This window comes from Cinclus cinclus, chromosome 1 (assembly GCF_963662255.1).
Source record: "Cinclus cinclus chromosome 1, bCinCin1.1, whole genome shotgun sequence".
In the NCBI taxonomy this organism is placed as follows: Eukaryota; Metazoa; Chordata; class Aves; order Passeriformes; family Cinclidae; genus Cinclus; species Cinclus cinclus.
The window spans coordinates 125,627,993-125,700,081 of record NC_085046.1 but is presented as its reverse complement, the minus strand read 5'-3'; the positions used below and the strand labels follow the sequence as shown (position 1 = coordinate 125,700,081).

Sequence of the window (72,089 nt, the reverse complement as noted above, 5' to 3'; positions counted from 1 at the left end):
TGAGGAAGTAATAAGGATGTATGTCTGTTCCTTAGAGGAGCAAGGAGAGAGAATGTCCCAGAATGCCCCAGAAACAGCCTCAACCCTTCCATTTGTCCTCAATGCAAGACCAGCAAACTCAATCATCTAATGTGCTCTCAATCCTAACCCACAGCCTTGCCATCATAACATGGAATAGATCCACCTCCTTGAAGCACTAAAATTCATCTTTAACAATTTTTCTAGATAGATCTAGATAGATCATAATCCAACATTTTTCCCTGATTTGTATTGCATATATCCAGTAACCATGCCTGGTGTCCAGAGTATAATAGTTCTTCAGCTTAATCTTTAGATTAATCTAACATCCAAAGTTAGCAGCCATTTTTTGATTTCTTTTTTTTTTCTGTCTACATTAGGAAAGGAAGGACCAGGGAACTACAGGCTGGTCAATCTCACCTCCATTCTCAGAAAGTTTATGGAGCAAACTGTCCTTGAAGTTACACTAAGGCAGATGGGAAATAAGGAGGTGGCTGGTGACAGTACCTCTAAGGGTAAATTGCTACTAAGAAATTTAGTGGCAAATTTAGTGTCATTCTATGATGGGGTTGTGGATTTGGTGGATAAGGAAAAAGCAATGGATGTGATCCACCTGGACTCGTGTGAAGAATTCAACACTGTCCCACAGTGTCAAATTTTCTTTTCTTTAAACTGGAAAAATGTGAATTTACATTTGATGGATTGACCAATAGGTGGATAAGGAACTGACTGGATGGTCACTTTCAAAGAGTTGTGGTCAAGAGCTCAATGGCCAAGCAGAGACCAGTGATGAATGGCTGTGTGAGTTGACAAGCAGGAAGCCACAACAACCCCAAACCCACAGCTGAAATATAAAGAGTACATTTATTTCCTTGCCTTGTTAAACAGAGGATCCTTAAGCAACACCCAGGCAGAGACACACAAGAGGGAACACAGGCCCCACCAGGCTTAGTCCAACCCAGCAAAAGGCAGGGCTGCTCCTTGCACCAGATTGTCAAGGACCCATACACATATAATTTGCCAACATGCTGTGACCTCCCCTGAGCTTTTTAAGATCTCTGAGCTTTGATCTTCTTTCTCCCAGAACAGAGAGCTCAGGCATATCCATGATAATGTCTCCAAGTCTCTCAGAACACCTACATTATCTCTGCACAGAAATCCTATCTCTCAAAACAGACAGAGGAGAAACAGCAATAGGCATAAAGTATGGGCTTTCCCACACCCTTATTCTCTGTGCCTTTGGCCTTCCCAGCTGCAAGGCCACTTAAGCAAATCTAGCACCTTCCTCACTATTCTTCCATTCCTCCCATTCCTCCCGAAAGTAGCATTCCTCAAGGGTTTGTGTTGGGGCCTACAACATCTTTGTTGGGAACATGGCCAGTGGGATTGAGCAGACTGGCTCAATCAACTTGAACAGCAAGTTCACCAAAAACACCAGGTTAACACCCCAGAAGGAATGGATGCGTCCAGAGGATTTTGACAAGCTTGAGATGTGGGCTTGTGAGAATCCAATGAAGTTCAACAAGGCCAAATGCAAGGAGTTGCACCTGAGTTGGGCAATCCCAATAACAGATACAGGCTGGGTAAGGAATGGATTGAGATGAGACCTGGGCAAAAGAACTGGGAGATGTTGGTTGAATAGAAGTTTGACATGCCTTGGCATCACATGGTTGAGCCCAGAAAGCCAGCTGTACCCTGCACCAAAATAAATGTGACCAGCAAGATGTGACTGGCTGCAGCAAGTCCAGATGAGAAGATGGAAGATGGTCAGAGGGATGGAACACTGGAACAAACTGCCCAGAGATGCTGTGGATAACCCATTCCAGCAAGTGTTTAAGACCAAGTTGGAAGGAGCTATGAGCAAGCTGGCCTAGTGGAAGATGTCCCCAGTCATGGCAAGGGATTGGAATTATATGATCATAATGTTTCCTTCCAACCCAGGCCATTGTGTGATTCTATGATTAACAGTCTGTCTTTTCCCAAATGAAAGTATAAGAAAAACACAGACACCTCACCCCAACCACCCCTCCAAGTTATTCTTTGAATTACCTTTTCAAAGATAGAAAAATATTGAAGGGCAACTGTGGTCTTCCATTTTACAGAAAGGAAAATACATAAAATGATGGTACAGGAGAACACTACACAGCAAATTATGCTAAGAGCAGGACTTGGTGACTCAGTCCAGAACACAGAAAACTGTGCACCTTCCAAGACAAGAAGGAAACAGAGAAGGGCACTCTCATCCCCATGTTCTATGGCAGTATCATGCCTTCTGTGCTATGACATTATAGAGTTAACATGCATCACTGAACAAAATTTGTCCATCTGTTATGAGAAGAAATCTCTGTATTTAAATTCTTGTGGCTTTGCTACGAGACCTCTAAGAGACCATATCAGACACTCATCTGCATTGTCCAACTCAAGAATTCATTTGTCTTGATGCCTTTCACAATGTTGTGAGAAGAAAGGAATAAAATAGCTTATTCTCCCTTCAAGAAGCCTACTGCTCCCCCTTCAGATAGTTGGGATGAATCTCAGTCTCTGCACTGCTTTAAGACAAGGCAAAGATATGAGAATAAACATGTTACATTTAGATGACCATAGAGAGTTTTTAATACAGTGTTTATTGTTAAATAAAATTCTTTTCCACTTTTTCATTTTTAAATTCATTGGATAGGTGTGTCACAAAGGGTAAATCAACATAAATAGAGCAAATAAAATATAAAACAGGATTAAGAAACAATTAATAAAAAGAGTTGGCAAGAAAATGACAGATTATTTGAGCCTGGTTTATCAAAGGCTAAAGCATAGTAAGTGTCTGAGGTTATTGTGTCTGAGGTTATTGCACTTTTCTATTAAGGAACAACAGTTTCTTATCAGATTCTGCAGGCAGTAAGCATCTCAAAGCCTTTTTTAGATTTACATGCAATTAGGTAGCAGAATCTAACGGGAATGCATAAACTCCCTTGTGTTGCTCATCCTGTAGAATGTCTTTATCTCATGTTTTTGTGTTACATAGCAGTGTAGCAAGACCTGCTTGCTATTTAAAAAAGCTTAAGAAAAATCTACATTGAAATGTTTGCATATTCTGTATGAAATACCTATTTCACTTAGAAACCACAAAATGTAATTTTCAGTCTATGTTAAAAGAAACTGTAAAGATATTACATTACTTAAACAAACAAGCTTCTTCTCCAGTGAGTCCAGGATCATATTGCACACTTAGAAATTGTTTTGGTTGGGGCTTTTTACCTCTTTTGTCTATCAAAATACAGACATCTGAGAGGATATGAAAAAAGTACATACGTGTCCAGCTGACAGTGGTACAATTATCTGATAATTTTCCCATAATTTGTACTTGAGGGCACCACTAAAGCAGGAGCAGTGCTGAAAGCAGAGATAGGTTATTTGTAAAAAATAACAGGACAAATTTGTAAATTAACTACAGGCTACACATCTTCTCAGAAAAACCTTGAAACAGGAGCGTAAACCTAAAGTTTTACTAATGTCTAAGATGAAGTTTAATTTCCAGAAGACTGCAATACCTACCCATAACTTTAATAAGAAAGCAAGACCTTGATGATGCAACAGGTGCCTTCTCATTCAACATTATTTACAAGAATAAATTAATACATGAAGAGTTTTAAGTAGTATTCATCAGGAGAGTAGAGGGTGCAGCAGGAAGCTCTAAATCTATAGAATTTGGTTATAAATTTACCAGACCAGGCCCCTAAGCATTCAAGATTACCATCATGAAAGGTATTTCTGTGTGCCTTGTACCGTAATAGCCATTCAGTATTTATTGACTTAAAGGGGAGGTAAGCAATGAAACCTCTTTGCAGATCTAACACTTAGCTCTTATCAAAGAATAGAGCACTCTGAATTACAGACATGGAAAGGATGCACTTAGTCTTTTGCTGGGGCTGTAGCACTACCTTCAAAACTGCTCAATGTGTATATTTTTAAATAGCAGGAATTTTCAAATCATGGGCTACAAAACAGTTTTGCTCAATTATCAGAAAAAAACATATCTGTCCACAAGATCATTGTCATCCCTTGCATGGTCTAAATAAACTTCTTATCCAAAAAACAATATGAAGAGCTCTGACTGTGATTTCCTTTGTGCATTAGTGGTGCAAGAATCTCCACTTACTATTAGAATTTGCCACTGCACTTGTTAATAGAGTACCAGTTGATGTTCCAAAGGAGCACAACCATCAGCTTGCATAGACTGCTTTCTCTCTGACAGATTTGACAGAGCAAAAGTAAAAAGATTATAGAAGATTAACAGAAAAAAAGTGAGGAAATTAGTGAAGGAGACCTTCTGTAACATCTGGTGTGATTTTTAAGCAGGTCACAGCATTGGAGCTCTGAAGGAGGATCAGGTCTTGTGGTCTCAGAAGAAAGTGATCCTGGATCTCAGGATTCTCTGGCACTGGCATGGTAGGAACCAGCATGAAATACCCAAGGAAGAATATAAACTTCAGTGATTTTAAACAAGATGAAGAGGGAAATCAGAAGATTTAGGAGACATTTTGAAAAAGAGAAATGAGAAAGAAAGAAATTTCAGGTTGTTATACAAGTAAAAATTAATAGCTATATGATTGATAGCAAGACTCGCGGGTTTTCTGGATTGACAACAAACTGGGGATAAAAGGGGGTAAATTTTGGTAATCCAGTGAAGAAACATGTTTCTCACAATACAAACGGGTTGAGGATGCAAAAGACTTGGATAACTGGAGGTATGAGTAGATGCCATCCTCCATGTTCTCCCTATACATGCACATAGAAGTAAGTAGAAGAATGGAATTACCCTGGATCTCAGTTCCTAGTCTCTCTCTCTATCAGCCAGGTGCCCTTAAAAATATGAGGTCTTTGCTAAAGACAAAACAAAGATGCATAAACAAACAGGAAAGTTATAACTAAGAACTTTTCCAGCATTTCATCTGAAGGAAAAGTGTTTACTGGTCTGTGCTCTATAACTGGAAAAACTATAATTTTAAAGGGAAATATAAATCTTCTCTCTCCCTGATAAAATTTACTGCTCTTCATAAAATGCTTAATCATGAACTTACTAGTGCTTTTGATTAATGGCTGGGGAGCTAAAAAAAAAGTCATATTTTATCTGAATAAGAAATGGCAGTTTTGTAGCGGTGAGAGCCATAACCAAGTTAAATCTATAACAGAAAGGAAATGGCTTCTTTCCAGCTTGTACAGGACTGATTGAGCTTTTAAATACTAAATAAATCTATTTTCCCAAGAAACTGCAAGAACTTTCATTTTTCCAAGAACAAGATTAAATCTGATATCAAATATATTAGCAAAGTCTAATGCAGGAGGGGAAAAAAATAAGTGCTCTATTTTAACCTTTCCCTTAAATTATTCAGATGTTCTTTAAAAGTTTTAAAGTTTTTTCCTCCTTAAATGGAAGTACTAGTGACTTAGAAAAGCAAACATTTTACTGCATTTTACCACCAAACATGTTATATCACCTTTAGAATTTCTTTATTTAGGTTTCTGTCCAGCACACACTTCTACTGTCTAAGAACATTCATGTATAGCTCCTAACATTAAGAGACAATTTTTCAAAGACTTATGGACATGGCAAACTTTAAACAGAAAACTAATTACAGGGTTGCTGTTGTTGTTGGTTTTTTTTTTTTTCCTTTACAACTTCAGTGAAGGAATTCACTTTTTAAAAAGTCATCCATATGCACATATCCCAGGAAATCAGAATCAAAAAGCATGACAGATGATTGCAAGCAGAAAAATCACTAGCACAAGTAACTGTCTTTCGCAACTGTTGGATGCCTACAAGAACCATTCCAGTAGTATGTAGGGACACATCAGGAGAGAGACTGATACTTCTAATGGGTGCAAGATTCCTGCAGCACATTGAGTTCAAGAAAGTTAACTACCCTTCTCCTTAAGTTATTTGACACCTGTGTAGAGGTAACCTTAAAACTAATGAATGATGCTTTTGTGGAGAGGTCGGAATACTGAGGTTAAAGAGATAATGAACTAAAATGAAGAGAAATCAGGTAAATTTTAATATTGTTGTGGTTAGAAGGCTCCAACAGATGTAGGATTTTCTTATCTCTAGGATGGAAATGTCACAATTCGATGAATTATTTTTCATTAGTAGAGGATGTGCAAGTAACAACCTATTGATTTAAAATTTGCAAATAAAGAACATGTTTTCATTCACATTGCCCCCAAACAATAATTGTAAAATGGAAATATGAATTCATCATAGCATTACCTAAACATAAGTGAAACCCTTCCTGCAGTGAATAAAATAGGACAACCAAGCCACTAAAGGACTTTATTTTTGCCATGCAATACCCTTTTCAAATCTATCTCGCTACACAATGGGAGTGTCTCTAGCAACGCTAGCCTCTGCTGCTTCCCTTGGAGCTGATCACATTTTATCAGAAGCATAATGAATGTTATACTTGCAAAAGAGATGTCCAGGAGAAACTAGAAGTGTAGCCTGGCTTTCTTATAGAGTCATTACTCTTCTGCCTTTTATTACTGAATCAAATAAGTTGCTAAATCAAGTCCATCATTAACACCAGAGCCTCTTGAACTGCCGACCAGTCAGGTCATGACTAGTCTAGAGTCTAGGCTTATTCAAAGAATTTTCCATTTGAATTTTACTCCTACAAGTTTTATGTATTTTATCCAGTAAGTGGAAATGAAATTATTTATATAAAATTTCCCATCTTTACAAGGAAAGTTACCAATTTGGTCTATGCTTTCCAGATGATGGAAGTACAGGGCTAACACTTGATCTGGCTCTCCTTCTAATCTTTGAGTTAAATAGATACAGCTATACTGATTCAACAGCAGATGTTGAGGATAGTTCTTTTCATCTTTACTAAAGGTCAGTCTTTCTCCCACTCTTCATTGCAGAAGAGAGGGAACTGTAAATCCCTTTTTGTCAGAGGTCAGAACCAGAGACAGGTCCTGGATTTAAGCTAATGATAGAATTTACTAGATAATTGCATTAAAATATTCTCACTGCTCCCTTTTAAAAGAAGATGAAAAAAGAAAGCAGAACCCAGTACAGCACTTGGAACAGTTTAATTATGTTAGACACTACTTTTCTGAGCCAAGCAAGAGTTAGTATTTCCTAATGTGAATGTTTTCATAATGCACCATCTCATCAGAGGGAACTGTAGTGTTAAGTACCATTAATAATGACTTAAATATAATAAGAAATCCTTCCACCAGAGGTTTCTGCATCCAAACAACTTATTTGACAATCATGACGACTCTAAAAGTTGCAAAAAAAAGAGCTAGAAATTTTAAAAATATCCATTCATCTTGATCTCTGCATGACAAGGAAGGCCTCCTTAGACAGTAGTTACTTTTCAGGAGAGGAAAGTACACAAAGGAAAAATATAAATGTTTGATGGACTGGCTGAAACTGGGGTAAGTCCCAGTTCAATGCTTTAACAATTATATCAAACTACCTCCATGTTTAAGGTGCTGGGTTTTTTCTCTGCTAACACACTGTTTTTGCAGTACTCAGTTTGCAGTTTGTTGCCATGTTGTTGACTAGATGAGGTAGTTTGTGTTGGTGGCATGCTTTAAATATTTATGTTAGCAGAAGCATAAGGCTTAGCACCACTGCAGTGGGAATAGGATGCTCTGAGAGTACAGAGAAAATATGATGTGTTTAGAGGAATACATTACACACTCCTGAGAGTTTTTCTTCTTTTGATAGCAAAATGAATTTCAGCTTTCCAGAAGAGACGCAATTTGCAAAAACAAAATTTCTATTTCCAATTCCCTCGAATAGTAGTGTCCATATACACAAGTGTTAAGATTGCTGACATGAAAGAGCCTAAATGTATAACCCTCTCTTCCTCCTCTTCCCACAGGAATCATTTGCTTGCAAGAGAGTTCAGTGGGTAGGTTTTCCTCCACACTTATTTCTGTTCTTCCCCACATGCACCTGTCTTGCACCTCTGGGTCCTTTTTCATCCAAATTATGCCATGTCATCATCTCCACAGTCCCTGCTCAAGAAAGTATATCAAGCTCTTATAACCAAATTAATTGAGAAGTAAAGTACTCTCAGGGAAAAAAAAAACAGGGGGACTACATCACTTAAGTTATCACATTTGCTTGTTTTTTAAACTTCTCATTTTTATTAGAAAGGGAATCCTCAAAAGCCCCAAAAATATTGAACATGAATTTGCAATTCTATCCTGATCACCTTCAGATATTTTTCAGTGTGAGAAAATATTTTCTTCTCTCTTCCTCCCCACCCCCACTTTACTCTTATAAAAGAATATAATTGCAGAATGTTGAGATGATATTGGACAGAAACCTAGCACCAAGAATGAGATTATATATTGCAAATATTCAGAGCAAAAGACACTTCTTTCATTGGTTTGATTTTTTTTTGTGCTTGGTTTGTTGGTTGGTGATTTTTTGCTTTTGTGTTGTGCTTTTTTAAAGAAAAAGTTCCTTTTTTATTTTTTTTAATGGAGGCTCATTTTCCCCTCATATTAGATAGTTTTGAATTCCAAAATGAAGGATTTGGACTTAAACCTTAACAAAATTTGAGATCCAGTTGTGGTTCAAGAATATCTCTTCTTCTCATGTACAATGAAGTTACCTTTTCCTGATGCACTCACACATGTGAAAGACAAACTCACCCATGATTTCTTAGTTTTATTTAAAGGTATTAAATTATTTTCTACCACTCTACCATCCTTCTTATACATGGTGTTTTACATAGGAGAAGCAATGATCAGTGGTTAAATAAGTAAATGATAACCCACTACTCTGGTGTGAAATTACATAAATATAGTTATTAGAGAATAGCCCTTGCATTTCTCTTTTGAATATAAAGATATATATGTAAAGCAGTGGTTCTGAAATCAACACCACAATATCAACTTTTTTAACAACAAGTAGTACTCCAAATTAATGTTATTTTATAAAGCTTGAAAACAAAGCAGCAGAATCACACTTTTTGGGAGTCTTGGCATTTCACAGAAAATTTTGACAGCCTATTATCTTAGTGTGTGTTTGCACATTTCAGAGATCTTACTGCTCCTACTAGCATTTGAGGAAAAATAATTTTACCAAAGTAACTTAGTTTTCTAACTCTTGAAGTAAATACCCTTCAGGCAAAAAAAACTACTTGTCCAGTAGTTTTCTGTAAAAGATATTAAATTTGGTGCAAAGGCAGTCCATGCAGCTCCACATTGAAATGCAGGCTCCAGTCCAGCAGTCAGACCTTTCAAAAGAAAAGGTTGTTTTCCCTCCCTGTTTTCCTCCTGGGGCTTCCTACTGAAAACATCCAGCAAAGAAGCCCTTGTCAACTTTCCTACTGCAAACAGGTGCAGTGTGTATTCCCCAAAAAAAATTCAACAGTACAGAATGATGTTTGACCTCATCTCACATTGTCATTGTTAGAGAGACAAGGGTTTCTTGCACAGTTTCTAGCACTGTTTAATTCTATACCTGTAACATCATGGCATGTTTTCAGCAGAGCCCAGTCTTCATTTTTGCCTTTGGGAAAACCATGCCAGGCACTGTCTTCAGGAAGCATTTTTGTTTGTTTGGTGGTAAATACCTTTCTGTGGGTAAAACGCTCTCTCTTGTTGTGTACACTCTTATTCATACTGTTGTGGTTATTGCAATTTTTTAGCAAATTGTGATTCTATTTTCTACTCTCTCAAAGTGCTTTGCCCACCACTGGAAAGGAGGAAAGGGGGGCAGCTTGAGTTGGTCTAATGTTCCCACTGGGTTTTAAACCACCACAAACATGTTTTGAGAAACTCTAGCACTTGAACTTCATATTTTTAACTAGTTCTGTCTCCCTTGAAGTGCCTTACACACAGAGGTTTTCCCCTGGGAAATATCCAGCAGACCACATACAGGCAATTTCCCATCTAAATATTGTGGCAGAGAATTTATTTCCTTTTATAGCAATCTATACTTCTTCACAGAGATGAAAAATAGGAAGAGGACTATGATCTCAGCAGTATATGGTTACTAAATGGCTGAATATGGAATGAGAGCACTGGTTTTTAGGTTTTGTTTGCTTCTGACACAAGAGTGACCTCTTACACACTCCAAACAAGCGCTCCTTATCCATGAGGGTACTTGGAGAGACCCTAACTTGCTGGTTTGATATTATGTGCTCTTCCTAGAAGGGCTGCAGGACACCTAATTCTTTCAGATGTAGCCTTGGCTGAGAATCCTGCAAGTAGATTTTGTGGCTACCTTTCTAGAGGACCTGTTCTTTTTTGGCTCTAGGTTCAGAGACAAAATTTGGGTACTCATTTAAGTGAAAGAGACTCTTTTAAGCACATCCTTAGCAGATAAAGCTTTCTCATGTGATGAGTCACATTTTAGGCAGTGACAATGATGTCACTAAAGAAATTCTGCCTGTAAGGACGTGTAAGAAATACAGACATAAATATCTATTTGTGGTACCTTTATTTTTTTCCTATGAGGGGAAAAAGAGATTCCAAAAAGACAGGAAAAAAACAAAAGCCAGACATGCTAAGGGAAGTGTACCTTCTACTAGTAGACAAAAACTTTTCCTCAGTATCTATTATGCCTGCAGAATGTCATAACTAAACATAAGGAGGTTTGCATTTTTCTTCTGTCTTAAATCCCACTCCTTTGATTCACATGTCACTTTCATCAAAAGAGGTCACTAGCAAAAAGTGGCATTAGCCATTATAATTTTGGCAGGATGACAGTCAATTTTTTCACCTCCTACAACTCTCACACCATATTATAGCATGATTCTATGATCATCTTCAAAGATAGTCAGGATCTGGTTCAGGCTCTAGAAAATGAGTCTTTGGGATATGGCTCTCAACTTAACTAAGCAATTTTATATAGCGGGATGTGAAAAGGAATGGGAAATAACCACATTCTGTCTTTTTTCAGCATATTGCCAAAGAAGTGTTCCAATTCCCTTTTTGTTGTAACCTGAATAAATTCTATTATCAGATTTTACAGATAAAACTGAATTTGAAAGGAAAGTCTACATTCCTTGAAGGCCAAAACAATCAAGATTATTGTGTATTTTCAGATTCCCCCAGATCATAAGACTTGTTACTGCCAGAAAGCTAGGATGGAGAGGATTTGTGCCAGCATATAAACTGCAACATATGAAAAGCCTTATGAATCAGTGCAAAAATTAGATATAGTAAAATGTTGAAGTAATCGTCCTAAATTAATCTTTGTCATTTCTTGAGGTACCCCACTAAATGCTAAAGTTATAACGCATACATCTGGCCATAACTGTGATAATATTTCTAAGGAGATATATTTCTATTGGAAGTATGAATTAATTTTCTTTATTAAGGTAGAGTTAGTTAGAAGATAGTATCACTTCAATTCAAAAAAAGAATACAATAAGTAGATGTGAACAATCTGAGCTCCAAAACCAATTTTTATCTGAGGAAAAAATAAATAAAGTGTTTTAACAAATGGCTCAGCATTAAGGAAGACATATAAATTACTGTTGCAGTTTTCATTAACCCACAAAAATAGTAAAAAATTGTCAAATCTTACACTGTGAAGAAGCAAAAATTATGACAATTGCTAGATTCAGCTTTTGTCTGACTACTATTACAGAGCTCTAAAGAAAGATATGCTGCTCCTAGCTGTCAAGATCCTTGAATCATGAAGATAAACTGAAGAAAAATACCTATGAAAAACATCTGCACACTACATTTTACATCATGGGAATATCTGAATAGAACTGAAACCCAGGCATTGATCTTTTAAAAATGTTACACATGACTTAATACAAAATAAAAATTCTGAGTGATATCTATTGATCTGTACACTCAAACAAATGGAGCAACTGACACTGCCTTTGGAGGAATGAAAATCAGTCATTGGAATTCATTCTATGCCTATTAACTACACTGGGGGTTTAATATGCACTCATGGTGCTTTCAAACATTTCATTACAAGTTCCAGGCAAAAAAAAAGACCAACAAAAACCAAACCACCTTTAAGAATAGACCTGAAAAAGGAATCTCTTCCTATTAACAACTCTTCTAATTATTCAGAAAAAGAAGTCATGCTTCCTTTTGTATATTCTTATGTTTTAACTACTGAACTCTTTAAGATTAAAAATACAATCCTTTGAATAAAAATCTTACCAAAAGTTTGAAAAGTCAATTCATATGCCACATTTTTTTACTGGATAATAAATATTTCCTTGAAGAAAAAAAAAAGGGATAGGAGGTAAATCAATAATAGAAATAGGATATACTCCCCCTGTAGCTAAAGGCTATATGAGACAGGCTTGAAATCTCTGTACCCTCTGGTGTTTACCATAAATACAGCACCTAGTAAGCCCTGGCCAAAGCCAATGTAGGTAAGAAGCTAACTGCACACAGTCTATCATCTTTTCTGCTGCACTCTTAATCTTCTTACTTAACAGTGCATCATGGTATTCAATTCCCTGAAAAGCTTTTATCATGTTCAAAGCGTGGTAAAAATACCTGAACAGCAACTGCACATAGAAGAAAAAGGATACATTGAAGCAGATTAGTCATTTTACCAGGGTCAGACAAGAATTTGTACCTCTATTAGTACAAAATACAAGTTTTGTTGTAATCTGCTTATATTTACAAAATCAGATAATATGAAGGGGTTTTGAACATTCATTTACCTAGTCACAGACTAAGCAAATACAACATTCATTAACTGTGGATGTCCATAGTATGGACATATTCCCAATGGCACTTGACTTTTAATGTCTGTTACATTTCTTTTGCATGCCTTTTAATTATAAATTACATAACAGCATAAACATATTAACAAAAAAGCATTTAAACACATTGCTTCACATTTTTGAAAATGACTGGACATAATTTTGCAGAAATTCTTAAGGGGGATACATATATTCTAAAGAGAGATTACATATAAACACTATATATTTTCATTGCGTTATGTTTTTCTATACAGAACTATACAATTTTTAATAAACAAGGAACAAAACTACCTGCTTGAAAAGATTTTAGTAACTAAGAAGTTCTTCTTAATGAGAAAACAGTTGCGCTCAAAAAGGCTCAGTATTCAAATATGGTTTGTATGTGGCTATTGTTTTAAAGTTTCCTGAACTGCTCAATTTAATCTACAGAAATTTCACATAGGAAATGGAAAACTAACTTGCTTTCTAAGATTCTTCTGTTATGAGGAGAAGTAAAAATTCATGTCCAGAAGAAAAGAAGCTACCTGTTGTCCAGACTTGCATAAATAAGTGAAAAAATGCTTTAGATATTATTTTACAATTTACTCATTCAAACACTAATTTTAAAACCAGTGTGAAAGATTAGCAAGAATTGCATTACTTTTAAAGTAAGTCAGGTCATAGAGGTTAACAAAAAGGAGAGGTTCTAAGCTCTTGCTGTACCTAAGAACTATGAAATAATCATGCCCAGGGAGGTTCCCAGTTACAGAACTGAAGTCTGGCAGCTATTATAAGGTTTGCTTCATAAGTGTCAATGGAGGGAAAAATCTTGCAAACTAATGAATATTGTTGGTTCATTCTTACAGCTACTACTTTGGTAGAATAAGGATTAAAAACCATCCTTGCCCAATGATAAACCCCAAGGAGGGATATTTTCAATACCTTGATACAATTGCTGAATGTCGTTTAAGGAATAAGTCAGAGGAGTAGGTTTCTCTATTTCTTGATGCCTCGATGATCAGCATAAATCAATTGCAAGTTCTTAGCTCAAATTCAAAGCTCAAAGTGAAGGCATAGAGTACTAATACATAAAGTGAAATTAAGGATAAAAAGAGACAATTTATTTGTAAAGATCCTTGCTAACAGGAGCTTAATCTACGTGGAATTAGAGATACTTGAAACTGAATTTACCTATAAACTAAACCATACCTGATTTATATCGGATGGCCCAAAGCCTATAGAATCTTAATGTCAGGTCCCAGTTATAAACTATATTTTTGTAATTTGTAGGATATCCACTCACCTAACATTTATTCTCATCAAAATTCTAGCTAAGACAGGAAAAAGCTGTATTACCTGTAAACACATTAAAAAATTAAAGGCAAATTTTATTTCCATGTTTTATAATAAGCAGAATGAGATAAGGTACAAAGTTGCAAAAACAAACCCCAAGAGAAGATCTTTTATTGTCATTCACTCAAAACTAAGAGCAGGGCTGCCAAGCAATTAAACTTTTTGAGACATCAAGTATCGTATTGTTGGTTATTTATTAATTAAATATTTTCATTTCCTGGTTAAACTACAGACAAGCTAACAACTTAAAACCTTATCTCTAAACATAAATTAAATGCTTAATATCCAGTACATAAAAGATTAGACACTGGTTTATTATAAAAAGAAAAAAAAAAACACTTTCCTGTGACTTTTTGCATGAAAAGTGGAACTGCATATGGTGTAACTGTCAAGACTAAAAATAACTTACAAATAACTTATTCTACAAGATAAAAAGAACAGGTGCTAATGATGACAAAAAAAATGTCGCTGAAATAGACTGTGCAAGAAATTTCTTTAAGGCACTAATCAGACCTAAACCTGATTAACTGTCTAATTGGCTTGATTACTGATGGCAAGAAAACACGTGCTATAAACCTGTTCACAGTAAAAGAGTCATAGAGGCTTCAGGGGAGCTGAAGAGGCAAGATGTTTAGAAAACTAAAATCAGTATTTTCTAGACCAAAATTAGCACCTGAGATAGCAGATCACAAGAATGAAGGTGCCCCTCCACCACCCAAGGCATCAAGAGGTCAGGTATGGTTTTTCTTGTCTATTATAGAGTCGTTAATATTATCTTTTTGTTTAGAAGGCATTTATGTAAGTAAATGCCAAAGGTTAGAATTTCAAATATACTTACTAAATATGGTATCAATCTTTCTTTAGAAAAATGAAATAAATATCTTTATTCTCCTCCACCCCACCATCTTTTCTTTATGAAGAAAATATAATTTTCTCCTTTTGAAAGCTCTTTCTGAATAGGGCTAACCTGAAACAGTACAGTCTTGTGAGAGGTTGTGATCAACACTGCAAATGGAGAATTAGAGATACAGGTATTGCTGCTTTTCATATGATGATATATTTTTATGCATCTTGTTTCCTTCTGGCAGGAAATGTCAGTGTGTCCTTTCTGAATATTAGAATTTCATGCAGGTATATATCAGCCTGCTTCTTGATAACCACTGGAAAGACAGTAATTTAGTTGCTTTTTAAAGAAGTCTTTTTTTTCATCTTGGTTTTGGTAATGTAAATCCTCTTGGAAAAATAAAGTAAGTTATATTAGTCTGCAGTCTATGTAGGTTTTCTTCACTGTAAAAGTTAATTAATTATTTCCTATTTAATAAATGAAATCTATTTAAACTGAAGCAAAAGGATAAGTACTCTTTTTCTCATTGTGTTTGAATTTTTATCTTTTCCCAATATTTTCCAAAGAAAATTTTTGTTTTTTCCAGCTTGACATAATCGAATTTTAAAAGACAAAATGGCCATAATTTATGGTTTCACCAAATAATTAGGGAAGCTAAAAAGGTTCTTTAGTATCAGCCTGAGCTATTAATCATTCATGCTTATTGAAACAATCAAAAACTCCTCTATTATAAGTTAATTTTAAGTAAGCAGGCATATCCATACTGTCATCCACAAAAAACGGGAAAAAATGTCTGTATTCTATAACCTTTATATGCTGCAGATCTACAGACATTGTTCATGCCTCTTTTATATTTCAGTATTCTTTTGTCAATAAAATTCTCCTTTAAATGAAGGAAACTCTTGAATGTTGACAGCTTAGTTCTGTGCAGCCTGATATCTCACTTGGCAAAGTGCTCTAACAAAACAGATATATTTAGATTTCACCAGAGACAAAGATTACTCTTTTGGCAAAATAATTTCATACATCAGCGCAACATTCAGATTGTATCACCACCATCTTACACTCTTCAAAACACTGCTAAAATGGAGGCACATGAATGGATTAGGGATTAAGACATCTCCTGCCCTGCAAGGAGATAGCATCTAAAGAGTAAAGAAGAAAGAAAAGGAAGTACATAATATCGGGTAACTGATTACTATACTAATTAATGATATTTTTTGATGATAATTTTTGTACTCATGCTATTAGGAGGGAGCCTGAAACAAAGAAAACAACCTTTACAACAAGACATCATGCAAGAACCTTGAGCATGTACAGACTTTGATTGGAATGTTAATATTCATATATATACATAGATAGATAGATATATACATAGATGTATACATAGATACATTTTTCCATATGCTGATACAGCCCAACATCCTGCTCTATGAATAAGCATGCTGCACACTAGGAAAACTCATTCTGTACGGGATAGCAAATTCTCATGGGCTTGATTAACACGATGATGTTGTTTAGTAATGTGAACTCTCCATACACATCTCACTCCTTCCAAAGACTACTCTGATAAACCTGATATGAACCAAGGCACCTTGTACCTAAACAAAGATTTGGTTGATGATCTAACCCAGCAAGTGTGGGGGGAAGTAAATTTTTGCAGTGAAAGTTGATAACATCTCAGTATTTTGTAGAGACTGAGATCTGTCATTGCGGTAAGGTAGCTCAAAATGTACCAGGTGTGTTAGCCCAGCAGAATGTTTAGGCAGAATCAGAATCATGACTAACTCAGAGATGCACACTGGTTTGTGAGAGACAGCACTGAACGAGTCAGCTCTGCAAACAGGCAGCAGCAGAACTCTAAGCTAAGCAACTGGGTTTGCACCCAGGATGTGAAGACAGCAGTTTTTGATTTCAGTATTCATCACAACTCCTTTGGCAAATCCATCTGGAAATACACAGAACACCCAGGAACAATGGTCAGTGTGTGGCAGCTTAACCAAATTCCTACAGAAATGTTGCAGACATCTGACCACCCTTACCATTCTCAACAATGACAATCTACAGTTTCTAATCTAGGGTGGGTTTTCTTTTTTTTTTTAAGGATGAAAATAAAACAACAAATGAACCAAAGAAAGCAGAGGCCAATAACAAAGCAGAGCCTGTACCAAAGCAACAAGGTCAGTAATAAGCCATTTATGAGTTTTGAAAGATTATCTGGACACACTATATGTGTAATCTATAGAATTGTAAATAAAACTGTTGTTCTTCCTAGTGCTGTGTCAGGAGCTCGTATTTTTTATTTGTGGAAGAAATTAAGAGTTCTGAATTGCCATTGACCCCAGGCCAATGATTTGTTACAAGTGTAGGAACAGTATCCAACAACAACAAAAGGTAACAAGCTTTCAAGCACACAGTGTCTTCATGTGCTTACCCCCTCTGATCAACTAGTTCAGGAAGTTCTATTTCTTCTTACTGAAATTTGACTTCTTAGAAATCATGAAATAAAGGTATTTAGTAGCCTAAGGGAGTTTGGAGGGGGGGAGGGGGAACAACAACATGTTTTTAATGTTTCTTTTAGCAATACTTCTCGTATGTACCACAAAAGACAAGACAGATTTTAAACAATCTGATATTCAAATATTTCACTGAACAACCATTCCAAACTTAAAAAAAAAATTTAAAAAAAATTTAAAATGCATTCCTAACAAGAAAATATTTTCTTAAAAAATTTTAAAAATAAATTATGTTAAAAATATTTGACATCCCCATTCAGGAGTTATTCAGTACCGGTACACAGAACCATAGAACTCAGGGCAGTAAAAGAAGGTGATTTTTTTTTGCCTCAGCAGCTGGTTTCTGAAAACAGAGGCAGCTGGTCATGGCTATCCTGGCCCCCTCTTTCCCCACCTCCAGTAGCCAAGCCTGTTTTGTGCATACCAGAGCATAAATGACTTACACCATTATCAAAATAAAGGCTCAGGATGGGTGAAGCAATAACTACTGCTGGCCCATATCCTCTCCTCCATCCCTCCCTCACAGCATGAATGGTGCAGCCTCTTCCTTTTCCATCCTCCACTTCTGGAGAAAAACAGAGTCCAGTTTCCCTGTCACCTCCTTTTCCTTTAGAGAGCAGTTCATGTTCATTTCAGCAGCAAAGCAAAGACTGAGGAATCTCCAGCTTCCTGTGTTTCAAAACAAACAAATAAACAAAAAACAAAACAAAACAAAAAAACTAAGAAGAGGGGAAGAACTAGAAAAACATTATAAGGAAACTTTCATAATCCTTACTTGTGTTTGTGTAATCATAGCAAGTGTCACAATTTCTTTCTTCGTATAACGAAACTTTAAGCAAAGTCCATATAATGTAATTTTCTTGTTACATAATGGCTGTAGCATGAAATCAAGGGAAAACAAAGTCTGATATGAATTAACTGTAACAACAATGAAAAAAAAACAAATTTGATATTTGGCTTTTTAAAAATACTCGGTCACAGATACTGCCCCATGACACAATGGAGTATCAGTACAGAAATTCTTTTTGTTTCCATTAAAAACGTAATCTAATTTTACAGATAAATATTACTCATTAAGATATATTTTGGGATAATAAACTACTTTCTTCCCTTCTAAAATATAAGTGGTGGTATAGAAGCAACTACGCCATTAGTTACTTCAGGAAATTATAATAACACTGGTTCCATGTTTTTTGAGGGTATTTTTGAATCTATAATTTTTTGTAAGGTACTTCAAGTCTCAAATTCAAACAGCTGCAAGACACTGGGGATATCAATGAGTTAGATAGACAATGGCTGTACAAGCCAGAAAATTTGCAGGGGGACCACCTCAGGAGAAGCTTATGAATTTCACCACCCTGGATGTAAGTCCCTATCACCTGAGCTACATAAGGAACTTACGTATCTCAGGACAGAAATGGAGGCTGGTCTAAAGCAGTTCACAGGAGGGTCCAGGTAAAACTTCTGCAAAATTTAGTGAACTTTTTGTAAGACCTAAAATTGTATCTTCTGGAAGAAGAAAATGAGAATTTGTGCGGGTAAGCAGGGGACAAGAAACTAGAGAAAGCATTTTATGCTGCATGTACAAATTTAGAGAGAAATATTAAAAGAATAACTAGGGCTCAAACAACATTTGTTAAGGCAGATCAGCTAAGTGGAGAACTTCAAGTGTGTTAAGAGAAAAGTCTTTCCAAGGCCTCTTGTTACTTTCTCTGGCATAATCAAAATAAAATAGACCAGTAAAACCCTTACTCATAGTACCAGTTTGCAGCTCCATAGTACTAAATACAAATCAACAGACTGAGTAGAGCTTATCTTCACCCCCCTTCTTTTCATATGACCAAAACCAGTCCTTACCTTCTCCTTTTCTCCAGGTACTTCACAAAGCAGCACAATGTTTTTAGCACACATGAGAATCCAGCAGGAGGTATCATTGGAGCCTGTTTGATTAAAACTTGGCCACTTAGGTCAGTCAGGAGCACCTGGTACTTTTGGCTTCTTTGTTGGCTACTCATTGCCTTATCTCCATCTCCTCAGTTGCCTTCTCTCTCACTAGCTTGCTTTGTGATTTATTCTCTGCATAATTAGTTCACTCTGTAATTAATTCTCTGGGCTTAGTCAGTTTGTTCCATAATGGATTAATTTTACATTTATTCCCTGCTTTATTTTTGTGTACTTAACAAAGTGTGATTCACCTAATGACAGATTCTCTGTGATATTGAATTCAATTGCTGTAATTTCTTTGCATGTTTGTCACCTCCCATATATGTATGGCTATACATATTCTTCCCTTGTTTTACTCACTGCTGTTCAATAGCTCTGTTGATGGTTATGCTCTTTAGAGGGACACATCCAGCCTCCACCTGCTAGCTAGTGACTCCATTATCATTCTCTGTTTTATAATTTCTTTTGTCCTCCTGACAGATAATTCCAGTTTGATTCTTTCCAGCTACATTTTAGTATTTCTCTGAAGTCTGTCCCTATCTTTACACTTTTCCCTTACTAGAAACTAGTCTGTTTCCAATATTCTGGGTTTTGGTCTCCTACTAAATCAACAAGTGTCTCAAAGATGTTTTCCAGAATGACAGACACATTTATTCAGGTTTTACTAAAGTGCATATTGACATTGTTTTGTTCTTGATAGGATTTGAGTGCGAAAGCTAAAGTAAACCTACCATAAGTGTTTCTGCACATGCTGCAATTGCACCTCTACATCATAAAGTAGACAGAACATCCCTTCTGGGACATTGCCATGTTAATGTTCAGTGATATTTAGTATATTCAGAGCCTAGATGATTTGGAAAATATCCCAAGTAAGCAGTGCAGCACCACAGAGGAGGGGTTGCTCAAAAAGGAATTTCAGTCCACTCCAGACTTCTGTTCAGGTACTTGAGGAACAGTCCTTTTCCACTAAGAAAAAAAGCAAAAGAAGAAGCTGTTGATAGCTGCCCTCTCTGCCAACCTGTTATACCTTGCTTCTTTTATAAAAAGAGTGTTCAAACCTACATCTCTCACACTCCTGTAGAGTTGCCTAACTACCTCTGTAAAACCTGGACTAGAGAGGAATGGGAGGAAGTTCCACGGCCTTTCTAGCCCTTTGGCCATCGTGCAGAAAAGAATGCAAAACCCTGTAGAATCCAAGAAGTTAGAATGCAACATGGAGCATGTAACTGACTTAAACATGGATCATTGAATTAACATAGAAGTTAGTCAAAACAGTAATTATGCAGGAGGGATTAAGGACTTTTATTTCAGTATGTATTTATATTATATTATATTATAATTTTTGAGTCTTTTAAAAAGGGGGAAAAAATCTTCCCAACAGATATTTGATCCTATCTCAAATAAATAAGGCCCAGAGCCAAGAGAGGAGTCTTTATCACAAGCTGTTATACAGAATATGGTCCTTCTCTCTTCCAGGAGAGTTAAATAAAGCAGATGCATCTATTGAGGGTACCAAAATCCAATGCTGTAAAACCTTGGCTATTTCTGGTTAACTAGGTACCAACTAACTCTGCATGGACTACAACTGAGTAAAACTCTGAGAAGGGTGATTTGAATTACATGTGAATTTTTGCAGCTAAAACCTCTGTTTGGCCTGCTATGGTTTTATCTTAAGTTGCTCTTTAGCGGGTTTACAAAACCTGTCCCTTAGCACCAGGAAATCCAGAGTTAAATAAGTGGTTTTTATTTCAAAAAATACAAATGAAGTATATTATTTTATAAGCTGCAGCCCAATGGACTAAACCTGCCAATCCAAAGAGACTTTGAAATACTCTTATCCCTTGTCTCCTTATCCCTTATGCTTATCACTGACACTCAGAATACAGGCAGCTATTATTCCCATAAAATATTTTTTTTAAGATTACCAAGGACTTGCATATGTTTAATCAGCTTGCTTCCACTCCTGCTGATGTGAAGTCTTTTAACTCGTCTCAGATCTTCATTTTTCACATAAGTGGCAGATCTAAATGCTAGGGAAACAAACAAAACTTCTCCATACAATCTTCCTTTCTTTATAGAAAATAAATAATACTTTGTTAGCCACTGATGTTGAGGGTTGAGTTAAGATGGACCTACTTGCTGATTGTTTTATTTCACCCCTGCTGATTTCTGAACTTTTTTCCCCACACATCACATTTGTTCAAGAAATGTTGCTTGCAAATCACAAAGGTGTGCCTTTTGTAACGTCAGACCTGAAGTCTTTTCTTTCCTTCAACCATAAGTTTCCTGTGTTTTTATTTTTTCTTGAGATCTTTGTACCCTATAGCCATTTTTTAGATATTTTGGATAGCTCAAGAACATCACTGTGAGGCAAGGAAAATCAGGCATATTACTAATTATGTCAGAAGTATCACATGGAGTTTGCATAGTGGTTCTCTTATTCCCATTCCACTACTCCAAATGTAAAATCAGTCTTTACTCCAGCTATTCAAGGGAACCTCCTCTCTATGTTACTTTGCAGGCAATACCACTCAAAGGCCAAATTGAGACTTCTAACATATTTTGAAATGCTTAATGACTTGGAAAAAGAAGAAATGTCCCCAAAAATTCACTGATTTTAAGTGCTTGAAATTATGTTTCTAAGGCATATATGTCACTGCTAAAAAGAGCAGATTACTCAAACATTAGTAACTCTGCCTCCTACGAGTGACTTTATACAACTTTTACTGTTTCAAACAATGCTGTCCACCCTCAAGTGTTTCCATGCACCACTAAAATTGGCAAGTGTATATTGTATATTAACTAAATTAATTTTATCACATATGCATGTTGTAGTTTAAGCCCAGCCAGCAACCAAGCCCCACACAGCCTCTCCCTAACTCCCTGACCAGCAGAATCAGAGAGAGAATTGGAAGGATAAAAGCTAGAAAACTTGTGGGTTGAGATATTTTATCAGTTTATTAGGGAAGGCAAAAGCCATGCACACAAGCAAAGCAAAATTAATTCCCATTGACAGGTAGTGTTCAGCGATGTCCAGGAAAGCAGGGTTCCAATCACGTGCAACAGTTACTTGGGAAGATAGACACCATCACTCCAAACTTCCTTCCTACTTCTTTCCCCCACTTCATCTACTGAGCATGGTCAGTCTATAAAGTGCCATATGGCCTGGAGTATCCCTTTGGTCAGTAAGGGTCAGCTATTCCAGCTATGTCTTTCCCAGACTTCCATGCATCCCCAGTCTCCTCACCAGTGTGGCAGTATGAAAAGCAGAAAAGGCCTTGGGTCTGTGTCAGTCCTGCTCAGCAATAACAAAAACATCTCGATATTATCAACTCTGTGTTCAGCACAAATCCAAACAGCCCTAGCACCAGCCACTGTGAAAAAAATTAACTCTGTCTCAGCTGAAACCAGCACAGAGCACAAACATCAAGCTACACACAGTTTTCCAGCAACCATCAAATATAAATTCAACAGAGAAAAAAATATAAACTATTCCTTTGTCTTTTTGTCTACCATGGCTAATTCCCTTCTGTGTTTCTGCCAAGTTTTGGAAAATAGGTCAAGAGAGTTCAGGCCAATTAGATTTGCAGGATTATTTTTCATTACTGAAGGAACAAAATAGAACAACATTAAATGTTCTTTAAATCTACATTGTTTACATTAATCCTGGTAATAAACATCAGAAATTAGTGATAACATTTACAACTGCATTATATATATAGCAATTCAATTAATGATAATTAGAACTTCATTATCATTGTGCAATCATATAGCAGTTTTTAAGCATTAGTGTATTTTAAAATTACTACATTTTTGTAAAAGTCACTAAGAAGTTAGCAGTAGTAGGAAGTGTTTGACCATGTATATTTAATTAATATAAAACAGACATTATATGTGGTTGTTCTGATGGAAATACTGCTTCCGCCGAAGAAAAATAAGATAAAAGTGAGTCAATGTTTTGTGAATCACCCTATAAAACAATATACTGTGGATTCACAATTAAATAATGTTGTGTCAGTTGATGATTAAGTTGAACTAAAATGTGCTTTTGGACAGACAAAAGAAGAAGCAGCCCAGGAAACAATTTGCTTTTTATATTAGTAACTGCTAGGCATGGCAAGTTCTACTTTTATGTATATCCAACCAGTAAAGACTGGAGAGGAGGCATAGATGTGATACTGGTCAGACTGCAAGTGCAAGGCAGTGGAGCTGGCTGGGAATTCTAGGAAAGAATTTCTTCCTTTCCTGGAGTATTGCAAAGCAAAAGCACTTTTTCTGTTCCGCACTCAGACTGCTACTATCCAGATGCTGACATTTATTAATATTTCATATCTAAAAATTTATCTAAGAGAGGTAAACAAATAGGTCTTATAAACTGCATCTTGTTCCTTGCTCCTTCGGGTCCTATGCAGATCACTGCTATGATGAGGTTTCAGTGGGCCTCTAAGTTTAATCAGATGTATTTAGAGAGATTCCACTAAGCAGTGCTTTTCTCACAAAATAATGCTTCCACATTTGTCACTTTCCACTTCCATCTTAGAACAGAACTAGCAACACCTATCCCAATATAGTTTTAAAATACATTATCCTTACAGGAAGGCCAAATAGCTGGGACATGTAGACACCAGTGGGCTACATTCCTAAACTGCCAATACTAATGACAAAAGACCATGCCATTTGCTTCCAACTCTGCAGACTTTCTACTTAGATGACTTTGAAAAAGTTACTAGTAACAGAAATTAAGAAATAGACTAGACAAAGTACAACATACATCCATAATAATATATTTCAATCATAATTTACTCTACAAAGAACAGTGCTGTCATGGCAGCTGAAGCAACAACATCTTTGATGGAGTACAAACACTGAAGTACAGCTAATTTTATTAGCATTTCTATTCATAAGAAAAGTAGCTACTTTTTACTTTTCTTCCTGAATTTCACAAGGCATTTCTGGACAGATGTATCTGTCCTCTACCTTGCTGCATGACTTCTCATCCCTCATAAATACAGAAGAGCTCTGAATTGACCATTTCTGAGCTGGCTACTGTTGAATCTAGTTAAATAAAAGAAGTGTAAAATACATATTCTAAAATGTGTACTTATCATAAACATGCTGTGTGCACTTGACACTGAAATATATTTATGCAGGATATTGTTCAAAGGTCAGGTTCCAGAAGTTGTGTCTTTTAGTTCTTATCTACTGAAGAAATAATGTCAGACAGACAGTTATTCCTTCAAAGGTATTATTAAAACCCTTTTAAATTAATTTTTAAAAATTAAAACCTTTTTTCTAGATACAGAATCAGCAAAAGCACCTGAGCCTTTAAAACCTGAAAACTCAACTGAACCAGCTAAGACAACCCAACAGGAAGAGCATGAACTCAAAGATGGGAAAGAAGATGCTAAGTGAGTAAATTCAATTAAAAAATTTGAAGATTCTGACTGGCATCCTGACTTAACATTTCTGTGTGCCATATATTAATTCTTTAAAAGTCCCTCCTGTAAGGATCTGAAGAGCTTTATTTCAATTTCAAGGTAGCATATATATAAGGCATTCATTTATTACATGCTTTTGATTGTTTATTGCGTGCACATCATCCTAAATTGCAGGAACGAGGAAAAGGATTTGCTCAACTACAGTTATATGCTAATTTTAGCAGTGCTGCTGCTCAATTATTACTATATCTTAGCAAAGATATATGCTGCCTTGGACCTAGAACATTTGTCACATCATTCTGACTTGAAACTTTTTACCCCGTGTTTTTTTCTTTTTTTGAGTTAAATTAGCATTAGCCATTAAATTAGCATTAGCCTCCACAATAAGAAGATTAGTACTATCTCTGCCTGAGAAGACATAAATAAATGAAACAGTATTGTTCCTTCAGGGGAAAACCTAGGGTCATTCAACCTTTGTAAAAACTGCGGTGACTGTTTTGTGAAAATGGAAATAAATTTAAGTCTGGAAAAAAATAAACTTGGAATAGTCCACAGTAATTTCAGAAGCAGAGATTCACAGTTTAATGGAACCATAGAATTCTTTGGGTTGGAAGGGACCTTTAAATGTCCAACCTTTAAGTCCAACCAAGTCCAACCCCTCTGCAACGAGCAGGGACAGCTATAAGTGGATCAAGTTGCTCAAAGCCCCATCCCAGCTGACCTTGAATATTTCCAGGCATGGGGCATCCACCAGATCTCTGCATAATATTTGCCAGTGTTCCACCACTAATTAAAAAATCCTAATTTAAATCCACCTGCTCAAAGTTTAAAACCATTAAACATTGTCACGTCACAACCCCTGCTAAAATGTTTGCCCTCATCTTTCTTATAGGCCCCCTTTCAATACTAAAAGGACACCAGTAAGGTCTCCCTGAACCCTTCTCTTCACCAGGCTGAAAAACCTCAATTTTCTCAGCCTTTTCTCATAGGAGAGGTGCCCTAGACCTCTGATCATATTTTTGGCTCTCCTTTAGGCCTGCAGACATCACCACCCAGCTTGGTGTCACCTGCAAACTTGCTGGGTGTGCCCTTGATGCCCCTGTCTGTGTCACTGTGGAAAATAAAGACAAAAGAGTTCAGTTTGAAAGGTTCCTCAGAAGGAATGAGGTCCAAACTCCTGATGAAAATATTTAGAGGTTAGACCCAATTCCCAGGTTAGATCAAGGCACCCAAAACTTTTTTCAGTATAATTGTGAATCTATATCAACAAGAATGGAGTTTCCATAGTTTCTCTGGGCAATCTAGTCCACACTATGACCACCCTTATTGTGAAAATTAAATTGAATTAATTTTTCCTCTGCTTTAACTTCCTTATTTTGCCTCTCATACTCTTGCTGTGCACCTCTGGTGCTCTACCTAAATCAGAATGTAGCTCGCCTCTCATTGTAGTTAGCCCTCATTACTTGCAAGAACACAGTGTGGATCCATGTTCAATTTGTTGTCCACCAGGAACCCCAGATCCTTTAATGCAGAGCTGTTATCTAGTCAGTCTTTACTCTCACATGGCCTATTTCTATGCATCATGAACTTTCTGCCCTTTGAGATCACTTTGAGTGGAGAAAAACAGATACACTCAATACAAACCAGGGTAGAACCTCCTCCTACTTGTCTTTGCCTTCTATTGTTTTGATTATCCTAATGAAACAAAGAAAAGGTCTTTCCCTGACATGGAGTTAATTTATAGAGATGATTAGCTATTTCCTCCCCTTTACTAAGACAAACTGTGTATCTGGAATTAATCAAGCAAAATGCTACTGTACATGCCTCTATAAAATAATAGATGCAATTAAAAATAACTCTGACTAGAAAGAATGGAAAAGTTATAAATAATTTAGTCACTTCAAAGTGAATCAGTAGGTCAAAAATGCAGACTTAGATAAGAGTCTCCTTTTTTGTCATCATGCAATATGTTATTCAATGCTTACAATTTCACTGGTAAATCTTGTAACCATGGTCAATATAATAGCCATGTTCTTATGAAACAAAAGGGCATGTTGCTTATTAGTAGAAACAAAGTCTGTCTGTTAAAAGGAAATTAAAAATATTTACATTAAACATTGCTTTCTCAGAGGTGTTCTGACTCAGTGTCATGTGTATCCAGATATACCTAGTCAGTCTAATTTGAGCAGCAGCTTCTAAAAATGCAGTGAAAATTTGGTATATTCTACTGCCAAAACAGTTGCCCACTGCAGTAGAGTCTGGAAGTCATGGAACTAATGTCATTGTACTGGCATGAAACTAAACTAAGCAGATCTGCTGTATGACTATCAGAGCTGAAGGGAGAATGATTTACAAAACATGCATTTGAGAAAATTTAATTCATTGCTTCTTAAGGTTCATGGAAATGTACTTTGACACCATTCCTCATCAAGGTTACTGTCTTATTGAGTCTATGTGTTCAAATTTGCTCACTAGAATATTTTTAGGGAAATCAACTGCCTTTATCACCATGAGAAAAGCTGAGAATTTGAGTCAAATAGATATATGTGATCTACAAAACTAGCAGTGAATGAAACATGCTCAAACCACTGTCTAGCACTGAGGCCAACCAGAACAAGACCAAATGCCTCCTGAAGAGTTTGGTCATCGATAACTGATTTCTAGTTATTTCCATACTTGGGAGTTTTTTGTAAAAGTGTTAGTTTTATTACTCAAAGCCACATCAAGGACTGTTAGGACAGTCAGGATAGTCAACTAAGAGTCCCATGGTCCAAGAGTTTTCTCTGTCACTGTTTAATCCATATTTGGATACTGCTCAAATAGATATTAGTAACAAGTGCTATCCCTTGGGCAGCACCAAACTGTGTGGTGCAGTCGACAAACTGGAGGGAATGAATGTCATCCATTCCTTGACAGGCTTGAGAGGTGGGCCTAAAAAAACCTCAAGGGGTTCAAAAAGAACAAGTGCAATGTTCTCCACATGGGTCACGCTAATCACCAGCACCCGTACAGCCTGCATGATGAACAGATTGAGAGCAGACCTGCAGAGAAGGACTTGGAGATATATTGGTGAATGAAAAATTAGCCATGGGATGGCAATGTGTGCTCAGAACTCAGAGAGCCAGCTATATCCTGGGCTGCATCAAGAAAAGTGTGGCCAGCAGGTCGAGGGAGGTGATTCACCCTTGTCTACTCCACTCTGCTGAGATTCCACCAGAAGTGCTGCATCCAGCTCTGGAGCCTTCAGTACAAGAAAGACATTGACCTGGTCCAGAGACAGACACAAAAAAAGTCAGAGAGGTGGAGCACCTCTCCTATGAGGTGAGAATTAGAGAATTGTGATTGTTCTTGCAGTTCTTCAAGGGGCAATGATTTTAAGGAGGACAGATTTAGACTAGATATGAGGATGATTTTTTTTTTGTGATGAGAGTAGTGAGACACTGGTTTGTCAGAGGAGTTGTGGATGCCCCATTGTTGGAAGTTTTTCAAGGTCAGGCTGGACATGACTCTGAGTGCTTGATCTAGTGGACAATGTCCCTACCCAAAGCAGATGGCATAGACTAAATGATCTTTAAAGGTCGCTTGGAAATCAAACAATCCTATGATTCTATGGCATTCTTATGGAAATCAAGATTGGCAAAATACTGTTAGAATTTTCTGAACTGGAATTTCAGACTTTGCCCAGATAGATTTCAGAGTGCATCAAGGGCTCACTGAGAGGAGATGGAAGCCAAGACAACCCCAGTACAAGCAGTGTCCTTACCAGCAAGGTTCAGCCCCACAGGGTCTGAAAACAGCAAGCAGAGCAATGTCCTAGCAACAGGCTCCATCAACAAGGCAAAGTGATAGACCAGGGTTAGAGTCCACCCAAGGAGTCCAGTCAGGAGCAAAGACGGGGTCAGAGACAGGGCTGGAGACAAGGCTACAAGACAAAAGTGTCTAGGAGAGAGCACCAGAGACAGAACTGCGGGTACCCACACCTAGACACAGCTCAGATAGTGACCAAGGCCTGACCTGAAGTGGACAGCAAAGACCCACGTGCATAGTGTGTGGGTGGAAGTCCTGCTGAAAGCCCCAGGACAATTAATTTATGTAGACTATTTTCTTATGCTAATTATCTTTCAAGAGTCAAAGTTTAATCAAAAGTCACCTGATTTGCAAGAAATCATTAGTGTGCCCACTACAATTGACACTGCATAATATGCATAATGAAATAAGGTTCATGGATATACATTTTTCCACAAATCGTATACATCCAGAGCTCATCAGCTTTCATGGAAATGCTAATAGAAAAGTTTTCACCTTATCTGCTTTTACTGTGACATTTAATTTTTTTTAATGCATCTGTGCAAGCTCAGATACATAGAATAAGGAAGAGGGAAGGATGACAATTTTAGTGTTTGGAACAGCACATCTTTTAATTTCCTCTAAGAGAGCAGGGATTTTTTTTTTTTTTTTGCTTGTTAAGTGAATGAAAATGTTGACAAATACTGCACTTGTTCCTATAAGTTCCCACAGAAATTTGTCCACAAAAAAAAAAAGAAAAGAAAAAAAGAAAAGGAAAGGAAAGGAAAACAATGTGCTTTTCCTTCTCATGTCCTCATTTTTTAAAATACTCCAGTACATGGTGATGGATATTAGTAAAGAGTAGAGAGAGACAGCACTGCTCTCAGCCACCTGAACACTAAGTCTGAAAGAAGGAACCCACAAGAATGGGTGATGTACCAAGCACTGAATTACAACCTATCACTGAAACATTTAATATCTGTTTCCTAATGTCTTGAATAGAATTGCACACAAATTGGTTCTGTCTGCCAATACATTTTTTCTCCCCTCTGTCTTTATTGATAATGTAACAAAGCAACGGGTAATTTTCATTAATAGCAATTTGCTGAGCAATAATAACCTCTGGAAGGGTGGGCTAAGACTACCCTGTCTCTTCAGAGCAGACATAAGGGAGCAGAACATTCAGCACCTCATTTGCACTCTAATAAAAGACAGGGGAGTCTTATTAACAAGAAACTAGCACAAAGCTTCAAGGTATGAGACAAAGAAGTAGTATCAAGTCCTGCAAAAGACAGAGTACAAAAAAGGTAAACAAAGCATCTGAGAGTATAGATCAGAGAAAGTGGAGGGACATAAAGAGCTTCTATGATCTAAGACCTCTTCTCTCCGCTGTGTCTTTTAAAAGCCTTTAAACCCTGTCGAATTTGTAAGAGTATTCTTCCCAGATTTTGGTAATCTTCTCAGATTACCCAAGGATTACAATGTACTATTTATACTAAGGCAGTATGCTGAAACCCTAGTCATGAACCCTGCTGGGTAAAATACTGCATAAAATAATAATCCATATTTGGAGGCTAAATATTCAAGACCACAGAAAGGAGAAAAATTGCAGTAGGTAACTGGGACTTCCTATGCTTTTAGATTTCATCTCAAAATTTTACACATTCTCAGTTATGTTTAGAGAGGAACAAAACCTTATATCTGATATGTCACCTTCAGAATCTAGCTATTACAAACAAAATATATAAAAAAATTAAAATGCATTAAAGAAATTTTTAATAAAATATTAAATGTATTAAAAATAGCATTCCCACACAGAAAGTGTGCTCATCTGATTCTCAAATGCAGAAACACAGCTTTCAACGTTTAAAAAAAAAAAATGAACTTAAATACTCCAAACTTCCATATGATCATGGATGGTTCAGGCAAATTGAACTTCATGCTTGTGGTTTGCCTTCCTCATAGCCACATCCTATTACTTAATAGACTCTACCAGTCCTTCTATAAAGAAGATCTTTTTCTTCTTTAATTTGGCTAATAGCAGGAAAAGAAAACAAAACAAAGATTAAGAGGCAATTTGCTATGTGGTGCATAGCCAGGTTAATAAAGAGAACTCCTGCTGGTAGCATGTTCTTAGTGAGTAATGCACTTCATTTACCTCAATAACCTCAAACAAGAAAATTACTGTGCTTATTAGTGCTTGCCATCCACTAGTTACAACACATCAATTCACCAAGTAGATGCACCTTAGAGAAACTGTGTCCTATCACAAGTATAAAATCTCAGGGCATTAGTGCTGAGAAACAGACTCAGTATCAACCCTCTGCAGAGTCTCTAGAAATCCTTGATTACTGTAGGAGCACCAGGGATGTACGACAATGACACTCATGGCAATAAACTCCAATCAAATTTAGATGAAGTAAAACAAGGCCAATGCTGTGCCTTACGAAAAATTCTGGTTTAAACTCAGTTACAAGTACATTTTATGGAGAGGCTAATGCATTTCCTTAGTTGTTTCCAGCTAATCACTGCAGCACACTTGAAATTGCAAACAGATAAAATGCATCTAGTATATGTATTAAGCCTGACTGAAAAGACATTAATGTGTTAAAAAAATAAAAATTCTTTTCATAGCACTTATGTTCGTTCTGCTTAGGCCTTTTTTTATTCAGATCCTGTCACTTCTACTTCTTGGACTTGAATTTCTGAAATGACTACATTGAAAACCTGAAAATTAAATAGAAAGGTGATGGTGTGCTGTCTGTACCAAAATGGATTACACTTGCTGTAATCTTTGCTGAGATGTATTTTCCCATAGCCTTTAAATTCCATCCGATCTGCAGGATGCAGTTACCCTTGCTACTTAATTTCACTCACTCTGCATGGCAATCAAGTAGGGAGCCTGAAATTAAAAAGTAGTGGATTCAGAACTTTTTCATTGCATAATAAATGAAGTGAGGAGAGGATAGGAATGCCATTACACGGACTGAAATGCTGGGGTTTTTTACCCTTGCATTATTTCAAGTTATATACTCATAATATTAATATATGTTTATTGCTAATGGTATCAATGGAAAAAATTGTGCATTATTGAATATATAAACAAGAAAGGGTATAGTTTGTCATAATTTGCTGCTGATTGATTTATTTGATCATAAGCAATTTCTGTGCATTTTGTGTAAATCCTCCATTCTGTTAATATTTTTCAAAGTCAGAAGAAATCTTTTTGTAAAGGGAGAAATTACAATTTTTTCAAAATATTATCTCTGCTATTATTTGTTGAATCATTTTCGGGGAAAATGCAAAGCAATGAGCATTGTGACAGGTACATTACTATGCTTATTATAAATATTTATATTTAAATTGCATTTGTATTTTTATCACATTTGTACCAAATATTTACAAATATATCAGGGCCTTTCTTCATAAATCTAAGAGGCATATAAATCTAAGACATAATGCTTTTAATTTAGGAAAAGAAAGCTGATTATTACTTCATAAGAAGTGTAAATATTCATGTCTATGTTTAATCTTGTCCAACACATCTTATTAAAACACTCTGTCTCCAGTTATCTACTCTTTTCCCAAATCTTAGCAATTTAGGATGAAAACATCCCATGTTGTACAGCCCAAGAGGAACACAGGAAACAGTGACAGGTGGAGATATGAGAGTCAGATGAGAAGTCAAACACACCTGGCAGTCCAGTTTTATTCAGTACCCTGGGTAAATGAAACACAGGAGAAGTGTGATGAGCAGTCTTTCTTTCAGAGTTTCTTTGTGATCCTGGGAAAGGTACATATAGTGAATTCCTACAGAGGCTGCTGTTTAAGAGTTTACCCTAATGAACGTAGATTTGTAGCAAAGATGGTCACACCAAGGTAATTTTATGTAACTGGCATAGGCAATGATGGCCCATTGCATGAAGTCTGGGAACACGCACCGAAAATTATAGAATTAACTGACATTCTTAGTCATCGTACGATTATTATCCTTGTACCAAATCCTTTTCATTTGGGAAAAAAAAAAGTGAGAAAATTAAAGCGTGCCAATGGTCAAAAAGTGAGATAAAAGAGAAGGGTCAATAAATTTTACCCTATGCTCAAAATGCATAGGGCAAATTTTACAAAAAAAAACCATCCACAATGGGAAATTTTATGGTATTTTTATTTTAGTTTTTAATTCCCTTCATATTAAGAAAAAACTGAATACAGTAATGTATTCAGTTACTCTGATTAAATTATTTTACATAGCCATAAGTGAAAGGCTTATGTAAATAAGATATGTGTTTGTACTTAACTATTAAAACGTTAAAAATTCTTGATAAGTGGCAGATGCCCCAGACACATTTACTTACTTATGATGCCCTGTGAGTCTACCTGGAACAGAGGATAGACAGAGTTAAAGAAATAAAGTAGGTATTTATTAAAAGGCCTTCAAAGGACACACCTTGGGCAGTACAAGAACCCAGCCATGGCTACACCCAAGATAGATGATGGGTCACACATTTTCACATTTTATAAGTTTTGGTCCATTTGCATATTGGGGTTAATTGCCCAATTACAGCTTCAGGTTATGAAGTCCCATCCTCCCAGTTTGCTCTCCTCAATTTGCTATTCTTTATACATTTTGGGCCTGAAGCTGCAATGGTGTCCTTGGTTCTCAGGCTGGAAAAGGATTGTTTTGTCTAACTCAACTGTGAAGAGAACTTGCTAACACTTTATATGAAGTTCATAGTTGTATACTAGTGCAGTACAGGATCTCAAAAATATGAAAGCTAAAACTTAAGGCATCACTTACAGGTAAGAAAGCTCCAATGATACAACAGCACCAGATAGGGAAATAAATGAGAATTACTTCCTTAGACTATTATACCTTTGTTCTAAAGCCATTAGTTTTAGAAATTATTCTGTCCTTATTTTTTACTTCATAGTAAATAATTAGTGAAATGAAACAACTTTATATCATTAGTTACCTTAAGGAAAGGGGATTTTTTTGTAGCTAACTGATACTTTCAACATCCGTACTACTTTCTTTCTACCACTCTTATAGTTCCTACTGCAGAATTTTTAATTAAAGTAAAATCTTATTCACATTTTAATCTGGTACCTCAGTGAGAGTTCCATGTGTTCAGCATTGAGATAGACTTCCCCTTAGAGAATACTGTAAAGAAGATTAGAGGATTCACAGATTGCTGTGATTGAATAACTAGGAGGATTGTCCAAACAGCTGTTGTGAAAAAAAATTGAGCTAAAAAGCAGGAATCTCTGCAGCCTAGATTACTGGATTTCAGTCTGCATTGCATCAAGAAGCTTCTTCTGAGTTCAGTACCAGTGGATAAGTCTGAAAGAGAGTGCCTTCTTTGAACACCGGTGCTTCCATTTCTGTTTTGCTTTATGAGCACATGAGGTCTGGGAAATGGATGAACTATTCATTTTTTTTCAAGAACTCCTGCTTAAGGCTCAAACAAGCATGATCTCTGTACAAAGATTCTGAACTAAGGGAAAGTCATGAATTCCAATGGAAAGATTGTTTTATATGTTGTCTGCATGAATCTCATAAATGCTTATGGCTTGCTCCTGTTCATACATACATAAAACCAAAACCAACCCAAATATTATTGATATCACTATGTTTAAATTAATGCAACAGGTAATAAAATATATACTAAGACAAAGGAATAAGTTTAAAATAAAATTCCATTGTGAAGAACAATTCAATCCTATACTGATATTAAATAAAAAATGTGATTTGTTCTGGTTTTTGCAAAGAAAAGTCAATATAATGTCAGTATTTTAAAAATGCAGCAAATAGAAAAGGACATAATCTTCTGTATCAGTAAAGATGGGTCTTTATCAGACACTTTCCCTTGCTAGGAGTGGTTCAGATTAACTATTAGGAAAAAAAATCATCACTAAAGGAGAGGAAAGGCATTGGAATAAATTGCCCAGGCAAGTATCTGGATGTGACACTTGGTTTAGGGATAATTATGATGGTGCTGGGTTGACCATTGGACTAGATGATCTTGAAGTTCTCTTCCAATTTTCATGATCCTGTGATTAAAGGAAAACATGATGGGTCAGAGCAAGACACTTGTTTCAAGACTGTTAAGGAAAATTAAAATTTAATTAAGAGCTTTTTGAAAGTCCATGGAATCTAACAGGTGAACAGGTTGTTCCAAGACTTTAAGATAATATATTTATCTTAGAACCTTACTTTCTGAGTACTTGAGCTGTTAAGATTTTTGGAAGAAGAAGCAGGTGGTAAATATGCAGGTTAAATCACTTATCCACTTCCCAAACCTTTATATATTTCAAGTTTCTTTGCTGAAAAGGGTTTTCTGTCATACTGCATACATTCTTTTGCTTTCTTGGGAATCACAGCCTACAACAGTACTCATGATCTTAGCTAATATAATCTTGAAGCCTATCACACTTGTGTCAAATGATCCTCACTCATAGCAAAAGCTGCCTAGAAATCTGATCATTAAAGGCTTGGAAAATTACTTCAGGCATTTCACTCATGATAATTCACTGTGCCTCTTTTTCACATTTATTTTTCTCACAATACTTTTTCTCAGCTCAAATACCTATTTTCCCGTGGTTCTCCACCAAAATTTGATCTTATATACAATGATCTTTTTATGTCTCAATCTTTTTTTTCATCCTTTTTGAAGTCATGTTCCCAGTATCCATGACCATTCTACGAGACTTTCTGGAGTCCCCTATGGGAATGCACCTTTTGAGTACAGCTGGTTAAAATAATTCTGACATTGACCTATATCCCAATATTAATGCTTACTTCCCTGGCAGTATGTCATATCCACTCTACAGTTACATTTGCACCAGTGTTTTTCATAGCCAGATTGTGTGTGGCTCATAGATAACTTCCCTTTGACTAAATATTTGGACATATATCCTTTTGCCACCTGCAGCTGATGATCCCAGCATTTACAAAAGAAATTCTTACAATTTGATTCTAAGTATATGTCTGCAGTATGGGGCATTAGATTTGTCCTCATTTCTATTACTTGGACTAAATAATTCAAATTTTCCTGCATAGGATTCATTTCTACTTTTTAATCTTCCAAATCCAATGTCTATTAAACATCTTTAGTACACTACTACATTTTGTACCAAAATCATGAAGGAGAATATTTTAGCTCACTTCTAAAATCCTGTCAGCATCCTGGGCAGATAAAGGAAAAAAACAGTCTCTCTTCACAGGCAATTCAGAGCAGAAACTTATCTCAGTCATTCTGAACCTCTCCTCAGGGAAGCCTTCTTTGGACTATAAAGACACTATAATAAAAATAGTGAAAGTTAGCTTTTTGGAATACCTCTCTTGCTGCATTCAGCAAGCCTCTTGTTGTACCAAGCAAGTGACTAATGTTGTATTTTTTCTATTACTAGTTTTCCTAGTAATTTAGGATTACTGATCTTAATCTTGGAACTTGAGGCTTCTATGTCATTACTCACACTGGGACTGTCAGCAAAAATTGAGGATATGTTTTTGAATAATTTCATAATGCCTGGAATTACATTTTTTTGTCTCTCTGAAATCTTTCCAATCTATGCCATCATGTTTTGTGTATTACCATATCCTTCTGAAAACTGATAATCTGAATTAGAGATTCTCCACAATTTACTCAGAAAAGACAAATTATTTTTTTAAGACACAGATGGTAAATACAATCATAAATCACGACATCAGAGCTCAATAAAAGCATTGAAAGCTCTATTGCAAGGCTAAGAGCTCCATTTCTGTGTAATTAGCAGAAAATTTCTTAAGTGCTGCAAAAAAATAGGGTTATAACTGAAATCAGAAAAAAATGTTATGGATATTTTCCAGACAGCCTACATTTATGAAATACATTTTCTCAGGAGTTACCTGGTAGATAAAACATGGAACTGAACTCAGGTGTTTGGTGTTCATGGCCAGAAACAGGGAGGAATTAAAACTGCAGACTACAATTTAGATAAGGGCAAACCTTCTGTAATAACACTGCACTTCTTATCACAGTTTGAACTCTTAACACAGAAAACTTTCAATCCACAGCACTTAACAGCTGTTGCATACATTAGTATACTCAATGCAGTATTTCCATGGCCTATTTCAAGGTGATATTCTTTAACTATGCTATAGTTGTCTAAATCTTCTCTTGTTTCTTGGGGAGAATAAAGGCTCTGCAATTTTATCACTAAACAAACAAGTTTAAATCTAAAAGTTACAAAAATAAAATCTACACATGAAAAATACAAGAAAAGTACATTATTATTATTATTATTATTATTATTATTATTTTTATACCTCTCATGTTGCATATATTTTTATCATTAAACAAAATACGTTTGAGATAGTCACATGACTGTGTGTATAGTACATGAGTTGCCAACTGGATTTTCATTCCCTAGGCCTTATGAAATTACTCGCACAGGGAATAAACACTTCCACTCTGTAAAGGACTACATGGAGAGTAAGTAATACATACCAAGCCTATTGTAACATACTGCATGAAGGTCAAAGATAAATTGTTTAAAGGAAAAACATCCTTGCACACCGTGATGCAAGAGAAGGAGTCAAGTTTAATTAAAAGTGATTTAGTGAAGTTTAAATGGGCTTCATTAGCTCAGGCAATTTAAAGTGCACTCCCACAGAAAGTACATATACAATAAACATCTTCAAATTAGCAGTGTGCAACATGCAGCCTCTTCATCTGTATTAACCGAAGAAAATTTAAAGGAAGCATTTCGTTACAAGAAAATAATGGAGCCAGAGATAATGCAGGCCAAATGAGAAATAGGGCAAGAAAAATCAATTTCTCATCAGCTGTGGGGCAAATAACTTTAAACTAAGTCACATAGATTCTAATCAGCACCAAATGGAAACATGGAGCCTCTGTGCTAAATTGCTCCAAATTCATGGTAGAGGAGACTTTAAATTTTGTTGGAAAATCTCTGAAATAAGAGGAAAGTCCTAAGCAATTTGTAGCTTATTCCTAGAAAGAAGATGGAAGGGGTCTTTGGCATGACACTTGTGGTAAGTGGTATCTAACTACAAGATAGCTAATGACCTCAGCAAATACAGCAACAGCAAAGACTAAGAACTATTTAAAATTCTTTGCATAGAAGCAAAAAACTAATTGTGAGATGTTAGCTCAAAACAAGAAAGGATGTCATTACATTGCAGATGGCCAGAGCAAAGGGACAATGTGGCACAAAAGGAATTGTGATGAGATTACAAAATGTATCAGAACTGTTGATTAATCTCCTGTCTGAGGAGTTTTAAGAAATATACAGTATACAAGATGCAAATTAGAGGAATGACAAGCTTACACTACCAAACTTTTGCTTCTGCTTCTGCTTCTAACAGCATATCTCCATTTTATCCAATAGTTTTATTGCTGAAGGACTTCCACATGCTTAAATTATACTCATTTGGGCACTGTGATTTGTGTTGAGTCTCCAGAAAACTGCTTCTCAAAAAGTTACACACATCCCACTCTGACACTCTCCTTTTTAGCTACAGCTCCTTCTGTTAGAAATTTCAAAGTAGGTTTAGGTCTTGAGGAGACATGGTGTTTATTATAAAGATCACTTTGCAATGGTGTTCATTTCTTCCCTACCCAAGGTACTGTCATACCACTTTCCCCCCTACTCACATTTGGGAAGATTTTCTCAAGAATCCAGACATTTCAAGCATATGTCACTTTTGGTCTGCCACTACTCTTGCTGTAATCACATCCCTGTGGTACTTGTTACAGAGCTGAAAAACTGTTAAGAAAGAAAGAACAATTTCATGCTATGGCCCCTTTGGGGCCATATTGGGCATAGCTTTCAGGATTTCAGTACAGGGGTGGTAATTGTAACCCATCTGGGAGGAGATTTTGGATTTTGAGCTGTCCTGTGCCAGTCACAGCCATTTCCAGACATCTCTGATATCCATGCTCCACATCAGCTGGCAAGTGTTGAGTCAAGGATACAGAAAAAAATCCCATGTCCTGGTCTCTGCATAGAGGAAGTTCAAATGTGTGCCCCAACTGCCAGCTCAGTTGCACTCCAAAATAACCCCAGTCTGCAAAATCAGAAGCAGCAAGTAATTGAGGATGAAATTTCAAGTAAGAATAAGCACAGAAGAGTTGATCAAGAATCACTTTCACCTAGATTTTCTATTTTACTTGCCAACATGCATAAAACCTAATGAAAACATTAGTTTCAGTGCAGAGTATGAGTTTGCAGGTGTTTCAAAATCAATAGTTCTCAGGTTTGAACAAATGCTGTGAGTGCAGGAATATTAGCATAGTATTACTATAACTCTGAGGAAATTCTTAGCAGAAAAAGAAGAAACTTCAGCAACACCAGTGTTTGGTTTCCACAGAAAAGAGATACTTTTTTTTAACCTCATGTAAGCCATAACAAACCATAAAAAACATAGATTAAATCAATTTTCCTAACATTAGAAAGTGCAAAGTGAGCATAAGTCCCTCCTCCTCCACCTACATTTCCTATCATCATTGGGCTATTGCCATATAACAACGTGCACATTTTCATACACAGATGTGAAGTGGATGCCTTGTGAGCAGGAGGCAAGAGCAGGTAACTTAGGTTTCTACTTAGCATGAATTGATATGAATAAGCACTGTGGTCAATAAAGATCTAATCTTAATGTCTGACTTCAGCTCAGAAATAGAATTACCACTGTTTTCTTCCATTGATTTCCAGTACATTTACCCTTTTTTCCCCTTTTGGTTTAATTAGTGCACAGAAGCCAACACGTCCAGGTTTCCAAACAAATGAGTACACTGATGCCCAACTTCAAGAGATCGTCAAAAAACTTCGGGAAAGGGCAAATGTGTATAAGGAAAAGCTGAATGATCCAGTGATATCTTCACCTGAAGCAAGTCCTCCAGTTTGTAAGTGCCTCTAGAAATCGCTGTGCATTTTTTCAATTTAAAACTGAAAATAATTTTGTGGTGACAGAAAATACCGTGATAATGTTTTTGTAAGCATAGTGTGTTTTTACACTGGGAAGAATCACTTTGTGCCCTATGAAGTAAATTTATTCCTATTTCAATACAGTAAGCCAGAGTCCTTAGGTAAAACCTCTGTTTGAATGAAGAATCACTGAAAAATTTGGGGGAAAACCTTACAGAGGCAAGTATCTAGAATTATTTCTACCAAGAAGTTGTCTGTATTTTGAACTAGCTCCCAGAGATGTTTATTCATTGGAGATGAATATGAAACATATGAAGAAACATATATATCTTATGAGTGGATGTTAGTCACTCTGATATATCTTCAGTGTAAATAAAGTTAATAAAATTTTAGCCTTGACAGAAATCTGGATGCACTGAAGACTTTAAGCCCATGCTTTAAATAGAGCAAACTCATCTGACATTAATTAAACATTGACTTTTGGCAAAATATGAAACATAAATCAATTTTTCTCCTTTTTAGAGGAACGTTTGATTTTCCTTTTCCTTTCCACCAAGAATTTAATGTGGTGGGTTTATATTCTGGCACTTTTTAGAAGATGTTCATTGTGTATGTTTTTTAAAAAGGTGTAAAAATGGTGCCAGAAGAATAATAAACTATACCAACTGATAAATGAATTAGTTTTTATTTTCTTTTTCTTTGCTGATCTACCTCTTTTGTTCTCTTCGTAGAACTTATGACCTTTATTTCCTAATTTATTATAGATCCAGTTTGTCAGTTTACTGCTAAGACTGTGTATCTTAATCAGAGGTAAAGCAACCAGAATTAATAGGACATGTGTGCAAACAATTTTATCCATCTCAAAGATTGCAGAACTCTTTTGAAGGAATGCTACAAGACTTTTATAAGCCTAAAAACATAGAGAACCATAAGCTTCCCACTAGTTTCACCTGCTGCATCTTGCATATCAGGTCTCAGGAGAGGAGAGAGATCAGCCCACGGCACATGTGTCTTTTCTTATCTCCATCCTCACTGCATTCATTCCTTGCAACAGTAAAGAGAAATGCTCAGTTGCGTTAATGAATGCTAAATTATGAGTTAACAATTTGCTTGTCAGTCTTATAAAAGGCATAACTGGTATGCATTGTCCAGGTAAATTCAGCAATATAGATATTGCACCCTATAACATAGGTGCCCTGTTCCTGATAGCAGACACACATGTTTGCACCAATGGTGATTTTATTCTTCAAGTGTTTTTATATGCATTTAATGTAATGGATTAAGTTGCTGCCCAGTGTTTTTTTAGAAGATATTTTAACATGATGAAGCTTTTGTTCATGCTAAAACAGGGTGAATTAATTGAGCCATTATTAAAATGCCAATGTTTTTGGTAATCTATGTGTCTAGCACCAAAGAAGCCTCCACCCCCACCAAAAGATGAAAAAAAAGATGAAAAAAAAGATGAAAAAAAAGATGAAAAAAAAGATGAAAAAAAAGATGAAAAAAAAGATGAAAAAAAAGAGGAGGCAGAAGCAAAGCCAGAGGAGGATCATTACTGTGATATGCTGTGCTGTAAATTCAAAAAACCTCCACTGAAAAAATACATGGACTATATGAAGCTACCAGATACCATTGACTCATACACAGGTAAATTTAAAGCTGTGTAATAGAATGGAGTAAAGTCATATTGAAGTGACCTGGTATTAGATGGCACATGTGAGCCACCATAAGGTACACCTTCCAGTTTGTAACTCCCAGGGACACAGAGGTCCTGTCCTAAACAACATTTATTCCAAACAGGGAAAAGTGACACCTGCTGTAAAGATGCTATGCAAGAGGTCTAATGCAAACTGACCAGAATTAGAACCTAAGTCTTCTGTTTCTTGGTCTGGAATTTGTACCACTCATTAGGGGCAAATAAATCTTTTGCCAGTTATAATATACATGAGCAAGATGCAAAATGATCATATAAGTTTCTTCAGATGCAATAAATTCTACATGCTCTCATTTTTGAAAATTCCTCGTGTGACTCGTATTTCCAAGCTATATCACTTTAGCAGCATTCCAGTTGCAAAAGGAAGAATGGTAGGTTGGTCTGGGCTAGAGCATTCCCAGAGACTGCAGCAGAATGAATGTGCCTAAAAAAATGACAGCAGGCTCCAAGTCCACGGCTCTACATTCAGTATTTTTTCTTTTCAGATCGCCGTTACGTGGCATGGCTCATGCTTGTGACAATCGCCTACAACTGGAACTGCTGGTTCATTCCCCTGCGCTATGTGTTCCCATACCAAACCCCCAGTAACACAATATATTGGTTTGTCATTGATGTAATGTGTGATATCTGCTACCTGTGCGACTTAATCGTTTTCCAGCCCCGAGTGCGGTTTATCCAAGGGGGAGATATAATAGTAAGTAGTGGAAGTAGGACTTCCATGGGCAGTAGTTGTGTGTTCGAGTACAGAAATTCATCTGATCTGACTTTTTTTTTTTTATCAGTATGTCAAATCTATGTAACTTTTTTTATTTATTAAACAATACGTATATTTTTCACCGCTGACCTTCAATTCTACACTGATATTCCGTTATTCTATGTTGGAAGAAACATATCCATTACCTGAACTGTTAAAAAATTTTTAAAAAACCTGATTTGAAAGTAACAGATGAGAGCAGCTGAAACACGCATACAGCTCTAAACAGATTCCTCACTGGAATCAGTGGTCAAATGTACTTGTGCATATATATATATATATATATATATATATATATATATATATATATATATATATGTATGTATATCTGTTTCAATGTTTGTGTGAAACCTTCACCTATTTGCCATATACCAGAATCACAATTAAAGACAGGGCATATCCTGCTAGGGTTGGACAGGATGTGCATGCTTTGTAACAGATTGTGAGATGGTGGCTTTATTTTTTTCCAAAATCAGAGCAAATCCCTGTAATTTTAGGATATTTTGAAAATAATTCATTTGAGATAATATCTTTTGGGGAAATAATTATATTCAAATATTATTCTTGTTACAATTTTTGGATTATCTTTTAAAGAAAAATATAAAATAAAATTTTAAACAAGCATCTGAAAGCTTGCCATTAACCTACCATTAATTAAATTTTATTAACTTTTTTATTAATTAACTTTTCTTTAAAGCCTTCCATTCTTTTGATTCTTTGACATCTTAGAAAAAAGACACCTAATTCAGAAAAAAAAAAGAAGTTTTGATAACTTCAGCATGACATTACTGCGCCCAACAGATAGAAAATTCAAAACTATATATCTTCAAATTTAATTTGGAACTAGCTTTAGTTCAGTGCTTTTACAAAAAAAAAAAAAAATACATTGTATGTACAAAATATTACTGATACCTTTACAGACCAAGCTGGAAAAATATCCTTTCAATAGGTATTAAATGCAGTGCCATGGAATGTATTTTTACACACCAAGACATTCAGTAACTGGATCTTGCCTAAATTGCACAAGACTCAATTGTTATGAACAAAGTTAAAACTGTAACATACAAAGTTCAGCTTGTATTTCCCTTGAAGCTGCTTTTACAATTCACAGATTTTAGTGCACAGAAACCATCTCCTGCCTGATCTCTTGCATCCTGATCATTTAGTTTAATGTTTAAATGGGTAATAGTGAAAGTTGGAATGAAAATATTATTAAGATCTTATAGCTATATTTAAAATTTTCCTGATATAAATATAGAAAGTATAATAGTAGATAAATTTCTTTATATACTTGTGATTACCCTTTCTTATTATATTAGCATCAGTTCCCATGTAGAATAGTTTAAAAATAAAAAAGCTCATCATTACTAATGAATGCAGCGTTGATGATTGTAATGCTAGTAATGCTAGCATGTTAATGTTGGCATTCAAAGAGCTAATTTTGTACAGCACCATTAGAAACACTCTTCAAATTTTTTCTTGGAATCACAGCAGATAAGTGCATTTTTTGCTATGAAATTGAAGGGGGTTAGATTGAGTATGAAGATGTCTTGAGAGAGAAGTTCTGTGGAAAAAATATAATGTACTATTCTAGACCAACATCCAGATTGGAAAAATGAGACAAACCTTAATTCTCATTTTTTCAAGTAGTTCTAATAAAATCTGATCTAACTTGAACTAGGCTAATAACAGTACTACTTCTCAGAAATATCTACAGATATTTGTCCATTCATACTTTTGGACCACCATTAATTTAACTGTCATCACCCCTACTATACTGTGGAGTAGCAGAGGCTCATCCTTGACATTCTGATCCTGACTTTGCCTTTTTCTCCTTTCGTCATCGCTGTAGTCAGACAGAGTGGAAACGAAGAAATTCTACCGCAGCTCTGTGAAGTTTCGGGTAAGTAGAGCTTGTGCCACTGATATCAGTATGAAGTTCTGGCTGGATGATTTCACAGGATTTTTTTTCCTTCACTGAAAATCACTGCTGGTTTAAGAATATCACCAGAAAACATTGCCTCAATGGCATATCGGTGCTCACCAGCTGAAGACTGCCATCTTCATAAACTGGAAGAAAGAATACTTATAAATGCAATTCTAAATATATTTTGGAATTGCAATAAACTAATAAAATATAATTTGATTCGTTTTTGTGAGGTCATCCCAGCACACACTAAAGACTGTTTGCCAGAGATTCATTTAAAAAAATAAAACTCCTGAAGAGCGATGATAACTATATTCTGTAAACTCTTTTGAAGTACCTCATTGTACTGAACAGCTCATCACTCACAGGAACAGTCAAAAATTCAAACTAAAAATTGTGATGCTCACGGCACTTCATAAAAACAAAGATGCATTTGATCTAGGAAAGTTGCTCATGATGCTCCTAAATGTTAGGGTTATTTTGCCAATGGAAGATAGGCAGTTTATTGAATTCCTGATGAACATACAGCTCTGTGACACTAAGCACACACCTCAGTTATTGCCCTCTCCTCTTCTCTACTTTTGCACCCGCCTTGTTTGGAGTTAATTTATCTCAGTGACTGTGGCATCCTTACTTAAATACTTGATATTTAGCTATCTAAAAGTGCAGAATATATACCATACAGTCATATGGATTCAACAGAGTGAAACTTAAAGCCAGAGACTAAAGTGGATTTGTATGGTTTTATTTTAAGTTCACACTTGATGTATGTTTAGGGCTCTTGATTTCTGGAGAAACTAAAGAGAGTTGAGTGTTCTCACCACATGCAAGATATAGATATAATGTGGGAATTTGTCATATGATTAAGGACTAATTAGAAGTTACTGATATTAATGCACTTTTGACTAAATTTTCCCTCCTCTTGGACATGTGTCTGAGAGCAGGAGAAAGAGAGACCACAAGAGGCTGTTTCTCTCAATCAATTTTTTGTTTTGCTTTGCACACTTTTCAGGTATTAATTGCTTCTTACTTGCATGGAATGAAAGGTCATTGCTGCAGGCTGGTTGCTGCCAACATGATTTACACCCCTCAAAGCAAAGACATGTCTGATTACAGAAGCCCAGAGTTCCACATCCCTCTCTTCCTCCCAAACAATAATAGCTACACAGCAATGTATCCCAGGATCTTTAAAAAGGAAAAGATAAATTTGCCACAGCTTTCCTTCTCTATCTTAGGAAAGAATAAAGCATGCAGATAAGAGTAATCACATAGTTGATGGACTGCAGGGAGATGTTGAAAACAGTGGTATAGGAAGAAACAGCATACAAATATGATGGAAGAAAAAATCTATTTAAAAAAATCCAACCCAACCAAGCAAACAAACAAACAAACAGAAAAAAAAAAAATCAGCCAAATTTATTATCCTATGATGAATCTGTTGTTTGGAGCACATGCCTTCTGCAGTTGCAAGCAAGAAATCTAACTCATTGTGCTCCCTCAAATCACTTTAGGCTGCCTTGTTTTAAAAGCTGAAAGACTTTGAAGAAGTGCTTGTGTAGTGGCCTCCCCACCTGGACTCACCAGCCACATACCAAACGTTTCAGTCTGGTCAGAACTACTGAAAAAAACAGAATGTATTAATAATGAAATATATGAGATACTGTTAATAACCCACATAAAACAGATTAGAATCTTAGGCACAGGGGACTCAAAAGCAGGGCACAGCCAAGCTGTTGATGTTTTTAAGAAGATAATCTTACCTGCCAGTACTTAGGAAGCTACATGCTTAGCATGCTGACTCTTCAAATATTATTGCAGTCATGATTCAGTCTAAGCAGGTTTTTGACAGCAAATAAATACATTATGATTACTATGCAGCTTAAATTGACCTCTCTGCTCTTCAACAGCTTGATGTGATATCAGTGTTTCCATTTGACATTTTATACTTCTTCTTTGGATTTAATCCAGCACTTCGAGTAAACAGGATGTTAAAGGTAAGATCTGTGTAAGTGATGGATGGTTAACCATGCCTAGATGCTTTTGCAATGCAACAGAAATTTTTTTATAATAATTAGGAATATGAAATTTAGAAACTGAAAAATATCTTCAGGCTAAGGTAAAACATAACTAACTAAACAAAAAATACAAGTCATAGTCTAGCCAAATTAAGCCATTTTTTATTTTTTCTTCTGACTTTATTATTTCCTAATTTCAAAGAGTATTTTTGATCAAAGGTTCTTTTTTATTAGGCCTTTACATTATTTAAATTAGTTTAATCTGAAATTACCAGCTTAGTTTTCAAAGATTAAGAAAAAAATCACAAATTAATGCCAAAATATTTTCCCCTTCTATCACTTATGTCAACTGTTTAAAAGCAAAGGAGGTAATTTTAAGGACAAAAATCTATACACAGAATACCTATCAAACACAAACCTACTTTTGTTATCGAGTCCAAAGACACTTGGAGTTGTGCAATGAAAGGTCTGAGAAGAGATTAGAACACAGCACCTAGCAGGCCACTCCGAAATATGCATTTCTCTGCAAACTTTTTCTCTTGACAAAGAGCTGGTTTTCATTTGAAGCTGGAGAGAACACAAGAACTCTGACAATAAAATGAAGGTGTTCTTCACTTGGGTATTCAATAAAACTTCAAAATTCCTTAAATCAGAACCAAAATAATATGGAGGAATGAAAGGTTAAATATTACCTTGTATTAGGCAACCAGATGTGTATTTAACAAAAACAAAGAAAAAAGTGATCTCCGATCACTAAAAATCAACTGCAAATACCAAGCATGAAGAATTTGATATAGCTGCCATTGATACCACAGAGTATCCTCTAGTGGCTGTTGATACATATGATGACCCACTGGAGAATTAGTGGAATTTCAGGAAGAGAAAAAATGCATGTAATTCTTTGTGATCGTGTTGCCCAAGCAATTTTCTATGTTAGAGGAAGTAGATGTTCAGCCGGAGTACTCTGACCAAAACAGCAAGGTTATTTCTGTAATCAGATTAAGGGGACACACACTCTGCACTCAGAAAAACACTTGACTCAAATTTATCTTTGCTTTTCAGTTCACATTTTTGCTAAATGTTTGTCATGGTTTAGGAAAAGTATTCTCCAATTTAGCACTCCCACTAAAACCGTATGTTGGTCCCTCTCCCCCTTCAGCTGGAGGCACAAAAGGCAATGATCACAGGCTGAGATAAGAACAATTTACTGGAAACCACAATGACACAAGAAAATGAACACTAACAACAACACTGCTTATGACAGAGGGTATAAGAAAAGCAGTGATTCACATTAAAAATTCCCCAGTAATAAGCAATACCAGGCAGCTCCCTCTGCTAGATTTTCTCAACAGGAAGGAGCACCGTTCTTCCCTGTCCCCAGTCCCTTTATCCCACTCCCAGCAATGACCTGAGCTGGTATAGAATAACATGGAGTCCTAGATATGCCCCTCCCAGCTACTGCAAAATTTAACCCTGTCTTGGCCAGAACTAATATTTATAGAAAGTTTGATTACCAAAAAATCCATTTTCAAAATATGTATGTGAATTTATGCCCGTACTATAATAAAAAACCAAAAAGTGTACTGAAAAATAGTGATTGGGTTACTTTCATTTGTTTTCCATTCAGCATAACACATTCTTTGAGTTTAATGATCGTTTGGAAGCTATTATGGAAAAAGCATACATCTACAGGTATGTGCTGATTAAACTCAAATAGCATGCAAAGTTTGGAGCAGAATGCATTTCAAATTATTTCATGAGCTGTCAGTTAAGCATTAAGTGGAATATGATACATCTTTGACTGTTCAATTTAAAGGGTTTTCTAAAATATCTCTGTTTATGGTAATCATTAAAATAATATACATAATGCTTCACTTGCATACGAAATCTAGCTCAGTTCAGCTGGCCCGGTTCAGGGAAAATATTCACCAAACTGAGGCTTCTGCCAAAATTGAATTGATCAGAAGTTTCTGAAAGTTTCTTTACTAAAAGAGCTAAAGAATACTTTCTTTAGGTTGCTAACAGTGGTTCCAAATCCCCAGTAGCTGTTTATTTGTACTTAATAGGAGTTAGGAGCCTGAGCCTGTGTCAACATTTTTTTTCAAACACGCTCTCCCCATGAACCGGGTATATACAGAAACCTGATCCTTCACTGCACTGACTACAGCTGGAACGAGGACCAATTCAGCACAGTTCTCAAGCAGTGATTATAACAGTAGTCTGCTGAACTGTGCTCTCACCTTCTGCACTGACAGAAGGAATTTTGCATCCAACTCACGTAGTCCACGGACACAGCTATGGCAAGTTTCATAGGCCCCTCAGCTGTCAGTGATGCTTCTAAGATCCAGTGAACCTATCTGTTTTGTCATCATTATTGTCAATGTCATCAGGCCTAATTTATCCTGTGTGATACCTACACCAACAGATCCTTTTCCCTGTCCCAGTTTTGGGGCATGTATTGTTCCCGGCTGTTGGTGTTGCAGAAATATGTTGGTTACCATCTTACTCTATTTCAGAGATTATTGCACCTAAACAGTAAACTAAGTATTAATACAATCAAATGAGCTATTTTATGAGATTTAAAAACAAGATAAATTTCAAAAGAAGGTTCAAATATCATTGCTTTCATTTTTTCATGTACCTGTGAAATAAAACAAAACAAAACTTAAAAGTTTATACTAAAATATTTTTGAGATGCTGATCTTCACAAAACTTATCTGCCCTTTTTTACTCATGGAAGATTCCTTTCTAGTTTGATTTGGGGTTTTTTGTTTTGTTTTGGTTGGTTGGTTTTTGTGTTTTTTGTTGTTGTTTTTGGTATTTAGTTTTTTTTTTAATTCTTTTGATTTAAGAGAGGACTGACTTTCCACAGGATGAAGAAATTTCTTGTTAGTTTCTGAATCTCTGCCTTCTCCAATTTCTAATTAAAAAAAATGAGCCTTCATCTGCTTATGGTGTTCAACTTTTTGTAATATTGATAAGCTTTAAATTAATTGTTTTTAAATTAATTATTTTCCATATTATATCCTTTGCTTTTTGGAGTCATAATTCAATGATTTTTCTGTATCTCCTATAATACTTGCAGTGAGTATTGAGAGATACAGTATAAATAACATAGTTTATAATAATAGAGATTACTCTGAATCAAGGGATTAGTTTGTATGTAACAATACTGTTGTGTGAATATGGACTTCAAAGTAATAGGAACAAATTTAAAAATCAGTTTCACCCAAGTAAAGCTTTTCAAGGGACATAGTTTCACACTATTATCAAGATATAGAATGGGAGGCGAATGTTCAAAGGACAAGTTGTGAAAGGGTTGTGTGTATCTTCAAGCTAGACCAGCTTTGAAGGATGTGATGTTTATTTACATGTCAGAAAACAGGAAAGTTGCTCATTTAGAAAGGCTAAGACACACAGATTGACATTTCATTGGTGCTGTAAAATGTATACATGCAGTAGCTGGAAAGACAGAGTCAGCTACTCTGCCCTGTCAGAGAGGTTTTTAACATGATATTAGTTAAGAACCACAACGGCTTGTGTCTTTGCTTCCTGCTCAAAGGCCCACTCAGATTTCCAATATTAAATCACTTGCAGACTGTAAACTGCAGAATCTAAATATAACAAAGTGAATCTATTTTCTAATGCGCACTTCAGAAAACACTGACTCCCTGTTTTACTCATTGACAAATGGAGAACAGAGCTTGTTACACAGAGGAGTAAAAGCAGGAGCTAAAAATTCTTAAAACCCCAGTCTTTTTGTGCAAACTACTGCATTTTATTTTAATGAGGCAATCTTGCTTTGGTCTGAGATTGGTATAACCACAGTTTGAGCAATAAGGCACCAATTAACTACATAACATCAAACTTAGCTTCTACAAAACAACTGGATATACCTGGGGTATTCTCTTCTCAAACTGTTTAGTTTGAGTTTGTAGGAATAGATCTAGCACGAGTTGCTTACATTTTCTCATTGTGATATATTCAACATGTGTCTGGAGAAATATAACAAAGCAAAGATTTCCAGAATCTTCACTCAGACCTCTGGAGTCCATGTTCATGGATTCAAACTTGAACAGGAGACCTAGCATGGCCAATATTGCAACATTACTAGATCACAACATCTCTCTGCTGTTCTCTACAGCTTGCAACCCTAAACAGAGCTGTCCTGGAAGCACACTTACTTTTAACAGATAAATAGCATTTATTTCTGAGCATCATAAAGAGTACACTTAGGTAGATTATCTAATGGCATGGAGAAGTCAAGGAGGGCATACAAAGGCACCTGAAGAAGCAGTAAAGGAGTGCTTAATGAAGCAACCACAGAGATATTAGCTCCCATTAACTTGCTTTATATAAAATCTAACTTAGTTAGATTTTATTAAATTCTCATAAAACAACTTACTCAGTTATTCTGCACTGCATACTGCATTGAATTCTAGCTGTAGAGATAAACTCATTAACTATCAGCCTGTGTTTAGGCAAGTCCTTCACTTTTCCTGCTTCTTTATCCCCTTCTTGTATGAATATTTCAATAGAGATCTAAATCCAGAAGATCTTTCTTTTGAACCCCATGAACTGAACAGAGGATATACAATGAGATCATTATTGTATTAAACAGAAAGCTGCTTGGTGCTTAAGTAGTTCATCATTGGCATTCTTCAAAGAACTGTCCATAAGCATAAGAACTGGGATTAGGAATGATATAACTCCTGCTGTAGCGACTAAATCATACTGTTTAGAGGATCTACTGCAGGTTTTATACTGCAGGTCTTGTAAAGCAGTTCATTTCTGACCTCAGACTTTTCTTGGCTTTGGTTCACAAGTTTAGAGCCTATCTCGGATAGGGTTTGGGAAACACATTATTTTTTACCCTGTACCCTCATTAATATAGGCTCAAATTTCTGGAAATATTCATAGCCATTTAAAGAAGTGGACTATAACCTCCTCAGGGAACCATAATTTAAAAATTACCCCATGCCAAATATTCTAGGGAAGATATTTATTTGACCTTGGACAGATGTGAGAGATTGGTAACTGCCAGCTATTTTTTTTCATAGACTCAATACAGGTGGGGAAGTATTTAACATATGCTTAACATTAACACTGCTAATCCAAAAAAAAAAAAAAAAGTAATGGATTCTATATTTAAAAAACAAAAGGAAAAATTTAAGTTGTTTTTCTACAGGAATCTGTTGACTTTTATAGGGTCATTCGAACAACTGGATACTTGCTGTTTATCTTGCACATTAATGCATGCCTGTACTATTGGGCTTCAGACTATGAAGGAATTGGCAGCACTAGATGGGTGTATGATGGCGAAGGAAACAAGTAAGTCCTTTTCTTTTGCAAGAGATTTTCTTTTTTTATTTTGCTCATTCCTGCCTCCCAATCCTTCTCCCATGCCACTGCTTGCAGGTATGCCCTTACTTTTTAAAGTGCTTGGATAGCAAACTTTGAGCACCATGGCTGCTGATTAGCAGGTTTCAATACTAACACATATTTGGAGGGCAGGTGCAGTGAATAATCAGTTCACCACTTTCAGCTTTTATAGGTTTATGAGTCAGTGCTAAGTGCTAACTTAATTAAACATTTAGAAAGCTACAAGGGTCGTAAATTAAACTTAGTGATTGCATATGCACACAGGAACTGTTAGAAGGATTGTTACAGCAATCCCTCAAAGGAAACACAGGGATAGTTTGGGAGGTTTTTTTGCTGCCACACACCATTGTGTCATTCAAGTGCAATATTTTAGTCCCTATTCACGATGGTGAATGGTCTGGAAAATTCCACAAAAGATCAGGTGTCTCTGATCTTTTGAGAAGGTCATGCTTAAACATGTGGTGGAGTGTCTTCAGGGGAAATGACTGGATTTTGGAAGAATTTTCCACAGACTCCTTGTGACAGCACTGTTTGGGTGCCAAGTAAGGACCATTTATTAAGATGACAGAGAAGAAGAGAAAAAAAGCAAAGTCATAATATATTCTGTGTGTAGTTTTGTAAAGATATAGCTAGTAAGTTCAGTAGTGTGAAAATTTATTTCTTTCAAAGGCTATAATACAGTTAAAGCCATAGAAGCTCAATTTGTTCTTTGATTACATTCCTTGCAAAACCACATACAGTTTCCTACTGGTGTCATAAATTGCTTTCTAAACAACTTTTCACCTTTCTCTTGGAGATGTGCTCCTCTTGTTTGTAGTTTTGTCAGACCTCACAAGTTTGATGTCAAGTCACTACCTTGAAGGATAAGATAATAGCCTTTGAGAGCAAAACACACTTTGTGTAAACCAGCACTGATCTTTTATAAGTAGGGTTATCTCTCAAAAAAAAAAATGACATGTCTGAAGTTTCCATACACCTTTAAAATACACAGCATGAGTGCTGCTGTTGTATCCCACTAACAGCAAATGCTGACTGTGTGGAAAGAATTGCCTTAGAGAATTAGGCATCACATAAAACATAATCATCAAATGTTTGAGGATTTTTCACACACATTAGTTATAATTGGAGATGTAAGTGAATTTGAACTAATCAGACAAGATACTTCCAGGTACATTCATTTATTAGGAAAGCAGATATAAGAACAATTTTTCAGGAAAAGTGACTAGTACTGCAGCATATATTATGGCACAGCAATGAAATTATAATTTGCTTTCACAGAGCATTCAAGGTTGGCAATATTTGAAGCAAAATATGTCAACAGTCTCATAAAGAATGGGAATATATTCTGAAATAAAATTAGGGAAACATAGCTACTTAGCTAATTTTTAAAAATGGTGGTAAGCAGTTTGACAAGTAAACCAAAATTCTAGCTTTCTCAGATTACACTGAACCACAGAAAATTATCTGGCACTGATTTAGTGGCATTAAAGCTTTATGTAGAATCCCTGCTGTATCCATAAAATATTGCTAGTTATGTACAAGACCTGTTCTTAAAAATGTCAACATTCTTAGAATTTTATCAACAGACAGCAGTTTCCATTATTAGTTTGATTACATACATGTTCCTGAACAGACACTATCTGGTGAACTAAATCTACAACTAACAGCTATACACAACACTAAAACCACAAGCAAAATTATCAAAGCAGCTCTTCTGCAAATTTCTGCAAGCTCTATTCTTTTCTGGTTCTTGTCCACTAAGGAGTTAGTGTCAGTCCAAGATTTGAGCTCTTTAGCACAGCAGCCTTCAGTCAAAGCCTTTGACTTGAGATGTAAAAGGCAGTCAACTTTGCTTCCCTGCAACACACCCAAATTAGCCACCCACGGTGTTTCCAGCATTACAAGTGCATGTGTGAGCTTGAGTTTGGCAAAACCTCAGTCTCTCCTAATGCAGAAGCACAGCATCACTAATGCAACACCAGTGTAGAATCTGCTCAAGAACAGTAGCAGATATTGAAAAGATCTCTTAAGTGGACAATTTCAACTATTTGTGCTTATCTACAATCTAATTTAACTACCTAAGTAAAAGATCGATCTCCCTAATTCCTGAGGAAAATGGACAAATCTTTCTTCAGGGATTCAGTGCAATGTTCTGAATTATTCTGAGGAAGTACCTCTCTTTCATCACTTTTCACAGACAAACTAAAACTAGGGAGCTGAAATTCTCATGCAAAGCCTCCAGGTCAGCAGTAAATTTAGGCAAAACAAATAATTTCACTTTGCTTATGGTATACCACTGCTGTTTGCAAGTCATCTACAAGCAGTCTGAAAAAACCTTTGGCAAATTTAAGACATTTATTTGCCTCCCAATTATATTTCTCTGTAGTGTACTGCCTTCCCCTTCTGGGCACAGACTTAGTGGATATTTGTAAGTCCCACGAAATGGTCACTGTACATGTCTGAAACAAACCCACTTCTTTGGTTTGCATTGCCCAATGCACAGTGGCAAATCTTGAAACAAGTCTCGTGGGTATCAGCTGTGCCTTGCTCTTGCAATAGCTCTGATGTGTCACAATCACAGTGCTTGCAATGTAGAGAGTTTTGTGCCTCCATACAAGCTGTGAATGCACAGCTCAGCTCATATGTCAGACTTTCAGACCTGCTACCCACAGCCATACTTTTTAAGTAAAAGCTTTGTAGTTCGCTCTGCTGTGCCTGAGATCATCAGACCCACAGGCACCTGAGGAGCACCCTCTAGAAGAGGTACCAAGTAGGAAATCATTAGTTTATAAAGGCTGCTGCTTTACTCTGCTTAAACCCATCCTGGCTGTAATCTGAGAGGAGTCAAACGTGATAGTCCTGAAATAATGCTTCCCTGGGCTGAAATGAATATATGAATACCACCTTAAGAGCTGAGAAATCCATGCACAAAGACTTGAATTCGCTGCACTAACCAAAATCATGAAAGAAGTTTAGTGTATTCTGAAATGGACTTTTCTGAAAAAAAGATATTTCTATTGACATAATATTACAAGGTAACTTATTTGCAGTGTTTCTGAATGTTTTCATACCTAGGACTTTTTTTAAGGAAAAATCTAGTACTTTGATTGCCTGAAGGATAAACACACTCTCTACGATGTGCAGAGGCAAAAATCCCTTTCTTTTCTCATGACTGTTGTTTACTTCAATAGTAATTTTATTAGCAGGATGGTAAGCAGTACAGTGAACAGTGATAGTTTCCAGACACATGCTGGTAGGAAGCAGAGCTGCTAATACTGTTGAAATAGGAGTTGCTTTTTTCTGGCTTTCCTTAAACAAAATTTACAATCTCATTTCCCCTCTTCTTAGGGAGGGGAAAAGCTGCTCTGTATTTCAACTGTGCAACTTCCATTTCAGATTAAAATAAAACCAAAAATGCTTAAATTGAGAAAACCTGCTAGAACGAGATAGAGAATATCACATGCCTTGACAATAGAAAGCTTCTTTTGAAGTAAAATCACAGAAGAATACAGTATATTAACTAAATTTTAAGAAAGGGTAGAAAGATATTAAAAAAAAAAACCCTCACATTTTGGACATACGACACTGCAAAGATGAATGTGACCCTGACCCTCTGAGGAGATGCTTTCATTCATTGTAGACATTCCCAGAATAAAGATTATATTGTCTATCATGGTGGAGTTCACAAGCTTGGCAGAGCCATTGAGGGTGGGGGAGTTGCTTAATTACTTTTGTTTCCTAAAGTAAGTATCACAGAAGTAATGTTAATTTCTTCACTTTTATATTATCCAATTATACATGTTTCAAGCACCATGGCGTTCTCAGTTATGGCAAATCAATATGATATTAATATGCTTTACATAATTCCTCAGCCAAGCTAGAAGCATCATTTTATGCTTAAATCTGTAGTTCTTCCAAAACGGACCTCAGTCTTTTTCTTATTATTTGTTTATGCTACAGAATTCTAAGAAAAAGCTGCTACTTATGCATACTTTGTTGGAAACAAGCATATGTGATTTTTTTTTGTTCCCAAGTGAAAATATTATTATGGCATAATCCAGCAGTTCATTTTGCATCCCTAACAAGATAAAATTATAAGATGGAAAATATGAAATGAATTTTTAATTTAAGGACTCTGCATGAAAATGTCCAATTCTGACTTAACATCTAAAACTAGAAAACTATTGTAAAAGTGATCATTGTTACTGCATTTTATTAATCTCCAACCAAGATTTGTAATGAAACTAACTTTGAAATGAAAAGCAGATATCAATTGCTTGGTAAGGCTTATATTTTGGGTGAAAAACTTGAAAATACTTTCAAGTGACTTAAGAATAAACAACCTCATTGGAATTGGTTGTTATTGTGAGTTTATACTCTCATATTTGCACAAAACTGGCCCTGCAGTTGTATTATTACATGAACCTCTTATTATAGTGGAGTTCATATCTTAAAAAGAAAGGAGTCTGAAATACACCTAAGGTCTGCAAGCAAACCAGGTGGCCTCAGGTTCAAAGCAGGCATGAGAAGGTGCACATGAGGCTTTCTATTTCAAAACAAACTTATCTCCAAAAGTATTTCTTCTGTGTCCTTGTGTTTGGGGGGAAGGGGTTGTTTGGGTTTCTAAAATTATTATTTAAAACAATAAAATACAACATATATAAGGAATTATTATTGCTCCAGATCACAGCTAAAGTAATAGAAAATCTCACTTTATAATTAAGGGAAATGAAGTTTCAGTCCTAATCATCAGCAAAGCTGAAGTCTGATTCTACAGAAACTTGGGAAGTCACATTCTAAATAACAGCAGGCTTTTAACAGTTGTAGCCTGGATGGCTGTTAGGATGACAGCAGGTAAAGAAGCAGGAAGGGCTTTCGTAAGGGCTCCACAGAGATGTTTATTTCAGCCACATGCACGGATAGTCCAGGGTCAGAGGGAAAGGCAAAAGCAGACTCCTGGTGAGGGTCTAGGTTCAAGTACCTGGAACCTGGGGGTGTGGGGAGCATCAGAGACCAATTACCAGGGGAATGGGGGTGGCACAAGGGTGGGGTAGGGCATGGGAGCCAACAGGGACACAGGGTGGGAGTGGCAGAAAGACTGAGGGACAGGGAAGGGACAGGGGACTGACCCAAGGAACAGAGCAGGGGTACACTGGCATTTGCTGTGAGAGAAGCCTCTTGTGTCTCCCTAACTAGGGAATGCCTTTCAGGGTTTCCACATTTAAAAATATACCTAAACCAATTACTTGTTTGCTAACAAAATAAGGAAATTACAGCATTGTCACAACAATGATTTGAACTAGTTATTCCCCACTGCAATGCCGCATTGCTTGTGGTACCATGTTCTAGAATGAAATTTAAACCAAAATTTTAGAGATGCCAAGGCACTTTTTTAAAGCATTCTGTCCAGGTCCTTTGCTGCTTTCGTAAATTTGTGTTATCACACTAGTAGAAATACAGGACTTGATGGTAAAAGGCTCTGTAATGAGAGAGGTAAGAAAGAGTTTGTTAAAGAGAAAGAAGGAGTTGTGGAGACCAGCAGCCAGGAGATGTTAATAGAGGAGTCAATCTTCCAGTGCTGAATTGGTGAAATGGTTTGGAGAAGCTGGATTAACACACAGCTTGTGGAAATATGTAGCTTTTTTGACATAACCCAGGAGGTAGAGCCAATGAAGGGTGCTCAGAAGCAGACTGGGAGAAAGACCAGTATGGTAAAAGGAGTAAAAATGGACACAAGAAGAACAATATTGCATTGACAGTATTGTCATTCCCACCATAAGGCTTTGCACTGCCATCAAATGAAAGCTGTGAAGGGGACCTTCATGCTGCTACAGAGAGACTCTGGGATATCTCTAACACTTTTACACTGCTTTTGACCATCTTCACAGGTAGCATTCCAACACTGTAACATCCATCTTGGCAATTTTGTACACAAGTCTTCTTTAATGATACCTAGAGGTACTAGAGAACAGTAAATAAGGGCTGCATTTCCCATACATTCTTTGCTTAACATTCAGCTCAACTTGACCTACCTGTAACTGTATTTATAAATTCATTTATAAATTGATAACCCCTTTATAAAATGCTGAAATTCTTTTGGACCGAAAAGCATCACTGAAAGGCCCAGCTCAGGTAGGCATAGGCTCAACTTCAAACACATAAGTAGCTAAAGTCTAACAAAAATGCTGTTTGTATCCACAGGTACCTGAGGTGTTACTACTGGGCAGTTCGTAGTTTAATCACCATCGGTGGCCTTCCAGAACCACAGACGCTGTTTGAGATAATTTTTCAACTGCTGAATTATTTCATGGGTGTCTTTGTCTTCTCCAGCTTAATTGGTCAGGTACATTTAAAAAAATCAGTAAGATATATTCAAATTACTGCAATGTAGTGACAATATTCAATTTAGTACAGTTTAGTTCTGGGGGGGGGGGGGGGGGGGGAATTAGCTTCCATCCTCTATTTTAAAGTCAAACGTACTTATTTTTCTGATAAATACATGTGTTTAATCAGTTCCCTGTTTTGCAGCTGTTTTCAACACAAGCTGATTAAAAGCCAAGACTCTGCAGGACACAGATGACCCCTGAAACTATGTATAATTCCTTTTTTTTTTTTCCTTACAGCCAAGGAGAAAAATCCTTGACACTCACTGTTATATTACACTGTTAAATCTGAAATAAAAAATTGTAACTGTTGAATAAGTCAGGCTCAGTACTCCTACCAATAGGATTCTGTTAATGGAAATCCCATGATTTTTGTCTGATCCCTTCCACAAATTGCAATATATTCATCAATCTGAAAATTAATTGATTTTTATATCTCTTGGTTCCCATTTGACAGGAGGGGAAAAAAAAGCCCTTAGCACAGCAAATCAGTTATATTTCCAAATGAATATAATTGAAATATTTCTAGTTTGTAACTATTAAACTTGGGCTTTAGATCATATGTTTTAAAACACATTGCCTACAGAAAAACAAATGCTGAGGTTTCTGAGTGAGGCTGTGGCTTATCAATTTCTCTAGAAACCATTCCAGACTTTTTGATTTGTCCATGCCTGTTATAAAGTTAATTATTGAAAAAAAAAAGAAGAAAAAAAAGAAAGAAACTAAATTAAAGCTGAAATTTAATTCTTATTTTGAATACAGCATTCGAAAAGTTCAATAATCAAGCAGTTAGAGATTGCATATGTATCTTGTTCATTGGAACTGCAAGAAGGGGTAATGGCCACTAAAAACACTCTTCCTTATAGGATTTTAAATTCATCCATAAACCAGGATTACCAAAAATAAAACAAAGCATACATATAAAATATTTCTTCTGGAAAACTATTGAATTCAAGAATATAGAATTAAACTTCAGACTTTACAGATTTATAATTTTTCCCTAACTTGTTGTAACCACCAATGAAAGCCTCATTTCCCCAAGAAGATTCTGCAGATTACTTTTTGTAACCAGCATAGTCATCTGCAGTCACAGCCTTTAAACCTTAACACACAAACTGCTTCAGTGCAGTTTGATTGTTATAATTCCTATTTACAAAGAACCCTTAAAATTATTGAGTTATTCCTGCTTTAGCACACTTGCCTAAAAATTGTTATTCCCATTGCAATCAATTGCATCTTCGTAATAAAGAGCAAAATTCAGCCCACGGCACGTTAATTCTTGTCAGTTGCCACATGAAGCCATTCCACTAAAATCACATCTGAATACTTATTCTTTTGAAGAAGGAATATCTATGAACAGTAACTCATCCACTTTCTAAAAACTGAATCACATTTGAGTTGAAATGTTAAATGTCATTCCTCGCTAAAATCTTTAAGGTCACCTTTCATCTCTCAGATCTTAGGACTCTTAGGATCTCTTCACTATTTGAACAGCGGCACAGTCTTAGTTCCAGTGGTGTCAGATGATGTTATTACAGAAATTCAGCCCAGTTTGCTTTTCTTCTGATTTGCATTTCATGCCAAATGCAGAGTAGCTTTATTATGGATTTTAAAGAGAAGTATTATCAATAATTTTCATCCATGTCCAGAAATACAAGACAGAAGAGCAAGCTAAAAGCAAGAAACAACTCTAAAATCATGTTACACTTTCTAAGACAATCAGATTAAATCTGTAAGTTTTCTGAAAAAGGGGATGAAGCACATACTAAAAACGTGCAGCCTAATGCACAATTAGTCCGTGATTTTGCAAAAAGCAAATTGTTTTTATATGTTGGTGACGAGATATTAAAACCAGGATTATTTTTTCTGAAATGTGTAGTAACAACAATTGATGTTTGCAGATGAGAGACGTAATTGGAGCAGCAACAGCAGGGCAGAACTACTATCGTTCCTGTGTGGACAACACTGTCTCCTACATGAACACTTATTCCATTCCAAGACTGGTGCAAAACCGTGTTCGAACTTGGTATGAATACACATGGGACTCTCAAGGAATGCTGGGTGAGGATTTCAAATTCCAGTTACTTAGCGTGTCTGAGTGACAGTGGTTGCACAGATTCAGATATAGGGTGAAATTCACATTTCTCCTTTTCTGAATTGCATGTGGGAAGTGAGAGAAGGCTGCTCAGCTTACTTTAGAATTACAAAGCAATATGATTCTTACAACTTTAAAAATTATATTCATTAATACAATGTTTTGGTAATAATTTTAGACCAGATTTATTAAGCATCTTAGTAAATTCATATTAGCAGCTTCCTCACTTGAACTCATACATGTTAGAATAACTCCAAACTCCACTCAGTTATTTTTGCTCATTTGTATGGGTATTTCTTAATTTGTCTTTTTTTTTACCTTTTTTCACTTTTTTTCAGATGAATCAGAATTACTGGAACAGATGCCAACCAAAATGCAATTAGCCGTTGCAATTGATGTGAACTTTGCCATTGTTAACAAAGTGGAGTTATTCAAAGCAAGTAGTTTTACAGGATAAAGTAGAAATATGTGGTATTCCATAGAGAAACCTTGTTTTGTGCATCTTGCAACACTTAAGTACATGTTTGTTAGCATGCAAGGCAAAATAAGTCAAAGAAATGTCTCAGCAAACTGAGACATCAGAACAAACCCAATGTCTGCATTTGGTTTTCTTTTGTGTCAAGGCAGTGATCTTTAAAGAAAGCAAATGAGATTAAAATAAATTCCTGTTATGACTACATCCTCTAGCTGATAGTATGGTCAGTCTGTGAGTGAGTTCAGAGTATAATTAATCCTGAGAGTCAGACAGTGAATAATCTCATTTTAAACACAGTCCACCTTGCTGTAGCCACCCAGGTCTGCCTGAGATTACCCAATCTCAGATCATCACAAATGCTCTGTGTTCTGGCAATGTAACATTGGTGTAGAGAAAGCTGCATCATAGTCAGTTTTCATGCAAAAGAGCTTTCTCTTTACTTACCATGGTAGTTTTCCAGAGTTACAATTTAAATGTATACTTAAAATTGGATTTCTGGGACAAAAGCAAGAAGACCCTGAGTTTATAGAAGTACACACAGAAAAATTTCTTGTTAGGGTATTTGCAAGAAATTACATAATATACCTGTATAAAAATTACATGGCTATACATTTTTTCTATGTGTGATGAAAACATGGAATTCACAGATTCATATGAGTATTTGACAGGTTTTGTTCTGTTCCCTCAGATCATTAAAAAAAATTCTCATAAAATCCCCATGAATGACACAAAAAGCTCTGAACTAACACTTACTGAGCTTCCTCAGAATAACTAGATGTACAGAAACTCACTTTATAAAAAAATGAAAATATGTTCTACCCATAGAGAACTTTGTAAGTATTCAAAATAATTCTTTCAGTCCTTTCTCAGCTCTAATAGAAGATCTTGATGATGTTTTGAGTTTGCATTCCAATTATGGAATCCCAGGGTCATTCCTGTACTGCTGGCTTTTGAGACACTGATAGTCACTTTTAATATTGAATTAGCAGAGTGATCGACTCTATTTTAACAGGGCTGTGATACCCAGATGATATATGACATGCTGCTAAGGTTGAAATCCATTGTATATTTACCTGGTGACTTTGTCTGCAAAAAGGTGAGCATCCTTGTCTTATTCAAATAAGAATTATATTATGTATTTTAGGAAAAGAGTTCAGATATCGGTCAACAATGTTCTTTAAATAAAATTAATCCTGATTGAATTAGAAAGCATAAAATTAATTAAGCTACTCTGTGTAATAACAACAAATATGCTCTTGAATTTCAATCTAGAACATGACAATATGGATTTTATTACTTACATTCCCAACCATGAAATTACAGTAATATGGGAAAGTATTTAATGTAAATATGGCTCATCTAATGATATATATCTCATGACATTTTAATGTTTAAAATGGATCAAGCTTACTGTTTCTATACTTCTACACATACAAACCCAGCCTACAGATCTCAGTCTATAATGCTTCATCTGTGCTTCATTTGTGTACTCAGACACACATTTAAGTAGAATTATCTAAGAATGTAGAAAACAGACTGCATCCCATAATGCTCCTTCCAGCAGGATCTGTTCTACCTTCACTCACAGCTCTGAGCCATCTCCAGGTTTCTAGCTGAATGCTGTCACTCTGTCTCTTAGCAGAGGTCTATCTTGTCTCAGCATTTTGGCTTAAACCTGGCCAGACTGGTAGTTCACAGGTAAATAGCTCAGCATCTGACCAATGAGCCCAAGTCTCTTTCCAGAAGGCATGTAAACACAGGGCAAAGTCAGATGCAATTAAAGCCTGGGGAGATGAATAGTTGTCCATACCACTACTGTTCTGGCAAGTGACCCACAGGACCCACCACTCTAACAAGTGACCACCAGAACCCCTTAACTTGTCTTTAGCAGTTCTGGTCCAACATGTTCACTAAGGCCCCGCTCCCTCCAAGAGTTAAGCATACAATCCTCCTCCAGAATGCTGGGCTAGCTCCACTGACTCCACTGTGTACAAGTTAAACATTCATGAATACACCGAAGGATCAAATGTGTCCCTTCAAAGACCAAAGCCAGAACTGCTGTTGGCTAAGAAGGGTGGAAGAGCAGTTCGGGGTGATTGCTTGTACAGTGTACAGCATGAAAGGATCTTAGACTACAGCTGGGACTCTGACACAGCAGGGAGAATAAAGGATAGCAATAGATTCAATGCCTGATACTGCAGTATCGATGCAAATGGTTCTTAACAAAGACAGGTTATGAAAAATTGAAGCAGCAACTTATTGCAGCTTGATTCACTTGTATAAGTCTATTACGTGACCAACAATCACAGCACTCTTAATAATGCCGCAACCGGTAGTACAGAACGTTGGAACCACCTTCCCCCTGGATGTATGCTGGTCTCACCCTTCTTCACTGCTGCATGCAAGCTTGGAGGACCAAGTGAAGAGATGGGAAGTGCAAGTCCCTACATTTTCAGTCCTGGCGGGGTTGTTGCTGCTTTTTCACTTTTAAAACTACATTGCTGTTTTGCCTCATAATAGCGATACGCGATCAGCTCATGAGAGAGTAGAAAGATATTTTAAAAAGAACCTGTCATATTACTCTAACAACAAAAATCACTGCTAAAACACGGGTTATGTGTTTGTATGCCCAGGGAGAGATTGGCAGAGAGATGTACATCATCAAACAGGGTGAAGTTCAAGTCCTTGGAGGCCCTGATGGTACCAAAGTCCTGGTTACACTAAGAGCAGGAGCTGTATTTGGGGAGATCAGGTAGGTCCATCACTATTTTTAGTACTTTTTTTCAGAACTTGTCAAATAATCACTGGTTGTTTAACTTCTCTGTGGTAAGCGTGACAGCTATCATGGGAAGGGCTAGAAAGTGGGTAGGATCAAGCAAGGAGATGCATCTATGTGAAGGAAAATCTAAGTGAAGCATCAGTGATTAATAGGGTAAGATCTGAGACCAATGTTTTGATCAATGCATACAGGGATATAGAGACAAATTTCTTCTTTAAAGCATTTTAAAGATTTAACTCATCTCCCTGTTATGCAGTCTGCAATACAAGAGGACCAAATACATTTTATTGTCTGTATAATAAGACAAGGTGCACTTAAACAGCAGATAGCAAAGATGAAAATTAATTTCTAACAAAACAGATAGAAAAATCTAAAATAGCAACTAAAACCAGTTTGTTTAAGAGCTGATTAAATTGCTGAAGATCAGACATCCCTATTTGAAAAAGTATTTATTTAAAAGCATATCAGACAAGAAAAAGGTGGATAGACCAGATTTTTTTGTCTGAATTATCTGGATGAGAATTTTTTTCTTCCAGTGGCTACAAATGGTTTTTATATTCTGCATGTATTTTCTATGCAAAATCCATTAACTCTTACCTCCTATGCTCCCCAGTTAGCCAATCAAGTGCTAGTTTTTAAGCATTGCACCCCCCCGCTGAGGTTGGCCCAAGGAAAAATAATAAAATAAATGTGCTGTTTCATGTGATAAACTGGATCCTTGGTTTCTTCCAGCTGCCTTTCTGTTATTGTTAACACTCTTGCTGGTAGCTTTAATCTGCTTTTGAAAAGCAATACACCTCTGTGTCAGGTTTACATTTGTCCTCTACTTCTGTCTGTCTCCCTTTGTAGCAGGGGAAACATTCCTGTTTATCCAGTGATGTGCATACAGAACTTGCTTAGATCTCAAGTGGGAAACATCTGATATATCTCATAGTTACAGAACTTGTTCATTAAGTGGGGAAAGTGAAATTATATCAGCTCTTTGAGAAGGTACTTCTCTGTGTGACAATATAATTACCTGAGCAAAGCCTCCAAACAAAAGGCTGTACTGTAAGTTATACAGAAAGACTGAGAATTAAGTCATCAATAAGGGTTGAATAATGAAGAGACAGAAGATAAAGCTAAAGCAGCCCCCATATGTAACACACACGTGGTTTTCAATTATTTATTAGTTTGGTATTTGAAGTGAGAACCTTGCATTTTAAACTGAGAAGTGATAACTGCTGGTTTCAAAACAAGGAAGGGATTTTTAAACTTTTGATCTAACACATGTGAGCGCTTGTTTCCATGTGAGAACCACACAACAACCTTTAAAGATTCATTTCCCAGTACGTGTTACTCTACATAATTGCCAATATGGCCAGCAAAACCCTCAGCAATGCTATAACACTACACCCTTCCAGTCTTGTTTTATTCATGATTGACCTACTGCAGCAGCAAACCCATTCAGACACGTGTAATTTGCATATAAAATGTCAGGCAGTGGAAAACTCGAAGAGAAAAACCACAGCAACTGGCAGACATAATGCAATAAGTGCATCAGGAGAGATATGCTCTTCCTAGTGGCAAGGTGCTAGAAAATAATGAGTTTGTATTGTGACTTTTTATATAAATTTTGTCAAGGTCTTTTGAATAAAGAATACCACAGGCAAATGGAAAAAATATTCTTGAATGGATTATATACTACTTTTTTAAAGGACATCCAAGTTTTCCTCTCATTTCATAATGGTTATAACCTGATATCAGGCTGATTTCCTTTTGATTTCCAATTAAAAATTTGTTTGGAGAAATATGTCAGCTTCCTTCTGAGTGATTTAGGCACATGGTTTATAAGATGCTTGCTATTTAATCTCACTCTGTTCAAAATGCATGGTAATGATGCTTAAAAGTCTCCAGAAGCAAAGGCATTGAAGAAAATAAAACTTGTTTATTTCCAAAAATTTCCCTGAACTATACTAGAATGCCAATGTAAGAATAGCAATCAAACATGTCCCTTGCCAATTTCATTCCTGAAAATTATTACAGAAAGTGATTAAGTAATAGGAGCTCCAGTTAAGATTTTACCCTCATTGCAACTTTCCTGTATAGATAATATCAGTTTGGGGAAGTAAAATAATTTCAGATTCAGAAGCAAATAGATTGTTGCCTTAATGACAGCTCATTAGCAAAGACAATTCAGAACAAGAGAAATTCAGTTATAACAACATTTCACTAGCCCAGAGAAAATTACACTTGAAGCCAGATGTCCTCCTTCATCCATTTACTGGTATTTCACTAGGGCTATTTCCTATCAGAAAATGTTAATTCTGGAAAGACTAAAACATTTTGCCATTTTATGTAAATTTTTGACAGGAAGATCTCAGCTTCAGTTTCCAACTGTTTTGAAATTTTAAACTTTATACAAAAAAAAATCCAAACTACAGGCACTGCTTAGTTTTGTGAAAGATGGCATTTTCCAGTACTTTGGTCCAGGATTTCCCTCAAAGTAGTAGCTGCTGCTTTTTGATGAGCTCTGCCCTTTGGAGTCTGACATCCTTCTCAGAAGCAAGATCCAGACCTATTTCCCCTTCCTGTCTTACCAGTTCTCCCCATGTGCACAGAGGTGCCCAGCTGAGCCACCACAACCCTGCATGTTCAGCTGATAACACAAAGCCATTCTCTAATGTCTATTAGCAGCAGCTTCCTACAGAAATCGGCTATAAAAACAATAGATAAGCTGAGTCATCACTTTGGCAACTTTATAGCTTGAAATTTAATTTGCTAGCATAAGAATTCTAAGGTTATCAACTTCTATTAATATTACAGCATTTCAGGCTCTCAGCTGGAGTAAAAATGTTAGGTGAAAAGAGCAGATTTTGTGATTAATATAGATATCGCATTACTAAGAATCACTGCAAGGGAAATGTATCTGTTTTTAAAAATTTGGTCATATAACTCTTCATGCACTAACCAAACCAGATTGAATGCTGAAGTATATAACACTGTCCTTAGACAAAGATATTTGTGTTTGAGCAGATTTCCTTACTTGTAAAATTCACCTCACATCATAACCATAATGAAAACACTGTTCTCTTTAGTCCTCATCTACCTCGATAAAATGAGCTTTCTGTTGGGAAAGCCTAAAAATGATTGTTCAATGACTTGTTGAGAAGTGATTCATCAGAGCTTGAAAGGTGCTTGCAATTTTCTTTAGCAGCTCTCATATTGTGCAAAGAGTCTTATTTTATCTGAGGAATCGTACAGAATTGTTTAAAAAGAAGCATTTTCAGCTTCAGTTCGTGTATTGATTGCTGTCTTCAGTTGCAGAAAAACACTCTGTGGGCATGTAAAACTAGCCTTGCACACACAGTAGCAGAGGTTTCCTACTATCTTTTTATAAATTAAATATATTATCTATATGATTCAATAGTTAGAAATAAGTTTTATAAATATCTTTAGTATTAAAGCAAGTATTTTTATATCCTTGATTATTACTTCAGATGGGTTTTAATTCACTTATAAATTTAAATAATATTAAATGTTCTCCACAAGTATTAATTCACTGGGAAATCTTTAAAGGACAAATTTTGGGGTAGATCTTGAATACAGTGATAGAGCAATCTTAGTACTAAGAGCAAAATGCAAATTCTCTTACTTATCAGCAGAGCTGAGAAGTCAAGTCTCTTCAATTGCTTAGCACAAGATGATCAATTTCTTTTTATTTTTGTATCTAATTTTTTTCTTAGATATCCTCCCTCTGGCCAACTGCTAAGAGAGCTAAGCTGGTTTAATGCCTTACGTTCAAAACAAAATAGCCTTCTTTTTCTGGCAGACACATTTGTAAATGTGAAAAAAACTGAAAGCCTGAAAAACCTTCCTAAACTGTATCATTCAACTTGCCAACATTTAAACACGAGATGTAGTATGGCAGAAAACCAAAATCTGGGGCCCCACAGGAGTTATTCACTCAGGAAAAAAATCCTTGGGGGAGAATCATTCATTCACTATAAATAATGCTGCTCTACTACTGATGCAAATAATTTTCAGCAATAAAACTGAGGAAATGCCGAGTTCACACCAGAACTAAAACAAGTGCAGTCCAAGCTGTGGGTATCTCTTAGCAGAAATGTCTCCATGTGGCAAAACTCTTTACAGTCTTTAACATCTACATATGCCTGACCAACAGTGACAGTTTGCCTTCCTGAGATGGAATTTCTAATCCCACCTGCACAGGGCCTTTACAGAACATTGGATAGAACAGCCAGGTCTGTAAGTGAGCTTTACAATGACTTTTAATGGAGAACCATCAGCAAAGAGATTCCTCACTAGGGCAAGTAATGCTGTGACTGATGGTGTTTATTTTCATTCCAGCCTACTAGCTGCAGGTGGAGGAAATCGAAGGACTGCCAACGTGGTGGCTCATGGTTTTGCCAACCTTTTCATTCTGGACAAGAAAACACTCAATGAAATCTTGGTGAACTATCCTGACTCAGAAAAACTTCTCATGAAAAAAGCAAAGTATGTCCTAGCAACAGTTTTAAAATCATATCATTTAGCTGCAGGATGGACTGCTGTGACTTCTACATGATTTGCATTCCTTTCTTGGAAAATAACAGTTGTAAACACATTTGGTATTAGAGGTCAGATTTGTCTGGTAGTTGAAAGCATGGTCTTGGAAGGAATCCCAAGGGTTATGGAAATGCGGTAAGTAGAAAGAAATCCCAAATGTAGTTGCCTTCTGCATTATATTTAAGGTAAAAAAAAAAAAGAAGGAGATAAGGATAAATGTCAGGACTTCTTACATCATCAAGAAAGAAACTAGAAACTTCAGAACAGATATCAGTTAAGGAATAAGTTTTCAAAGATGCAAGGAAAAACTTGCAACTAATTCTACAGAGATATGCTTCAAAGCATCCACAGACTTGGTGTGCAAATCGAAAATCTAGTCTGCCACAAGACTAGCAGTAGTATTTATGTCAGGGTGTCTTCTTCTACTGAAGAGGACATAAAATAAGTGCCGCTGTCTAACCTGAGCTATGGGAGATGAGCCATGCTGGAAGTTATCTTGGTAAAGTATTTCCTCCACAAGTGCCAACTGGAGTCCTGGTGGAGCACCAGATGCTCTCTGAATTTGTATCCAGAAGGCCAGATAAGGGACGCCACCTCAGGTATGAGGCATCCATCCCCCTCCACACTTCTTCTTTTCTTATAAAACTCTTTCATCTGTTTTGTGACACCTTAATTTGAGCTTGTTTATACTCCAGGATATAGGTAAGCAACCACAAATTTGCACAGTTGCCTTCATCTCTACCAGAGCCTAGCACAAAACCTTTATTGTTTCCAATTTTGCTCATCACTTGACCTGGGAACCAAGTAAGAGCCACCAGATTTTCATGCATAAATGTGTATTTCAGCTTTGCAGGAACTTTGCTCAGTTTCACAACACTGCTGTGTGTTCTTATCCCCTTCTTTGTCCAGGGTGCTGCTGAAGCAGAAGGGGAAACCTCCTCCAGGACCACCAGTGCCACAACCACGGGGCTTGGCCAGTCTCTTTGGGCAGAAACAGGAAACTCCAAAATTGTTTAAAGCAATGCTTGGAGGAAAAGGAAGAGAAGGCCTTGCTAGGCTGCTGCAGTTGAAGAAACAACAAGAAATTCAGGTAAAGCCACAGAAAACAGAGTAGAATCTACTGAGAGTGCTTGGGCAAACAGATTAGATGAAAATTTAGCCTGGCTGCAATCAACAGCAAAAACTCCTGGTGGCTGAGATAAAACCACATTTCCTAATCTCTGTAAACACTAATTCTAAAATTTGGCTCAATTTTTCTGAACCTGGACATTATGCAGACCAGAGAAAATAAAAGCAAGGGAAAAAAAGCAAGCAAACAAAAAAACTCTAAGAAAGTAAGGATAAATGGGTTTTACAAAAGCCTCAAGGGCATCTGATCTTCTAATTTTATGTAAACAACAGTAAATACAGAAATACCCAAACACAGTAATCTGATCCAGCTGACTAGGGAACACAGTGAACTTTCCAATTCAGTGTCAAATCTCTGGTTGTTAAAAATCCTGAAGACAAAATACAAAGTGTAGCCCACACAGCTAAAACTGATTAAATCTCTAATATCTTGCACTTATGAGAAAACTGTTGTTTTAACTGATGAAAAATAATTCCCACATTATACTTTGTTCTGAGAAACGTTAATAAGAACCTGATTACTTCTACATATTTACCCAAAGGTGGCAGAATTATTGTCTTTATAGCTGAAATAGCTGTGGTTATATTTAAGTTTAAAAACTTTGCCCTTTGCTCACACAAATGACTACACAATACAATTGGAGCACGAATGCTGCTCATTTTAGTGTGTATTTATGAACTTATTAGCAAATAGGCTTGGCCAAGGAATGGGGGCAGTGTGAAGTATGTCAAGGTTTACGTAGCACTCTTTCTCCACTAGCATAAGTACATAAAGGAAGGCAAGACCTAAGGAAGGATTCCGTGCCCCAAAACTGATCTGTTTCATCCCTCTATATCAGTAAGAAGCAGCTATGAATAGCCACAAGTGGTTTTTTAGGTTTTATACTGATACTCTGATTCTGGAACTGCATTATTCATTTAGAAACCAATTTTCAACATCTGAATAGAAATTTTCATGTGTTGCATACCACTAATATAGTTGTCATACTGTGCCTTTCCATGGCATGTACAGGATAGAGCTACTTCCTGAATTTCTTCTGTATTACTGGAAAACATTACACTTCTTGTTTCTAGGAAACTCAAGCTGAAACAGAGACCAAGCCCAAGGAAGAGGAGAAGAAACCAGCGGAGCCTGCAGCTGCCTCTGCCCCCCCTGCTCAAAAGGAAAAGCCAAAGGCAGATGCTACGCCTGCAGTTATTCAGAGAACAACTAGTAAAGAGTCTCTGATCATTAGTATGACACCATCCCCCAGAGCAGGAGAAGGAGAGATCCTTAAAGTTGAAATTAAAGAGAAAGAAAATAAATAGATAGTGCTTTGGGGTGTGGCCCATCTATTTGTCTTGCTACATTCAGAGGGCTGGCCGGACTTTGCTTTTGGGTATAGAATATAAAAGTAGAGACTACGCATGAGAAAAATCCACTCCAGCTCGTCTTCTTGCCCTCCTCTCCTGGTGCAACTGCACAAGTTATTTATATTCTTAATCTTGACACTGAAGAGAGAACTTCTGGTGTACTAGAAAATACAGCTCAGATTGTATTTCACGACCACTTGTTTCTTGTTTCATCCATGCTCTCCCTTTCCTCTTACTCTGTCTTGTTCCTACTTCTCCTCTTCCCTCTCCTCTTTATCCTTGCTTTCTTACTGTTCCTCCTGTTGCTCAGTTTGCTCTTAACTTTTGTATGTATTCTTTTCTGTTTTCTCCTCTGCCTTCCCATAGTTATCCTTTTCCTTGCTACTGCCCTACTGTTGCTAAGGTTCCTTATGTTTCTCTTCATCCTTCTCTCTCCTCCTCTTATACTTCTAATTGGTGACCTGGGTTTGTGACCAGCATGGCTCAGAGCAGACAGCAGGTGTTATGTGTTGGGATGTTTTACCTTGGGACAGAGGGCAACATAATAAAACCATTGCCAAAAAATAAATCCCAAACTCTGCAAGAGGGAAGAAGGTTACGGAATTATTGCCAGCCCTCTGAAAGCATAAACATCTGGTCCAGCTGTCTTTGACTCTGGCAAATTAACATGAGAAAGATTTAGATAGTTCACCCTCAAGAGGTGACCTGTAACTTTGGGCTGCTGATTTACTTGTTTGATCTTGCCAAGGGGTTGGGCACAGTCTCTGAAAAGGAAACACTTTATACAGCTGTCTAAAGAATCTTGGTATCTATACCAGCTACTTCAAAAATAAAGGCCATTTTATAAAAAGCAGGATTTACAGTTTCTGGTTCTGCATTGCAAAGTTGCAACCAATTGTTCAAATGTAGATGAACCATTTCTTCATCTACATCATAAACTTTGACTAATGGTGCAAAGAGAAACCTGTGTCTTCTATGTCTTAGCTACATCACACTTGTGAACTACAGTAAATCCTTTATGAGTGCCACAGCTGGGAGATACAGCCTCCTAGCCAGGAGCTCCTACACTGCCAGCCTTCTGCATCAACTCATCAGCCTCAGATACATTATTACAGAAAAGCTTGATGCTGTGTTTTAAGCTTACCTCCCAACTACCTTCTTTTCTTCCATGGGTTTACATCTCCTCTCTTCTCCAATCCCCTTTTAGATACCATTGGATGAACACTTATGTAAACTAAAAATATTACACAGAGGTCAAGCCAAGAAGTGGCAAGGGCAGGCTTCACAGCTTCTTGGCTGACCAGACAACTAAGGAAGGCACCATGCCAAAATAAAGCCTTTCAATTCTATAATTACAGGCAAAACTGGAAGCGTAATCAGAATCAGTGGGAAGTTTGCCCAAGTAAAAGCTGGATGACTGAATTCCAGATGTTGCATATTCCACAATCCTCTGACATGACCAAAACGTAACCTCTTCCAAAAGAGTTCTGCTGCATTAGCAGTGAAGTGAGGGTTCAACTGCTTTGTGGAAAGAATCATCTTTATTTGTATGCAACTTGGTATTTGATATGTAAGAAAAAAGGACATCACAACAGAGGGAGAAAATTTTAAATTGCTTCATAAAGCATTATTCATCTATTGCAAATCCAGGACTGTTTCAATGAAACCTCAATATTAGAAATACTGCAGAACTGTTTAATGAATGAGACCTTCTATGAATAATAATAATCTATGAATTACAATATACAGTTTCACATCCTTTTTTTTTTGGAACAAAGTTGTCAAAGCATTATGGAAGGGGGGGGAAGTTCCCCATATTTTAACATTTTTATATGAAGAGTAAAGCACACTCTCATTGAAAAGAACTGATTCCCTTCTGCCTACACAAATGCTACCAGGTAATTTCAAACATTTTCTCTGTGGGCATATTTAAATTCATCAATCACACACTGACATAAATTACACAGTAAAGGCTGAGACTGCAGCACCAAGTGCTTCACTGCAGTGACAGAG

The 72,089-nt window shown here is 36.4% G+C and overlaps 1 protein-coding gene across 1 annotated transcript; it reads left to right on the top strand.

Moving 5' to 3' along the window:
- Positions 1-14,285: 14,285 nt before the first annotated feature.
- CNGB3 (cyclic nucleotide gated channel subunit beta 3) lies at positions 14,286-70,031 on the top strand. Its single transcript, XM_062514729.1, has 18 exons — positions 14,286-14,798; positions 17,012-17,087; positions 24,664-24,775; positions 39,347-39,501; positions 40,931-41,170; positions 41,723-41,931; positions 43,844-43,894; positions 45,826-45,912; positions 47,561-47,625; positions 51,142-51,264; positions 57,517-57,658; positions 59,600-59,759; positions 60,132-60,229; positions 61,281-61,364; positions 62,902-63,020; positions 67,398-67,544; positions 68,505-68,685; positions 69,798-70,031. Exons 1-18 carry the CDS (start codon positions 14,691-14,693, stop codon positions 70,029-70,031), a joined length of 2,391 nt encoding a protein of 796 aa, XP_062370713.1. The 5' UTR covers positions 14,286-14,690.
- Positions 70,032-72,089: the final 2,058 nt, after the last annotated feature.

Excerpts from the sequence above, each read along its gene's own strand:
- CNGB3 (XM_062514729.1), top strand. The coding sequence starts at position 14,691 with ATGTTTAGAAAACTAAAATCAGTATTTTCTAGACCAAAATTAGCACCT. Across the intron at positions 24,776-39,346 it reads GATGGGAAAGAAGATGCTAA|TGCACAGAAGCCAACACGTC; the intron begins GTGAGTAAATTC and ends TGGTTTAATTAG. Across the intron at positions 51,265-57,516 it reads TATGATGGCGAAGGAAACAA|GTACCTGAGGTGTTACTACT; the intron begins GTAAGTCCTTTT and ends TTGTATCCACAG.